The sequence below is a fragment of the Camelus bactrianus genome, chromosome 16, assembly GCF_048773025.1.
Source record: "Camelus bactrianus isolate YW-2024 breed Bactrian camel chromosome 16, ASM4877302v1, whole genome shotgun sequence".
Taxonomy (NCBI): domain Eukaryota; kingdom Metazoa; phylum Chordata; class Mammalia; order Artiodactyla; family Camelidae; genus Camelus; species Camelus bactrianus.
In genome coordinates this window covers 32,541,490-32,610,555 of record NC_133554.1, presented here as the reverse complement: position 1 = coordinate 32,610,555, position 69,066 = coordinate 32,541,490, and the positions used below count along the sequence as shown (strand labels likewise).

The 69,066-nt window shown below is 50.2% G+C and overlaps 4 protein-coding genes across 5 annotated transcripts in view; 1 reads left to right on the top strand and 3 right to left on the bottom strand.

The window, feature by feature from the left end:
* CDK5RAP3 (CDK5 regulatory subunit associated protein 3) overlaps positions 1-6,326 on the bottom strand; it is an 8,909-nt gene extending 2,583 nt beyond the window's left edge. The window contains exons 1-11 of the mRNA XM_010960527.3: positions 6,215-6,326; positions 5,943-5,988; positions 4,018-4,149; positions 3,638-3,738; positions 3,213-3,261; positions 2,374-2,552; positions 1,928-2,064; positions 1,604-1,748; positions 1,136-1,246; positions 641-719; positions 1-42 (exon numbers count right to left, since the gene is read on the bottom strand). The exon at positions 1-42 is cut by the window's left edge and continues 47 nt beyond it. Of these exons, the coding sequence (XP_010958829.2) occupies positions 1-42; positions 641-719; positions 1,136-1,246; positions 1,604-1,748; positions 1,928-2,064; positions 2,374-2,552; positions 3,213-3,261; positions 3,638-3,738; positions 4,018-4,149; positions 5,943-5,988; positions 6,215-6,220 (1,027 nt within the window). The 5' untranslated portion in view covers positions 6,221-6,326. The remainder of the gene's footprint in view (positions 43-640; positions 720-1,135; positions 1,247-1,603; positions 1,749-1,927; positions 2,065-2,373; positions 2,553-3,212; positions 3,262-3,637; positions 3,739-4,017; positions 4,150-5,942; positions 5,989-6,214) is intronic.
* A 9,239-nt stretch (positions 6,327-15,565) lies between these two features.
* PRR15L (proline rich 15 like) lies at positions 15,566-20,386 on the top strand. The gene is made up of 2 exons (XM_010960526.3): positions 15,566-15,793; positions 19,210-20,386. The coding sequence occupies exon 2, from the start codon at positions 19,234-19,236 to the stop codon at positions 19,534-19,536; it is 303 nt and encodes a 100-aa protein (XP_010958828.1). The 5' UTR covers positions 15,566-15,793; positions 19,210-19,233; the 3' UTR covers positions 19,537-20,386.
* Positions 20,387-22,558: 2,172 nt separating this feature from the next.
* On the bottom strand, positions 22,559-29,334 carry PNPO (pyridoxamine 5'-phosphate oxidase). The gene is made up of 7 exons (XM_010960525.3): positions 29,081-29,334; positions 27,980-28,104; positions 26,588-26,687; positions 25,689-25,742; positions 25,308-25,436; positions 24,919-24,989; positions 22,559-24,683 (listed from the first exon to the last, which is right to left on the bottom strand). Exons 1-7 carry the CDS (start codon positions 29,216-29,218, stop codon positions 24,515-24,517), a joined length of 786 nt encoding a protein of 261 aa, XP_010958827.2. The 5' UTR covers positions 29,219-29,334; the 3' UTR covers positions 22,559-24,514.
* Positions 29,335-36,288: 6,954 nt separating this feature from the next.
* Positions 36,289-60,492, bottom strand: SP2 (Sp2 transcription factor). 2 transcript variants are annotated; one of them, XM_010960522.3, is made up of 7 exons: positions 60,408-60,492; positions 46,795-46,871; positions 45,053-46,027; positions 39,939-40,251; positions 39,261-39,435; positions 38,835-39,028; positions 36,289-37,548 (listed from the first exon to the last, which is right to left on the bottom strand). In XM_010960522.3, exons 1-7 carry the CDS (start codon positions 60,412-60,414, stop codon positions 37,448-37,450), a joined length of 1,842 nt encoding a protein of 613 aa, XP_010958824.1. In that variant the 5' UTR covers positions 60,415-60,492; the 3' UTR covers positions 36,289-37,447. The 2 variants fall into 2 exon arrangements, with proteins under 2 accessions (XP_010958824.1, XP_010958822.1); XM_010960520.3 differs by having other exon boundaries at positions 46,795-46,874; positions 60,408-60,484.
* Positions 60,493-69,066: the final 8,574 nt, after the last annotated feature.

Here is a 69,066-nt window from a genome sequence, read left to right as displayed (position 1 = left end):
GAAGCGTCAGAGCATCTGGGCCCCTAGCAACACCTTCTGGAGCTGCCAGGAGGAGAGAGAAGTGATCAAGTTGCTGAGGGCTGGAGAAGACCCTTAAGTTTGAGAAGTCCTGGTGGGTGAACATGGGCACAGACTGCACTAAAGCCACTTCCTGTTCCAACCCAAGTCGGAGGGGTTACCCTTTCCCACATGTCTCAGCCCTAATCAGGCACTAGAGTTGACCCCAATCTGTGAGGAGGACCACAGAGCTGAGCTCCAAAGAATGGCAAGTTCCTCCCCTCTGGTGAGCGTGAAGTCCCGTCCTGCACTGCCCTCTAGTGGCTGCGATCATGGCTACAGCCTCTCAGCTTGGGAGAGGGGTCGGTCAGCGCACTTGGAAACACCTCCCGCAAACTGCCCCCGCCTCCCGCCCCCGGCAGAGAACAGCAGACCCTCATTCAGTGTCCAAAAAGTTAAGGGTTTATAGACTTAATTTTAAGAACTTCTCTCCATCCTTCTCTCCATCCCCCTCCATCCCATCATCAACGAGAGTTTGAAAAAAACAGGTAAATGTTCAAGAAGTCCAATCTTAGCAGTGCATTTTTTGTTTCTAGAGACACAGGGGCACTCCCTGCCAGGGCTGCAGGGACCGTGCACTCACCCTGGGTTCCGGCTTCCAGCACTGTGATCTGCAGAGCAGCGGCATCATCTCCCCAGTCTATCTCATCACCCCCTGTTTCCTAGGTAAAGAGCAAAGGACCCCAGCGGTGCAGGGAGAACTTACTCCCAGCAAAGGGAGCTGGAATAAACCAAAGCCCTCAATAATAAGTTCAGTGATGGCACATTTCAACCATATGAAGGACTTGCAGCCCTGACGGAAGTGGCAAAGATGGCAGTGTGGGCCCACGCAAGTTGCTACCCTCATCCCTGCTTTGTGGGTACCAACTGCCGATCCCCCCACACCTGCCCCAAACACTGGAAGAAAGGTCAAAACACTGATCTGTCACTATGGAAACTCTGTCTCCCTCTGGACTACACCTGGTCTGAGAGCTATGAACTTCAAGTGATGCCTTTAAAGACAGATAATACTTTTCTTATCACCAAAGCAGCAACCACAGGAAGTCCTCAGAGAGGTGGACCAAGAGGGCATGCTAACCTTTGAGTCGGACTCCAGGGAGATGCCCCAGTCAATTCCCACAGCCTGGGCAGAGATGCCAGAGTCAGCCCCTTCAGACGCCGCCTCCACCCCGAAGTCGCCCCAGTCAATCTAGAAGGGGAAAGAAGTGTTAGCTCACAGAAAACAATTCCCCGAGGCCTTCCCCTAGGCCTCGGCCGCCTCAGCAGGGAGCACCAGCACACTGTGGAAACGGAACGGCCTCCAAGCTTCCCAAAGGATAGCCCATCTTCAGAGAGCTCACGGGACTGAAGCGATCCCAGTTCAGAGCCCACCCGCCTGCTGGCCCTCCTCAATGCTCATCTATTCCCTGGTCTCAAGAAAGCCAGAAAAATAAAGAAGTAGGGCCTTCTCACAGGAATACCCCTTTCTTCTCTCTGGACTCTGGATTCAAACTGGACCTGGACCACGTCTGAGGGGAGGAAGCGGCTCTCACTCGGCCTGTCTTACCGCGTCGTCCTCCACCTGCTCAGGAGGCTTCTCAAGGTGCGGCCGCTCCACCACCGAGGGCTCCGAGCCGGTCCTCCACTCATACACCGTGGAGTTGCCCCGCGTCTGCACATACCGCAGCATTGGCAACACCTGCTCTGCGGGGCTGCAACAGAGCACACGAGTGACCCTCCTGCCGCCCACATGTGAAGCCAGCGCTGGGCTCAGCCTGGGCCATCAGGGCAAGTGGGCAAGGCTGCCACAGGTTCAAGTGGAGAAGAGAGCACAGACAGGGGGAGGAGGTGAACTCTCCCCTGGCTCAGGAGAAACTGAAGCCCTCATTACCTTTCACACACAAACCCCACGCAGGCCTGGTACAGATCAATGGCTTCCCCTAGGGACTGGGCCCCCGCCCCGATCTCGGCCAGCTGACTCGGCAGGTCCTTCACCAGGGCCAGCAGTTCTCTCCGGACGTTGTCCCCCTAGAGAGGACCGAAGAGGTGGGCTCAGACACAGGTGGTGGGAAGCAGAGACCAATAGATTAAAGAAAACGCCTGAAGACTAGCAATCGGCAAGAAACTGGCCCAGGAAGGGCACAACCGGGCTGAGAGGGAAGCCCTTTCCAGAAGCAAAGGAGTTGGGCCCAGGAAGACAGACAGAGGCCCCGGGTGTCTGTCCTCCCCGGCGGTAGCTCACGGTGATGCCGGCTTACCGTGACACTGGCTCACCATGATGCCAGCTCACTGGGACGCCCTCACCGCGATGCCCGCACCATGATGCCGGGGGCTCACCGTGATGCCGTACTGCTTGCACGAGTGGTAGAACTGCTCCCGCATCTCAGCGGCCCCCGCCTGGCCCTCCTCCTCCTTGCGGCTGTATTCTTGCTGCAGCTGCTGGCACTTGGCGATCTGCTTCTTCAGTGAGGGGATCTCGTAGTTGACATTCCGAACCAGGAGGCTGGAGAGTTCAACTGAGAAGGGCCCAGGAAGTTCACCCCAGGCTCCCACATCATAAGGCAGGCATGCCCCAAGGACTCACACAAATATTCCCCAGCGTGGTGACAAAGTGCACAGGGTTGGCCTCCCAGCTCCTCCCCTTCCTGCCTGTGCATCCCAGGACAGTCATTTAACCTCTCTGGCCCAATCCTCTTCTATAAAACAGGGACAATAGTGTGTATCATGAGGATTAAGGAAGAGAATCCTTATAAAACACAAGTACAATTCCTTGCATTTAGTAGGTGCTCAGTAAATATTAACTACTATAATTATTTATACTATTATAAAACAACCCAAACTGCAGCTGGCCCTTTAGTTACTTTCTCAGGCATCTGACATGGCCCCCAGGACAACCCGTGCCTCTTCGGCTCAGGGTAGCAGAGGGAGTGAGTCATCAAGAGGTGAGCGGTGGAAGACCCCCCTACACCTGCTCGGTCAGGCTCGGCAAATGCCACCTGCCCGGTGGCGGTCCTCCTCCCAGCACTCTTCATGGGATTTATTTTTCCCACCTCACAATCATCTACACCCCAGCCTCTTCCCCGACATGGACTGTGCCTCCCAGAAGCCCAGGGTCTCAGAATTCAGGGAGTGGGTTTCCCCATGGATGCTGGGCCTCCCAGGTGGGGCCACTTTACCTAGGTAGGTGTTGTCCTTCTCATACAGGGCTACAATCTCCTGCCAGTCCTAAGAAAAGAAAGGGGAAGTGAGCCGGAACAGCACTCAGCAGCCGCATCCCAGCTCCATCCCCCAACTGGGGAGGCTCTCCCACTCTTTGCATCACATCAGGCACAAACTCCTTGCCCTTCTTCATAATTCTGGCTGGACCACCCACTTTATTTTAAGAGTGTGGCACCAATGAGCGATTCCCCAAAGCAGCAGGTCTGAAAATGTACACCCAGGGGCAGGACCTGCTTTTGGCATAAACTATGGAGAAACAGAGAAAGTTCAGGAAATATTCCACGTTGGCATCTCCAGTGGATCTTCAGAGAGACCAGACTGGGCTCTGACCCCGTGGTCCAGACGTCTCCAGCTACACATTACCACTGTCGCCCACACTTGCCTTCATTCGCTGTGAGGAGTACCGGCCAAAAATATTTTTTGTGGAGGCTTCAGTGCCTTTGAGAAGCTCCACGATTCTTAGGCAGTGGAAGTAGTGAATGTCTGGAAAGCAAGGAAGAGCAAAGACTTCGGGGATTACAGTCTCTTCCCCACCCACTCTGGCCAACACACATGGCTGACTCGTGAATATGCCAGTAACTCTGGCAGGCACAGCCCTCCCCTTCCTTACTTTGTGTTGGAAACCAGCGCGTATACCCCCAAGTAAAAATCCCTCTTTCTTTAGGGGTTAGTCCTGTGGCTAAACAAAAGGAAGCAGCCCAGCTGATACATACTACCCCAGGAAAGAGGGGGGTTCCAGTAATGTAGCCCCTAAACACTCACAGGACCCAGAGAGCAGCTGGGCGATCTCCTCGCTCTCCGGCATGTCCTGGATGGCAGCATTGATCTTCTCTCGGATGGTTAACACCAGACTCTGCCACTTCAGGTTGCAGTGCCTTCTGTCCACCAGCCAGTCTGCATGAGAAACACCCAAATCACCGCATTCCCATTCACGTGACCAAAATTTCATCACTGATTCAAGTGAAATAGGCTAAGACATTGGCTAAGAGTTATATTCATATCCGGTAAGGTGTCGGGGGGTCACAGGAGGATGGGAATGAAGACAGACCCAAAGGGATGCCTGGGGCTAAACAGACTCTGGCAACCTGACTTCATCCGCCGTGTGACTTTTATAGAGCAACTCCCTCGACACCGGGATAAAAAAAAACTTTAAATTCGTCCTGACATCAAAGTGCCACTTTTGACCACTCTAAATTCTCCACAGTATTTTTGCTTCTATGAGTAATTATATCTTTCTTACTGACAGAGAATGCTATTCAACTTCCACTTCCTCAGGGCTGGGATTAACCATGACAATGGAAAATACAAGATGATTATGCCAAGGACCAGATGAATGAACGCCTGCAAAGCCCCTAATACCTTCAGCGCCCTAAAGACTAGGTAACACTGGTCTGTTCTTACCAGTGAAACACCATCCTGCACACATGTATACCAATGTGACTGACCTCCTGGATTCTGGGCCCAGATTTGTGTTTTTAGTAGAGGGTGTGGGTGGATGAGAACCCTGCACATTTCCTCAGTAGGAGAGAGCTAAGAGCTAGACTTTGTGGTCAGAAGATCCTGGCTTCTAATTATCAACTTTCTTTGGCAAGTCTCTCAACCTCCCTGTGCCTCAGTTTCCCTACGTGTAAGATGGGTATGATAAAGATACTGAGTACTAGAGGGAATGAAGGTAAAATACTGGGCACTGTGCCTGGCACATGCAAGGGCTCAAGAAGTTATAAGTGATCCTCATTTTCACAATGCCATCTACATAAAACAGCACCTGGTACAGAGGAGACCCTCAGTGCATGATTATGGTTCCATTGGTCCTTTTCATGACCAATAACAAGCACATACATCAAGAATGTACATCTGCTGAAGGGCTGGGACAAATTCGAAATGAAGCTAAAGGAGCTCACTAAGGGGCCATCTTAATAAATCTGCCAACTGGCCAAACACCGGGGTCCCACTCTAGCTACCAGTTTACTCCCTCTGCTGTATTCCTCTAAAATCTTCACCAAGAAAAATTCCGTAGATGTCACAGAAGAAGCAAAGACATGAGGCAGTTAAACATATGTAACCTTAATGACAAACCCGGCATCAAATCAATTAATCCAATGATTTAAAAATCCAGGAGCTGTGTACTTGCCCTGGACGGGTCAGAATCAAGCAGTCCTTCCCTGGCTCTGAACTGGGAAGGAGGTATGTAAAACCAGATAGAGACAGCAGGGAGATGGCCTGGCCACTAAGTTTTTTTTATTTAAAAAAAAAAAAAAGTCTTTTATTCCAACTGGTTTTATGTCCCTCTTCTTCCTAAAATCAAGAGGAGATGGAAGTTTTAAAAAAGAGGTTTCTTTCTGGCATTAAACAACAACAAAAAAGCATAAGATGCTGGAGCCTGACTTAGATTCTAATTTCAGATCATTCAACAGCTGACCATTTTTAAGGTAAGCCCTTACCCTCTCTGCGCCTGAACGATATGACTGACAACACATGTTATAAATGTTGAAGCTGAAAACGCAGGTCAGGTACAGACCCGCTCCTCTTAGAGAGGCAGGTCGGGCCACAGATGGGGGCATAGAACAGGGCAAGTGGTCAGCGCCTCAACAGAGACCTTGGGATGTCTGGGCTCCAGCTGTTGGTGACAGGGGGCAAAGGACCGGGCCTCCCCCTTCAGTCGGCTGAGCGGGGGCGCCCCTTCCTACCGAGCAGCTTGTTGGTCTGGATGTCGATGGGCACGTGCTGATGGTCCTGGCAGGAAAGACGGCGGGGAACAGGGCTTGAGCGCTGGGAAGGGACGTGCCACTCGCGCGCTCATTTCACCGACCCAACAGCCACCCTGCGGGGCCAGCAAGACCGGCCGGGGAAGGCTGAGCCCGGGAGGGAGCCCCGAAAAGCAGGTCAAAGACGGACGGGTTGAACTCAGTCCAGAGGGTCCCAGACCAGCCCCCCATTTCCCCAGCTCCTGTCCCCCGACCTGCATCGTCCCTCCACTTCCGCTTCCGGCCAGAGACCCAGACCTGCCCCGCCTATCACCAATTCAGCGATTGTGTGGCTGAGCCTCACTTCAGGCACAGACTGGCCTTTTTGAGCCACGTCACCGGCTTCCTCAGAGCCAATCGGGGCGCGAGCTCCACCCCTGGACTCAAGCCCCACCCACCACGGGGCTCCTAGTGGCTGAGCCCTGGAGGGGCGGGAGAAAAGGAGACAGCCAATGGGAGACGCGAGGCGGGCTCAGGGCTTGGGAGGGGCAGGGGCGCCAGGAAAGGCTTGCAGTGACGGCGTGTTCGCGGCAGGCGGCGCCCGAGAGCCGATCCCTGCCGCTTCCAGCCTGGCAGGCACTGAGCCCTCTGCGCCAAGGATTAGCGCGTTTGCGGACAGGGTCTTGGCGCCTCGCTGGGCGACCTGCAGGTCTTTAGAAACGCCTTCTTGTCTAGCCTTGCTTTACAGTCCATCGATCTTAGTTTGGAGGTCTCTTGTCGCTCTTGTCACACATTGCCATCTCATTCGGTTTATCTAATAGACAAGTGTTGAGCACCTGCTACGTGTTGTGTGATTGGGGAAGGGAACGGGAGGGAGGAGGGTCAAGGGAGGCGACTCAAAGATAACACCTAAATTGAGTGTTAAAGGAAGAGCTGCAGAAAGTGGGCGATGTGAGAGGGGTGTTCCGGGTGGAGGAGAGTACAGACAAAGCTTTGCAGACCACAGACTGCAAGAGAGGTGCAGGGAACAAGCAGCCGGAACTGACAACATAATTGGCAGGGTCCAGTGCCAAATGAAAATGCAGGGCCCCTTGTTTATAAATATGAACGATTTCAAGAGGGCACGCATAGGTCTGGCACTCATGATGCCAACCCTGCAGGGAAAGGCCAGCCTCTGTCCAGTGGAAAGTATGAGGTAGGGAGTGACTGGAGAAGAGATTTAAAGGCAGAAGGGTCGTATCTTATATCCTCATTAAGGAACTTGGACTTCACACTGGCAGACAGAGAGGAACCACTGGAGAGGTTTAAGGGTTTGAGGCTTGAGGTAGGGAGGGACCTGTACAGATTGGCTGCAAAGAAGATGGAAGTGTGGGAGATAAGACTGGAGACAGGAAGACTATCAGGAGGTTTTTATGCTAGATTAGGGCCTGACCTGGGACAGAGGCACGAGAAGGAAGAGAAGTTCCGGATTTGAAAGATGTTTTGGAGGAAAATGGACAGGACTTGGCAATCGGCTGTGTGGGTGGGGGAGAGGGACAGCAAGGATGACACCTAAGTGGTTAGATGGGAGTACCCCCATCTAAGACAGGGATGCAGGGTGCTGAGCCAAAGGTTGAGGGGGACGGTATGTCAGCTTTGAACTTGTAGGGTTGGTGGTGCTGGGAGACCTCCCTCAGGTGAAAAGTGTGCAGGAGGCACTTGGGTCTATAGCTCTGGAGTTCAGGGAAGCCATGGAGTTGGGGATACAGCTTTGGAGAGCACGGGCTGACTGATCTGTGGTCCAGGTGCTGGCTGAAGCTGAGGGAGCAAGTGAGATTGGGCAAGAAGTTGGTAGGGTGAAGAGAGAAGATGGGCTGGGGAACTCCAGGGCTGGGTGTGCCAGTGTGCACCTCTCCCCTTCCAGGCTGTTAGCTCCCCCAGGAGGCTCTGCCTGGTTCTTTCCAAATGACCCCTCCACCTCTGCCTTAGTGCATTACTTGGGACTCAATAAATTTTTATTGAGCTGCATGGTGTGATAGGACAGTGAGAAGACCTAGATTCCTGCCTAGTGAGATCTTGGACCATTTCCATAACCTCTCTGCCAGCCACAGTTTCCTCCCTGACTATCTTAGAGTATTCCTATTTACAGGCTTAAATAAATAAACATACTAGATGTACATAACTCTTTATAGTTTATGGCATGCTTTCATACATTTTCTTTTTTGTTTGTTTATTTTTGTTTTTTGGGGGAGAGGTAATTAGGTTTATTCATTTTTATTTATTTTTTAATGGAGGTGCCGGGGATTGAACTCAGGACTTTGTGCGTGCTAAGCATGTGCTCTACCACTGAGCTATACCCTCCTCCCTTCATACATTTTCTCATTGTTTGCAAACTCTGTGTTTGTGTATGAAACATTAATCATTATTGTTACAGAATGGTTGAAAGACTTCCCTAAAAATGGCTCATAGAGCAGAACTAAGGGCCTCCTCAGGACTCTCTCATGGGAATTTGGCTCCGATCTTAAGAGTCCTGACTCAGGCTGTAGGAATTGCTGGGGCTCCCCCATGATTAAACAAACACTTTCTGGGCTCCAACTATGTGCTCCTGGCTCCCTGGGACATCCCAAGAAGCATGGCCCTGCCCCACCCTCAAGGTGCATCTCTCCTCCTTGAACCAACAGGCAGGGCAGGGCAGGGTGAGTCTGCAGGCCCAGCCCTGGTGAGTTGGTGGAGGCAGACCACGGGCACTTCACCTCCACCCACCTCCCCAGCCGGCAGTGCCCCGGGTGACTCACGTGGAACAGAAGGCTGTTTGAGAACAGTTCTGCCCAGCTGCTGGCCTGAGGGTGGTGGCCTCGGAGAGCATAGGAGTGTGGTTTTTGCACAGTATCTGCACCGTTTGTCCTTTTCCAAGGCCATAGAGCACCTCAAGGCTGATGGGCAGATAAGCACACAAGTGGTCTGGCATCCAGGGCATCGAGGTCCCTGGGGCCACCATCATCTGGAAGGTGGCAAGGAGAGGATGTAGGGGGCTTCCAATTGGGAATCTCTCAATTCTCTGCTGATTTAGCAGGTGGGATGCTGTCTGGGGGAGGGGCAGGCAGCACAGAGGCAGATGGGGAGGAGCGAGCAGGCCTGTGGCAGCTTTGGACAGGAAAGTACAGAGCCCCAGGGTACTATGTGTTCAGGCTGCCTCGCCATCCTTTGTGGTGCTTGTTAACTTGCTTATTAAGTGATAGTCATGCGTCGCGTGCCAGGGTAGATCTAAATGTTTTACAAGCCTTATCTAATTTGATCCTTCCAACAACCTTGAAATGTGGGTACTGTTATTAGCCACATTTTAAAGGCAAGGGAACCAAAGCTTAGGTAGTTAACTAACTTGTCCAAGATCATAGCTGGTGGTTGCTGAGGCTGGGATTCAAATTCAGGCCTGCCTGGCTCCCCAGCCTGCGCTCTTCTCCGAGGGATGTGATTTCCCCTGCAGACCCACCTCCTCCATTCACACAGCTCAGCCACCACAGCCTCCCGCCCGAGGGCCTCTTCCTCCCTCCTCTTCAGCCTGATTCCCACTTTCTCCGTGTTGTTGGGCCAGGCACTTAGAACCCCCACCCTTGTAGTCCCTGCCCTTTTCCAAAGTTCTTTATTACCACGCCCCATTCAGGGCAAGAAGGCCCATGGCTTATGTTCCTGGCATGGCCATAAAAAAGAAGTTTCCTCTTGACATTCAGATAATCCATATGTTTATTACTTTATGGTCCACGTCTTCTGTGTGTTTGCTGACAGCCACACTGACTGTAGGGTGTGTGTGTGTGTGTGTGTGTGTGTCTGTGTGTGTGTGTATCTATCTGCCTGCTGGAGACTCTGAAAGCTCTGGAAACTCAGCATTCTCAGCTGGGGCTCTTTCTGCTAGCAGTGTGACCTCTGGGTGGTTTTTTTTCAGTCTATCTCCCCAACTAGTCAGTGAGCATCTTGAGGGCAGAGTTCATCTCTGTAACTCCAGCACCTGGCGTGACACCTGACATGGAGTGTCAGGTGCTTGGTGGATGCTTGTAAAGGAAGGAAGGAGTGAAGGTGCAGCAGGTGCAGGAAGGCACTTAGTGGTGAGTGAGGACCATGATCACTCGGTCTGGGAAGAGGGCTATGTATTCCCCGCTCTTTTCCTCACCCTTCCCTCTACAGCTCAGGACTTGGAGTCACTTGAACTAGAGGGGAGAGTTCAAGGTGAAGACATCAGAGCTGGTTGGCTTCATGAGTTAAGCACAGGCCAGAAAGCCCATGAGGGGCCAGTCAGCTGGGTTGTGCTCTGGGGCCAATAATTGCCCCATAAACCCTGGCCAGCCATGCTCTCCTCATCCCTTCACCTTTGTTAGTCTTTTGGGGAAAACAACTCACTGGGTGGCCTTGTGAATTGGGTCCAAGATGTCATCTTCTCAGGATGCCACTGCATTTTATTGTTTCATCCTTCCCATCATGGCAGGTGGAGGGAATCTGCTCTTCCAAGGGGAGGGAAACCAAGTCCACAGCCCAATGCTCCATCTATCAGCTCCTTTCCCATATGGCTCAATGTTAGGTACTCTCCACTTGCCAGGCACTATTTGCCAAGATGCTGGGGACCTTAACATGAAAACATAGTCCCAGCCCTCAAAGCAAGTGACAGTATGATTTGTGAAGGGCTCACCACATTCTAAGTCCCATGACAGCTCGCCCAGAGCCCAGCACTGTGCTCATGCAAAGTCAGTGCTTAAAAAAATCAGTACAAACAAAACACGAGGTATGCTCAGAGTGCTCAGGGAACAGAAGGAAGGAGTAGCCAACTCAATTTCAGGGCAAAGGCGTGGGAAGGGGGTGGAAAACCATCAGAGCAGGCTCCTGAGGGAAGTACCACTTGAACTGATTCTTGTAGGATGGAAGGGGATTGCAGTAGAAGGGAGAGGAGAGAGGGGTGGAGTGTAAGTGATGGATGTCATTCTAGAAACAGGGAGTAAATAACACCACAAAGCACATAGATAAGAGAGAGAGCATGGCTGTTCCAGAAGAAGTTTATTGTGGGAGTCTGAGATGTTTATGGGAAGAGTGGAGAGAAATTAGATTGAAGAGATTGGCAAGGTGAGACAATGAAAAACCCTCAGGTCCATGACAAAGGGTTGAAATTTAATACAATAGACCAGGGTTCCCAACCCATAGGCAGCAGATGCCTGGAAAGATAGAGAATTGTGCAGAGAGTCCAGGAACCCATAAATGCAGTTGTGTTGTTTTACTGCGTCCTATGGGCAGGTGGAGAAGTCTTTCTACATTGAGAAAGGATCCTTTCAGAGAACAGGAAGCCCAGACGGCCAATACATGTATGAAAAGATGATCAGTGTTATTAGAAATTAGGTGTGTCATTAACTAGGGCTGCTGGGACAGATGCCCACCAACTAGGTGCCTTAAAATATCAGAACCGTGTTCTCTCACAGTTCTGGAGGCCAGGAGTCTAAAAGCAAGGGGTCAGCAAGGTTGAGTCCCTCCAAAGGCTCTGAGAGACAGTCTGTTGTGTGCCTCTCGCTTGGCCTCTGGTGGTTGCAGACAATCCCTTGCTATTGTGGCTTCATCGCCCCAGCCTCCGCTCTGTCGTCACATGGCGTCCTCCCTGCGTGTCTCTGTATCTCTCCTCCTATAAGGACATTAGTCCGTGGATTGAGGGCCCACCCTAACCTAACCTCAGCTGAACTAATTACACCTGCCAAGATCCTATTTCCAAATAAGGTCACATTCTGGGGTTCTGGGTGGACATGAATTTAGGGGGGACACTATTCAATCCAGGGAAATGCAAATACAAAGGCACAAAGATTACGACTTCGCTCCCATCATATTGGCAAGTATTAAAATGCCTGTCTGTGCCTCAGGTCATGTTCACCAGAGGTAGGTGAAGGTCTGGGGGCAAGATGCTGACTAGGGATCATTTCCTAGGAGAGGAAGCAGACAGAAGTAGGATTGGGCAGAGGGAGAAACCCACCTGTAATGCAGGCCTGAGAAAGTGCCAGGGAGTTTACTGGGGAGATCTGGATTGAGTATTGGCCCTCCAAGTGCCCTTCCTGGGGCTGAAATGGCTGGACTTCATATCCCGGCTGCAGGCTGCCCTAGAAGGGCAGGCTTTGGGGAGAGGGGCTCTCTGCAGCTGAGGCAGGCCCTGAAGTTGCTGACAGCTGGAGGCTGACAGCTGAGGAAGGCAGCAAGTCCCTCCTCAAAGGGGATCTGGTTGGCACACTCATTGTCTACCACACTCTGACAATACAGAGATGGTCAAAACAAAGAGTGTGGCAGGCCAAAAATGCTCCCCGCCACCCCCCAGGATGTCCACATCACATCCCTGGAAACTGTGAATGTGACCTTATTTGGAAAAAGGGTCTTTGCAGATGTAATTAAGGAAGGATCTTGCCATGAGGGGGGACCACCCTGGGTTATCCGAGTGGACCCTAAATACTATCACAAGTGTTCTTGTAAGAGAGAGGCAGAGGGAGATTAGACACATGGAAGAGGAGATGGTGATGTGAAGATGGAGGAGGAAGAGATTGGAATGATGTGGCCACAAGTCAAGGAAGGTAGCAAGGAACTGAGTGTCCCTGAGGGATCATGGCCCCTCTAACAACTTGGCCTTAGCCAGTGAAACTGATTTGGGACTTCTGACCTCCAGAACTGTGAGAGAATACATTTCTGTTGTTTAAAGCCTTTGAGTTTGTGGTAGTTTGTTACAGTGGCCACAGGTAACTAACACAAAGAGTAATGGACGATTGCTAATCGGGCTGCAATGTGGTGAACACACTCAGAGGATCTGAGTTCTCACGTGTGGAACATTTGGAGCAGATTCTGGAACCCAGTTCCCATGAATATTGGCTGTTTATACTCCCACTGCCCACTGAGGGCTCCCTGAAGGGACGAGTGGCAACCTCTCCAATGGCAGCCTCAACACCCACCTCAGACCCACCTCTGCCCGCCTTCCAGCTGCACCTGGTGTAGCCCCCACAAACCAATCTTTGGCCTTGCCTCGCTTATCACCGACCCGGCTGGGGGACCCCCAGGATCTCCTATTGCCTGGCCTCCCAGAGAAGGGGGAGTGCTGAGGAGAATGGCAGCCCCCCTCTTCCCCCTGCTTTGGGAAATAAATATCCCTGGAGATTAGATCTAATCCCTGAGCTGAGATCAGTAAAATAGGAAAGATTTGTCAGGTCAGATTAGACCTGTAATCCAATGTGGCCCCATGGCCACGTTCCCCAACAGGGCACCAAGGTCCCTGGGGGCTCCCGCAGGTGTATTTTACTTGCTTGACTCAACAAGGACAAATTTCTGAAAATGCACACATTGCATCTTTGTATATGGAATATCATACTTGAGCTGGTTTTAAGAAGGTGCATTAAAAGGGGGAGAGTACTATAAAGCAATAAATCATCCTTGTGGGGGTAATCTGTTTCAGGGATAATCATAGTTTCTAGCCTTATCTCAAACTCCCCTCCCAACCCTGCTCCTCCAGGAAATAAATCTCCCAAAGGTCAGGGGTTGGGCCTGACTTTCCAGGCTGGTCCCTCCCAGGACGGGGAGGGGGTTGGCGCCTCCACAACCACACCTGGACCTGGTGACGTTCTTGGAAGGGCTGGCCACATGGGTGTCCACTGAATCCTGCCCACTGGGGCTCCTTCTCAAGTGTGGAGCTGAGATAGCAGGATTCTGCCCCTCCCTGGGTCGTGGACATCAGAGAGGCCTACATTTTGGAGTGGGCAGAATGAGTGCTTCCCGCACAAGCCCCCTCCTGTACAGATGGAAATGGTGAGCTGGCCCTTGGTTACTGTCCCTTGGGCTAGTGCTTCTCCCAATGTCCTTCCAGGAGCTTCCCAAGACCTGAGCTGTAAGTTTTCAGCCTCTCCTGATGTCTTCTGGGCTGGACATTCCACTCTCAGATAGACCAGGCTTTCAGAGAAAGTGACAGATCTAGAAAGCTGTGGGTGCCTTCCTGGGACAACTGTGTATACCTCTCAGAGTGGCAGGGGAAACTTACAAAACAGTATCTTCAATTCACATAGACCCCCGGGGAGGTGATAACCTCATAGCAAGTCTGCTGCAGCTAAAACCACAGGAAGTGAAATAAATGGGTTTTCTCTCACATTTGCCTGCCCCAGGGAGAGTGGGACAAAGGCAACTGGCTACATTAAGAATTTCTTAAAGACAATACTGTTGTTTCTCACTTGCGTTTTAAAGCTTGCATTAAGTGCTTACTATGTAAGGTCTGAATCATTGATAGATAATTCTGGGCTCAAGGAGCTAAAATTCTATAAGGAAGGCAAATACACAACTATATCATTGCAGTACTATCTATGTACATATATGTGTGTGTGTGTACATATATCATCAGTCATGGTGTATAGCATGGTTAATAGAAGCATGTGAATAAGCCCTGTAGGAACAAGAAAATTCCTGGTGGATTAGGGGGCATATTGATTCAGGCTTTGAGGGATGAATAGGAGTTTGTCTTGATTTACACAGGGAGTAGGGAAGCCATTCCTAATCTCACCTTCTCCAGCAGCCTCTGTACCCAGGATGGAAGGCAGAGAAAGGCCTAATGTGCGCATTCAGGGAGGGCTGGGAGAGGAGGCTGCAGAGGCTGGAGGGGCCCCATCCCAGAAAGGCCAGGCCAAGTGGATCCCTGTATGGACCATGGGGAGCCTTTGAAGGACTGTCCACCTGAGGCTGGGGGGCAGGGGGCCCTAAATAAGATGGAGGCAAACACAACCTAAGAGGCCATGAGAAACTGAGCCAGGTAGAAGCAGGCTTGGTGATGATGGGGCAGGTTTGAGACTTGGTTAGTTAGAATTTAAAATGTAACTTGGAGGGAGAGCCAGGGAAAGGGAATTATATGTCTTTTCTCTCCCCAGTGCCTTGCTCCGAGCCTGGCACATGACACAGTTCACGTACACACATACCCAGTCCGTGGAGGAAGGTAAGATTTCAAGGCCCCCGATGCCTACCTCTCCGAGAGAGAAGAAGGGGATGAGGGTGCTTGAGGTTGTACTGGGTCTGGAGAGCCTGGCCTAAGGAGGGGCTGATGCCCCCGCCCCTGCCCCTCGGGAGATCTTGAGGAAAGCCCTTCAGGTCAGGAGAACCACAGCCCCCCACCCAGCACCCGCCTGAGGCTTAGGGTGGGAGCAGACAGCTTGGGAACCGGTCTGCCAACCAGTTTAACCAGGGACCGGTTTCGACTCCAGAGTTCAAAGGAACTGAGTGCACCCCATCCTTCCCGGGCCAGCGGGAGCAGCGGCCCTTAACCCTTTCCAAATTGTGCCTGGGGCAAAGTCCAGGTGGCAGTTCATGCTGGAAAGGGGTCTGGCCTCCTTGGGGCATGAAATGGGTGGGGCTGACCTTGGCTGTAGCGGTGGGGTGCAACCAGGCACCTGAGAGGGGGGAAACTGAGGAGAGAGGCTCCCACGTCTCTCCTCCCGCAACCCCCTCCCACCCCAGACTTCCCCTGGGATTTCCTCCTCCAGGCTAGGCGGTCCCTGGAGGACCCTGGCTTCTGGGTGGGTACGGGGCGCTGGGATTGGATTTCTGGGGTGATGAATATTCATCAGCCAAGACGGCTCCTGCTTCTGTTTACTTAGCCGGGAGGGGCTGGGTTTCAGGTTCACCTTGACTCCTGGAGCTGCAACAGAGCAGGTACCGCTCCTGCACCTGTTTCTCCTGCACCTGCCACACAGCTGCTCCTACCCAGCTGTCCTGGCCTGAGTCTTGCCTGGCGCGGCACCCCGGAGGCACTGCCACCTCCCAAGTCTCCCTCCAGGGCAGCTCCTACACTCAGCTCCTTCTCTAGGGAAGCTCTCGCCTCCAGCCCGGAGCAGTCGGGATTACAGGTACAGGCGGAGGGTGGGCAGGTGGGGAAACCAAAGAAAGCACAGACTTGTCAGGGCACCCAGTTCTGCCTCCATGGCTGACAAGCCCAGCTGGAAGGGGGAACCAGGCATGCCTGCCGGTCCCCATCTCCCCCTAGGTGGGCAGGCAGAGCTCAACTCATCCCACTGGCTTCTTGGAGTCAATCCAGGCCTCCAGCAGAGCTCCTTCTGGGAAAGTTTCACTCCAGAGCAGTTCACTATTAACTCTTGCTGAACTGGGGCCTTCCACCTCCTCCCCCTCCAGCCTGGAGGACATTTCTGGCTGTCTGGTAGGAACATCTCCCTGTCCTATCCAGGGTACCGCAGTCTTATGCAGAGTGAAGAAGCACCACAGGGACCCTGCAGAGAGATGGGGGTCCTGGGTTTTGTCTTACGACATAGAAGCTGACTTGCTCCCTCAACCCCGTTCCACTCTTCCACCTCCGCCCCAGTCAATGGTTAACTTGTCCCAGCTCAGTAGGGGCCCAGCCCAGCCTGGGCGAGGCTCTTAGAGCAGCGCACAGAATCCAGCTGACATGGTGGGGGCTGTCCTGGGGTGCCCACATGCATGCCAAGGTGCTGACCACTACAGGCGCGGGATGGGGGTGGTGGTGACAGGCTGTCCCAAGGCCCTTTGTGGGTTCTCAAGCTGTGCAAATAACGGAGGTGTAGCTGGCATCCTCAGGGCTGATTCCTATCATCCCATAGATTGTAAGGCCCCAGGGCAAGGGCCCAGCCCTCAGCTTGGCCTGCTCAGGGCTCTGCACAAGCAGACATGTCATCAAACTCTAGGTCTGTTCAAAACCCCAAGTACCTCCCCTCCCCCGGCCCCCCAGCCTCCTGTGATTAGGCCTGGATATGCAGTTGTAGGCATCTCGCTCTTTGCAACTTTGGATACCTGGAAAGTTTGGTTCGCATATCTTTTTTTTTTCTGAAGCAAATCAGATTTTATACTATCTTAGGGGTAGTTCACTATTTAAAAGAATCTTATAGCTGGGTTATTTTGTAAAACAAAGAGTAGTCTACTAATGTATCTGTTCTGCAAACAGACTGCATAGGTCAGGCTTGCCTAAAGGGCTTACATGTGCTCACATGTCCTCCTGGACAGAAAGGACAGTAAGGCCTGGCGGAAAAACATCCTGGACAGACCAGAGTTCAAGGCCAGGAGCCAAGGGCACCGATGCCTTGGTGCCTTGGTGAAGGCCCCAGGGCAGGGTCCCAGGGCTATTCCAACCTCTCTTTGTGGTTTTCTGACAAGTTCCTTGTGATCTATCGCTCCCTTTACTCCAAGGAGAGTGGATGCCAAGTTCAAATACCTGTGAAAGCGGGTATATTTTAACTGGCATAAGCAGAATTCATGTTGTCTCAAGGAGCTAGGCAGTTTGGTGGTTACTGTCATTCAAGAGCTGAATCCTCCACTCCCCAAGTTCCTTGGCAGCCCTGGATGGGCGGTGGTGGGGCTGTGGGACTTGCCCCAGACCAGGTGGCAACTGGGGCACCCACAGGCCAGGCAAGTGCCCCGTCCCTCCTTCCTGGCCCTCCCCACAGCTCCTTCCAGAAACCCATTCTGGAACACCAAGTTCCGTGCAAGGCTGTGCTAAGCCCAGATGGGGCAGGCTGCCAAAGCAAAGCTCTCAGGCTGTCCCCTCAGTGCTCACCTCTCCAGGGTGCCCTAAAAGTATTTATTTGACCACTCACTCCTCCTTCACTTTCTAAGTGGGAGCTGTACTAGATCTCCCTGGGAGTCTCTTGTTACTTGAGTTCAGCTCGTGGGACAAGGTGGGATCTGCTTCCTGGACAAAGAGGTGGGAAGGAATCCCCTGGACATGTGCTCTGGGCAAGGAGATGGGTGTATGCAGCGACAGGGGACCACAACAGCAAGGGGGCATGGATGCAGGCACTCAGATCATTTCAAGCCTAGGTCAGCATCCTGCTTTCATTTTTCCTGAATTTGATATGTTCCCCCTCTAAAAAAAAAAAAAATCCATACTCAATATGGAAAATCTGAGAATCAGATAAATAGGGAGGAGAAAATATCTCCTTCTCCTTCTGCACAACAAAAACTGGTGTTAATTACTTGTCAGATTTCTTTCTGGTCTTTTTAGAAAATTTAGTTCAGACCGTCAGTTTTTAAAAGGAGGTGATACACTTGCCTGGGCTTGGGCCAGCTGCCCAGCTCGCTTTTTGGTGAACTGTGACTACTGTACCTTCTTCCTCAGGACCTTCTCAGCCCACACCAGGGTCCTGAGAACCAGACCACCAACCTCTCCAGGCCTGGAAGTGTCTCCATCTCTAGTCACTCTGCCTGCTCTGTCATTGATCTTAATTCCTTTAGTCTACTGTCTCTTGTTCTTGAGACATCCAGGCAACTTCTCCTGCCAGAACTTCCACTAGCTCAGACGGCAACTTGGTGGGACTTAGTAAAAGGTGAGGCCTCATCTGTGTCAGGATTCATCATGTCGTCTGTGGATTTCAGCCTGCCTGCCCCACCTCTGTGGGGTATCCTTATGGAGGATCCAGCCTGTGATAACCACATCCCACATGTACCTCTTGGCTCCCCCAGACCTCTTTTCAAATTTTCAGATCCCCTTAAAACCCCTGTCTTCACAGAAGCTGTACAGTGAAAGGGAGCCATCCCTCAGTAATTATTACATTACCATAAGGTTTACTGTGCAAAGCATGCCTACCTCGTGGGCAGAGATTAACATTAGAACTAAATGTTAGGCTGGAAGGGACAGGGGAGGACAATGAGGTCCAGAGAAACAACTTGCCAGAGGTCATGAGGCTGGAACAGTTGCCAGGACCTCCCACTCTCAGTCTCAGGTTCCTCCCCGTTAGAAAAAACCCAGCTGCTCCTTTAGTCCCGCTGGTCATCACTGGGAAGCCCAGATTACTCTGAACAACATAAATATTTAATTTCGTAATGAATTCCAAGCAAAATGCTCAGAGTGTTTCTGTCCATCTGATACCAGCTGGTATCTGTCCACTTCTGGTAGCAGGGCCAGGAGGTGTAGCGGGAAGAGCTGGGGAAGGTGTCCAAGGCCTGGTTGCTGTGTGCCCCGGGCAGGCTGTTCACCTTCCTGCAGCCCTGACAGGCCTGGAGTCTCAAAGCTGCATGACAGTGGTGTGTGGTTGTCCCATTGTCCCCTCCACCTGGCTCAGATGGATTCCCCGTGGGTGTTTTCTTGGCCACCTCTTCCCCAGACCCTCTCTCTCCTCATATTTTCCAAAAATATCACATTACTTACCTGAATCCTGGGTTCATTTGGCCCCTCCTTCAACTCTTTCAATCCTGGCTATTAAAAGAGCCCCTGGTTAGGAGACTAAAAAGGCTGCTCCAAGCGACCTGCCCCTTCTCCCCACTGACCCCTTTCTCTCCCCAACCCCTATTCCTGTAGAGCACCCTCAGGTCTGGAAGCGCCATGACCGAAGTTGGTTGGTGGAAGCTGACTTTCCTCCGGAAAAAGAAATCCACTCCCAAGGTGCTCTATGAGATCCCCGATACCTATGCCCAAACTGAGGGCAGCGCAGAGCCCCCGAGGCCTGACGGCGGGGACCCTGACAGCCACTTTAACACCCGCCTGGAGAAGATTGTGGACAAGAGCACAAAGGGCAAACACGTCAAAGTCTCCAACTCGGGCCGCTTCAAGGAGAAGAAAAAAGTCCGAGCCACGCTGGCGGAGAACTCCAACCTCTTTGATGACAGGGAGGGCAAAGGACAGTGAAGGGGGCCAAGGAGGATGCTAGCCACCTCCTCGCTCCCTGCCATCAGCCGGATCTGAGACAGGAGCTTGCCACGCTGGCCTTTTTTGGCCACAGCTGAAACCGTGGGGTAGTTGATGCCTGCTGGCGGGAAATATCTGGTTCTAAGTTTGTATTTATGTGCTCCAGCTTTCTGGAAGGCCTGAGAGATCCCAGGCCCTCCCACCCTCCCCCACCACACTCAGAGGCACTCCAATTCAAGGATGAAAAGTCCCACTCAGGAAGGACAGCCCTCCTCAAAGCAGTGGCAACACCGGCAGGGAGGTGGCCATAGCAAGGAGTGGAGAGGAGGAGCCGGACAGACCTCCCCGCCTCCCCTCCCAGGGCACAGGGTCAAGGGTGAGTTTGAATTGCTGCTCCTTCTACTTTCTCTACCTGTGACTGTTCCTTGGGTCAATTCTGAGAGTATATTTTCCAGAAGCCACGTGATGGTGGGTGGTTTCCTGGAGCTGAGGCGGAGGTGCTGAACTTGAGCTCACCTACTAACTCAAGTGGGAAACTTCCTGGAACTTTGCCCTCACGAGTGCAGCGGGGAGGGGACCCTGCAGAAGGCCAGATGAGGGACCCCTCGGGTTCCCGCACATACCCTCAAAGGGAAGCTGTACTGTCCCCAGGGGTCCAAACTCGAAAGGGGGTGGGAGAGCTTTGGCAGGAGCTAAAAGCAGCCAGTTCTCCAACCCCTCCTCCCCCTACTAGTATTTAAGACGGATCAGCCCCAGAGATGAGTCCTGGAGCCTTGAATTTTGTTTAAAAAAAATAATTGTAGGTTTTTCTCTTTTTGTAATAAACAATGCTGCAAAAGCAGAGAAACTATTTATGCTCTTGTCTTGCATTTACTGAGATGCTGTTTTTCAGGCCTTTACTCCCTTCATGTAAGTAAAATGGAACTTTGTGCTTAAACTTCCTTTCCAGCATGAGAAAGGGTCCCCAGGTGTAAAATGTAATACCTGGGTCACTAACTTCACCACCAAGCCTCCTGCAGTATCTGGGGATGGAGAGAGCAAAGGAAGGAGCTATGTACACCCCAGCAGTCAGTTCTTTCTGGTCAACAGAGGGGCCATCAGGGGCTCCAAGAGAATGGAGCAGACAGACGTTTGGTGACTGACCCCACAGACTCAGTGGTTCTGTTTGGGATCAAGATTCAAATTCTGGTTTCCCCTTCTGGAGATGGCTGATTTGAGGAACTTTGAAAACAAACAAACAAACAATCTCCTCTGAGCCTCAGTCTCCTCTTCTGTAAAAGGGCCTATAATACTACCTGAGTCACAGGGAGTGGTCAGTAGTAAGTGGTCCATAAGCAGTCCTATAGTAGGAGCCCAGCGAACACAGGTTTTCTTCTCTTTCCTTTATGAAGGATCTCCACCATAGCCCACAGCCTCCGCTTAAGGATGAGAAGAGAGCTTACTCCCTATGCTGTTAGGGCTAGACCTTCCTCAAGCTCCAGAAGCTGGGAACTGGAAAAAATTGGCCAAATCTCTGGAGCTCCTGGTGGGAAAAGGGAGAGAGCAAGGTGACAAGTAAACAGTGTGATCCAGTGGCTTCCAGGTCAGCTCCTTGCAGGCTGCTGGGCCACCCGCCCCAGGGAGCCTTAATCAGGAAATTTATTACCCAAACAAACAGACCTGTACAAGGGGGCCTTTGTTAGGTGGCCTCACCCAGGCCAGAGGGAACTCTGAGGATGAGTGAGGGAGACCAGGGGCCCAAGGGATGGAAGGCGGGCTCAGGTGTGCTGCCTTCCCTGAAGCCTCTCCCCTATCCCTCCCTACCACATGGAACTTTCTAGGGTCCCACCAATTATTCAATCCATACAGCCTCCTGTGGAGGAGCTGACTTTCCCCGGCCTCCAGCCCTGCCTGGGGTCAGCAGCTGACACAGAGGGCTCACAACAGGCCAGGCCCTGGGGCGATTACCCCGTGAGATTCCTCATTTAATCCTCTCATCACCCGAGACAGGTGTCACCATCGCCATTTTCCAGGTGCCTTAGCTCTAAGGCTTAGAGAGGTCAAGTCATTAGCCCCAGGTCAGGGCTCACAGTGGCGGAGCTGGGACGGAGGCCAGAGCTGTGCACGAGGCCAGAGTTGTGCAGGAGGCCAGAGTTGCGCACGTGACCGCTGCGTCACACAGCCCCTTCCACCCTTGATTTTTATCTGCTCAGGGAGAGGAAACTGAGGCTGAGAACAAGGAAAGGAGCACAGTCACCTTCTGCAGAAGGGGAGGTGGGGTGAGAGGGGGCCATGCCTGGGCCTTGGGATCCTGGGAGGTGGGCACCATCAGAGGGGGCTGCCCAGACTCTGGAACCAGCTTCAAGGCTGAGTGTCTCCTAAAACCCCAGATGGCAGGGACCTGCCACTTCAGCGCATTCTGAGGTTCCCTGAGGCAAGTGGGGGATGAGGCTGGGCCCCTGGGCCACTGACCTGTGGTTTGACCTCATATTGATGCCACATGGCCACCATTACCCCTCTTTGGTGAATGAGTCTGCAGGCCCCTCTGCCCCTTGCAGGCCCCTCTGCCCCTTGCAGGCGAGCCCGCTCCATATCCCAAAGTGATGTCTGCCGGAATCTTCCTGGAAAACTCCACATATATCCCTAAGCTGGGGGACGGATGGTGGGGGTGGGGGGGCAAGTACTAAAAGCCAGAGGGAGATCTGGCTTCCCAGGGAGTCAGAGCCAGGCACCTGCAAGTTTTCACGAGGCTGGAGGAGGAGGAATCGAGAGTGCAAATACGTGCAGGAGCCGGGAGAGGCTACAGGTTATCGACCACAGTTTCACTGGGACAGGACCCAAGTGGGGGAAGGGGGAGGCAGGAGGGGCCGGCCAGAACTGCCCTGCACCACCCAGAAGGGGCCAACCCTGGGCATCGGGCTCCCCCTGCTGGACGCCCAACCTCCCCTGAGGGGAGAAGCCAGGTGGGAGGAGTTGCTTAAATCCCCCAACTCCCCTCCTTCCTGAGGGATGGGGGACAAGACCAGGTTAGCCTGAACATCAGTATCATGCAAGGCTGATGAGTTTTTATTACAAACTTGGCACAGTGATTGTCAGACAGAGAAAAGGAAGGGAACAGCTGAGACCAGGCTCAAAGCAAGGGGGATACCCAGGCCCCAATAACACAAACAGGACAAGGTAGGCACGCTCTCCTGCAGGTGGCCACAGGGTTAGCATTGGGCTTCCTGCACACAGGCTTAAGAGGGGTCAACACCCAGGGGGTGGCCCTTGGAAGAGGCAGTCAATAACAGCACACGCCCATACAGTAGAACAAGGCAGAGTTTACAGGGTAGCAAGTTCAATGCCAATGTGTACAAAGAATAGTCAGTTCTCTGATCCCGGCTTAGTCATAGCAAACATTTGCCCAGCCTGGCTCCTCTCTGCAGCCTGTAGGCCACTCACCCAGGTTATCCCTAGTCACCAGACCTGTGCTCAAGGAAAGTAAATACTACAGTTCAGCCCAGGCCTCAGCAGGGAGCTACTGAAGAATCTAACTGTGAGGGTGGGAGGTGGTTGGTTTGGAGGTTAAGGGTAGTGCATCTGGGAGTGAGAGTCGGGGGTCCTGTTAAATGCAGAATGGGATTCAGTGGGTCTGGGGTGGGCTCCACCCCAGAGTGATGCTGGTGCTGCTGGCCTGTGGACCACACTGCAGTTAGCAAGGATCTACTACCAGGGGACTCAACCTTGGCTGCACAGAATTTCCTGGGGAAACTTTTAAATTTCCAAAAGTCCAGGCTGCACTCACACTGGTTAAATCATCTCTGAGGGTGGGACTGGGCATCAGGGTTTTTAAAGCTCCTCTGGTAATTCCAGTGCGGATGAAACCAGTGATCTGGGAGTCGTCATCGGTAGAGGTAGGAGTAGGGGAAAGGGATGTGTGAGTGTCAGAAAGACATAATCTCTATTATTTAACTTTATACCTGGAAAGTATGTATAATATACATACACATAAACATACATATATATATATATAGCTTTCATAAACAAATATGGAAAGTAAAGCTTGATTAAAATCTTTCTGGCCCATAGGTACCAGCACAAGTCCCTTTAACAAAACATCCTGACTGACAGTGGCAGAACACATTACCTGACCTATTCCCTCTTGAGCAGCCCCAGTCATTTGAAATCTCTTCCCATATTGAGATGAAATCTACTTCTACACAACTTTTACCTAAGGGTCCCTTGGAGCTGCAGAGAATCAATTTAGTCTCTTTTCCACACTGCTGTGCTTCAGGTAATGGAAGGCAGTTATCAGCTGGGTAAGAGCTGTAAAAATATCCTATTAGTAAATGAGTTAGTTAAGGTTCTTTTAGTTGTAACCAACAGAAATAGATTCTGGCTTGTTTAAGCCAAAAAAAAAATTTTTTTTTCTCTTTTAGAGATAGTGGGTGTTTTGAGGTAGGAGGAGGAATTGCACAGCCCAGACTTGGGAAGGAGGGATCCAGGGCCACATAGGGAATTGCAAGAAAAGCAACCAGAGGCTGTTGCTCCTTAGCTGCCATTATTGGCTTGGCTACAATGACTCCCATGCTGAGTCTCTCCACTTCAAATTTCAATTTGGTGACAAGAAAAACCGATTGGCTAGATTGGCTCAGGTGCTTATGCTGGGACAAATCGGCTTTGGCCAGTATGACTTTTCACGTGATTGTTACCCCAGCCGAGGAGGCTGCTCAGGGCCCATCCTCTGTCATCAGAAAAGGGAATCACACCAGCTGCTACCCCTAGAGGGAGCTATTCCAATAAATCATAGTCAAGGTCAAGAAAATATTATGGGATTATTTTCCATTTGTTACACTCCACTAGACCAGCTGAGTACAGAGAACTTGGACAATGAACTCTGAAGAGCTCTGAATATAAGAGATGGGAAGGGAAATGGGTTGAGCTTAGAAGGGTCTGGCTTCCGATCCCATACCCTCTCTTAGCACTGCCCCAGCTCCAGTCAGCACCAGCAGGTTGGGAGTCAGGGCGCAAGTCTCTCATAGAACCAGTCTTCCTCCCCTTGGTGGGTCATGGGTCCCAGGGGGGAGTCTCCTGTTGGTAGACTCCGCCGAAAGACGATCCGGTCGTGCAGGCGGTTGGTTTGGCCCTGCCAGAACTCTATCACCTGTGGGTAGAGAATGTAGCCACCCCTACAAGGAGAAGCAGAGGTTTTGGTGCTGTGTGCAGTTTTCTAGCCAGGTCAATTTGCCCTCCGCCATCCTCACCCCTCCACGCCATCCCAGGTCCCCTTGAAGGAAGTTGCTGGTGTGCATCTGACAAAGGTTGCCAGGGAGGAGGAGATCTTTAATTCTACAGACAGGGTGGCTTCAAGTAAGCATGAGGGTTCCAATGTCCCTTTCTACACAGCCACGAAGTGTCACTTACCAGTATTGTGGCTTCGGCACCTCTTGTTCCTGGTAGAGCTGCTCCAGTTCCTCATTTTTCTTTCTCAGATACTGTCCAGGGGAAGGAGATTGAGAAAGGGCCAGACCCAGTCAATGATTCATTTAATCACCACTCACTGAGCATGTGCTCTGTGCCAGGTGCTGGGGATGCAGGTGAGCAAGGCCAGCTGGGCTCTGTCCTCCGGGAGCACAGTCCAAACGGGAAGGTCAGACAGACATGGGAGGCCAGTTCCCTGCTCCGCATACCCACTCCCCCAAGGGAGACAGTCCATTTCACTTTGCTGGAGAGAGAGGGCCCTGGCATCCTCTGGGGACAGCCTCAGGGGCTGAGCCAAGGCCTTCACCACTCAGAAGAGGAGCCCCACTCACCTCCCGATCAGGGATCACGGAACTCTGACGACTGACCACAGCCCCAATCTGGCTGCTCTTGGGGCGGGAGTGGAAGTAGCACTTGGCCTCCTCTTCAGGCAGCTTCTTCACGGAACCCTCCACACGTACCTGCTCAGGGATGGCCCTGGTTAGATGGCATTCAAGGCTACCTGCCCTCCCTTCCAGCACAGGCCTCATGCCTCTGTTTTTCTCTTCATTCACTGCCCCACCATGTCTGACTCCAACTAGCCCACAGCTAAGTGAGAGCTATTTGAATGGCAAGATGTTTGCCCACCCTGGGGCCCTCCACCAAGCTCATCCAGAAACTCAGGCCCCCCCTACCCCAGCCCACCCCAGGCTGTCCTGCAAATGCTCGCTCACCTGACGGTTTAGGGGCTCCCAGTAGAAGACAAGGGAAGCAAAGGGATTCGAGTCCTGGAAATGAAAGAGAATCCACAGGTAGCCATCAAGACAGGAAAGAGGATGCTCCAGCGTACAGGGGGAAGGCGGGGAGTCTGCACTGCGCGAGCCCACTGCAGATGCACTCACTGTAACATCTCATTTAAATCCTCAAAGGAAGGCCTTGTGTTACAGGTGTGGAGACAGGCTCAGAGAGGTTAAATAACATGCCCAAGTTCACACAGTAAACGGAAGAGTTGCGTCAGATGGCCTCCAAAGTGAGCCTTGCCCTTTCTCTCACCCATAGATTTTCAAGTCCTCTGAAATGCAGATCTGGCTGTATTGGACTCAGGGAGGGCCACTCATTTTGGATGCATTAGTTGAACGCATATGAGGAGCCAACTCTGTGCTCGACACCCGGAGAGCTGTGGGGGGTATAACAGAGATACCACAGGTGCAGCCGCTGCCCCCACAGAGCTTACTGTTAGCAGCGGACACAGGCATTAATCATAATCCCATCAAGACACACACAGTTAGGAACTAAAAAAATGGCAGAAAGGAAAGTGACAAGTTATAATAACAGCAAACAGTTCCAGGGGCTGACTCAGCACGGGAGTCCAGAAGGCTCTGCTGAGAAGGTAGCATGGGGGCTGAGACCCGAAGGCACAGGCGCTATTTAGGTAGACAGATGGCAGAGGTGGGGGTGGTTAGAGAAAGCATTCATCCACAGCAGAGAGAACGCCAAGTGCAAAGGCCTGCAGGCAGGACAGTGCCTGAGCACAGCCAGCAAGTGGTTTGGGGCAGGGGTGACATGAGAAGGCGACCAAGGAAGCGAGGGCTGGACCCTGCAGGCCCAGGAAGGATTTACTGTGACCCCTTACCAGCTCCTTTGCCTTCCGACTCTCGAAGTTAGTGAAGAAGCGGAAGCCATCCTTGCCAAAGCCCTTCAACAGCACCATGCGGGCAGAGGGCTTCCCATCTCTGGGGCAAAGATCAGAGGACTATGGTTAGAGCCCATTGCAATGTCCCTGTTACCGCCCCTCCTCACAGAATGCCTGTGTACCCTCTACCTGTGCCCCCTTATTCTGCACTGTCTGGGCACTCAGGCTACCCATTCCCACCTTCCCAGTATTTTTAACTATGTCCTCAGTACATGTCTCATTAGAAAGTGAATTATGACAAAGTTGTGAAATAAAGGTTCATATCCCTAAAAAAAAAAATTCCCACTGAGGATTTGTCCTGGGGGTACAAGTATGACACGACTGCCTGGGGCCCTATTATTAGCTGAGCTGGGTCCCCCTAAAATTCAGTTTTGAAGCCTCTACCCCCAGTGTGCCTGTATTTGGAGAAAGGGCTTTTAGGGAGGTAATTAAGGTTAAATGAGGTAATAAAGGTGGGACTCTAATCCAGTAGGACTAGTGTCCTTATAAGAGGGGGAAGAGACACCAGAGAGGTCTTCCCTGCACACACAAAGGGAAGGCCATGTGAGGACACAACAAAAAGGCGGCCATCTGTAAGCCCAGAAGAGATGCCTCACTAGAAACCAACTCTGACAGCACCTTGATCTTTGACTTACAGCCTCTGGAACTGTGAGAAAATACATTTCTGTTGTTCAAGCCATTCAGTCTGTGGTATTTTGTTATGGCAGCCCAAGCAAACTAACCAGGCTCAAAGGGCAAGTGACCAACAATAATGCAATCAGCCAATGCTTAGGGGTCACAGAATGTACAGTTACAACAGGCCTTCTGCTCAAAGCACTGGGGAATGTCCAGGGGCACAGGACAAGAGTCTTGTCTTCAAGGCCTTATGCTCTAGTGAGGGGTCAGGGGGACAAGAAGAATTGAATAAGAGGCTAATATAAGAGATGTCTCAAGGGGTTTATGATTGGTTGTCAACTGAATGATGTGCTAGATTTCAAGAGAGTGAGACAGCTTTATGGAAAGGTTCCAGGAGATCTATCTCTTAAAGAGCAGATAGGAATTGTAGAAATGGGGAGATGAGGGAGACAATGGTGTGTGTGTGGGGGTATGCATCAAGGACAGAGATGATTGAGGCACTACATTTTATCACTGAAATGGAACTGAGTGAAGTCTGGTCTTTGGTTTACAGGTAAGGATACTGAGGCCCAGAGAGGACAAGTAACTTACCTAAGGCCACACAACATGTTAATAATAGAGCTAGAATCATAAAGTTGTCATCCATCAAACTGGGAGCTTCCTAAGTTTCCTACTTCATCTGTACCTACCCACAGAAGGGGCCACGGCTATACCCACCTGGTACAGGTAGCCAGACACATGGCGTTGGCTTCCCCTATGCCAGGACACTGAACAGCCTCCTCAAACCAGGCAGCAAACTGCTTCATGGGGTCCAGGGATGTCAGCTGAGTCTCTTCAAATGCCTGGGAAGGAAGAGTTTTATTTCATTTAGTAAATACATATAGTGCTTACTGTGTATGTAGCACTGTTCTAGACCCATTTCAAATATTAACTCATTTAGTCCTCATAACAATGATCTCATACCAAAAAACAGTACCCAGCAAGTAGGTTTTGTTAGCCTCATTCTTGTAGGTGAGGAAACAGGCATGAAAAGGTGGATAAGTTGCCAGGTCCCACAGCTAGTGATGGCCAAATTAGGGTTTCATGTCATGGGTGTCAAACCTGTCACCTGGAGAGCCAAAGAAAAAAAAAAACCCAACAGATTCCTAGGCTCCACCCTGGAAATTCTCATTCAGTAGGTCTGAGATTTAAGAAAAAACTTCATGTTTAATAAGCATTTCTGGAAATGCTCACACAGATTTGGTTAGCCAGATTCTGGGCCCCAATTCCAAAATATTTCTCTTGGTTTCTCTCCTTAGGAGGAAAAGTAGTATGTGAGGGACTGAAGGCAGTAAGAGCCAAGAGCTGTCTCCTCCCCTCCTGCGTTAGTCCTCCTCCCCGATGTGTTATTTATTTATCAAACATTATAAGCTGATTGTCACTGTTCTAGGCACTTCACAAATATCAAAGTCCATAACATCTCCGTGAGGGCTGTACTATCCCTTCACAGGTGAGGAAACCGAGGCCCAGAAAGGTGAGTAAGCCGCCCAAGGATTGCGAGGAGCCACCGGCAGGATTCCACATAGACCGGCCCCCTTCCCGAGTGCTCGCCCTGGCCCCCTACGACAAGCTACCTCTAGAGTCCATCTTCATCCTCATTTCCTCAGAACCCCTCCCCCATTGATTGTCTTTGAACTCCCCTTCTCCCACGGAGGTGACCCCAAGCGCCACGGGGTGGACCAGAAACCTCGGAGTGGGGGTTCCTCCTACTCTCTTCCCCCGGGAGATGAAGGGTCCCCTGTGCCCTGCCCCTGCGGAGGCCCTGCCGAGCGGCGGCACCTCTCGGTCCCCGCGGTAATTCTTGCGCATCGGTCCCAGGTCCATGACAGCACCGCGGCTGCACAGGTAACGGAGGTAGCCGGGCCACACGGCGGGTCGCCGGAACGTCACGATGACACCCCGGAGCGCGCACGTCATGGGGCCGCCGGCCACGTGACCCGGCGTCGCTCCGCTCTGGGTTCCGTTGGGTTCGGAACCAGTTTCTCAGCCGGGGAATCTACCCGGGCAAGGAAGAGTTTACCAGTCACCAAGCCAGGCCAATACCTAAGTCTTCGGAGCCAATGGGAGCCCGGGGTCAGTGGAGGGAGCCAGGCACGGAGAGGCCATTGGTCAGAGTTTTCCCGGAGCGAAGCCAATTAGAGCGAGAACGGAGGAATCCGACAGCCAATGGGTGGCGCCTCCGGGGGCGGGAGCAGAGAGACAAGGAAATGCTGTCACCGCCGTTAACACGCACGTGGAGGTTTGTTAAAGGTATAAGGATTGCAGCAGCCCAGGCGGGGGGCAGGGGATGAGCCGCTGGGGGCTTGAGGGGAGCGGTCACTGTTAAGTGGCCTGTCCCTAGTAGGTACCTGAAGGCCAGTTTAGTGCAGGAAGTACCCCCTCATGGAGGCTGGTGGCCTGGAAAGGACAAACGGAAAATGGAATTAGGGGCCAGACTGAGGCAAGATGATGTGGAGATACGGGAAGGGGTGATCTGGTGGGGGAAGCAATTGGGGTTTGAGAGTAGGAGAGGTTGAAATGATTTGTGGAACTCCTGGACAGGTGCTGTGGTGTGTGTGTGAGTGTGGGGAGGTACTCTGAATCTGAGGAAGTGCAGGAAAAGACTACGGGGTGAAAAGGCAAATGGCTGAAAGGGAAAGGGGAAGAGGGAAATCTGGCCATCCCAGAGCAGAACTGTCTTCCTCTTCCAGCTCTGAACCTCTTCTCTCCAGTCTCATTTCTTTAACTCTAGTCAGAGCATGCTGATCCCTTTCCTCATGGTTTCCCCTTTTGTGGTTGCAGTGGAGTTCACACTAACCAGTGTTCTGGAAGATGGGATGATTGCCCTCCAGGGCCGCCCCCATCTTTGCCAAGTTTCCCTTTTCACATTTTGCCCTTTCTGGGTAGTTGGAGTCTAATTCCCAGGTCAGTGTCAGCCATAGCAGAGGGCACAGGGGAGCAGGTGGCTGGGCAAAGCCACTTCCAGGCTGTAGACTTAGGGCTGAGAAATAGGACACCTGCCAGTGCCCATTCCAGCTTTGACCTGGTTGGGGCTGCCTTGGGTCAAGGCCTCTCTATAGTCCTGATTTCCACCAACAGCAGGAAGGAGAGCTGCAAGGGCCACTTAGGCAGGCACCCCAGGACTGTGCCAGGTAAGGGGAACTTCCTGTCCTGCCCAGGTGTCTGCATTACAGCTAAGCTTCATAAAGCCCTACATTAGATACCTATCATCCTTTGTTATGTGCGTGTAGCTTGAGCCAAATAGAATCTGAAAGACAAATTTGTTGCAAAGAAATAATACACATCTCAAGGCTTAATCATGTTGATCTATGGATTCTCCACTGGCTGGAATTTTTTGTGTTGCTATCATTTTTCTCCGTCAACACGACTGAGAGAGAGTTAACAGGACTTTTTGAGGTTGTCTTTCCACACATGAACATTGCTCCCCTCCTCCGAGTCCCTTACACTTGAACTTGGGTGAGGAGTAATTGTGCCCTTCAGCTCAGACAGTTTTGTTCATGGGACCACACTCTTAGCACTGCTGGACTATGCTACCCTGGACCCAAGATTCTAGGGCACCAAGACTAGGATCATTTGAATGGTTTGCTTAAAAGCCAAGAGCCAGTATAGCAGGGATAGACATTTGTTAAAGATTTGGACCAGGCACTGAGCTAGGTCTGAGAATACAAAGATGAAGATGACATGGTTCCTGTGCACAGGAGCTTACAGTCTATAGGAGGAGGCAGATCTGTAAGCTAGGGAGTTACAGGAACATTAACAGATGTTTTTGCAAGGTAAAGGGGAGCAGAAAGGAGGAACCGGTTTCCAGGAGTCACATAGTCAGGAAAGGCTTCTTAAAGGGAGCAGATGAATTCGTCTTAATGAGCAAGTATTCTCCAGATGGACAATGCAACAGGCACGCCAGGAGGAGGGAACAACTCAGTGTGATTCTCTGGAGTGAGATACTACTGGCCTGTGAGAAAACAGCCCAGACATGTAGGAGGGGCTCGGTGTCTGCTGAAGATCAGCAGGTGGTGAGGGCCAGGCTTTTAGGCAACTATTCTAAGTTTTTATCCTGTGTTGCAGTCGAACCATAGTGTCTAATTCCTGGTTTTTTAAGGGTGGATAGAGAGAAAAAGTGCTAGATTCGGACAACCTCTTCCATCTTTGGCAATCAGTGAGGAAATTTGCAACTGGTATTCCCCCTTCGTCTTAAAGATAATAAGTAGGCTGTGTTGTGCTTTTCTGGCTAGTGGGATTTGGTGTCTAGATCACAAAGCGGCCCCGCAGTGCCAGCAAGAGGAGGGAACACACCCTCTGGTTGTGCTGCTGCTACTGCAGCAACCCCAGCAAGGGGTTTGTCTGCGTGGGAGAAATGAATTTTACATTTTACATTTACTTTTTCTTACACGCTTTGCCCACCACACCACCTCCCAACTTTGTAAAATTACTAATCTTTCCTTGAGAGTCTTCAATGAATAGAAGCTATATTGCAATACTGCATTGTACAGAGAGGCACCCTGGTTTCTCAAAATGCAACAAAAGGCTGTGTGTGCATTTAGGGACTATGCCTGGCCTGTTCCCTTCTTTTTTTTTTTTTTTCTTCCCATATTTCATATCATGATTCCATCATCTATTCTATTCTCTCTCTTTCTCTCTTTTACATTTGATGTATTTATATTGAAGTATAGTCAGTTTATAATGTTGTGTCAATTTCTGGTGTACAGCACAATGCTTCAGCTATATAGGAACATACATATATTCATTTTCATATTCTTTTTCACCATAAGTTACTACAAGATACTGAATATAGTTCCCTGTGCTGTGCAGTACCAATTTGTTTGGTCTGTTCTCTTCTAATGCCTTTGCATTTATGTTCTTAAGTCACCTTTTAAACTAATTGTTTGATTGAATGATATATTTCAATTATATCATAGTGATTGGATTTGTGTTTTGGGATGTGGCTCTGGTGACCAGGTGGATGAAGGGGAAGGAGGGCGAGGCATTGGCAGGGAGACATTGGACGACGCTGTGGGCTTGTCTAAGTGGGAGCTGGGAGCAGACAGCCCGATACCTGAGTTTGGGGCATGTGGGGTGGAGAGGAGGGATTCGATTCACCAGGATGGCTTTAGGGGAGTGCGTGGTGCTGTTCTTTGAAGTGGGGGTGTGTTGGAGGAGAAGGCTTAAGGGAAAGATGAAGTCTCCATCAGACCTGACTGAGGATTTATGGGATAACCACGTTTGATTGGGTTTGAAAAGCACTTCTCGAGCTGGGGGAGTGGTCTGGGCTGATGAGATGGTTTAGGTGTCACTGGAAGCCACGGGGGAGGATGAGAATGTCTGGGAAGGGAAGAGGGCCTGGGAGAGTGGCAGTGCTGCCCCTGCAGTGCAGCACCCAGCTTTCCAGGGGGCCGACGGCAGGTGGAAGGGATGTGCTGGGGGCCCGAATCTCAGGAATTCTTGGGCCCAGCCTTGGACAAACTCAGCTTAGAACCTCAGGACGCACAGATGGGTGTGTACCTGGTCCCCTACCAGCAGATGCCTGAGCCCTGAGTATGGCTATGAGGGGACCCAGAGGGAGAAGCAGAGGCTGACCCTTACCCAAGTGTCCTGCTTGTGGTTGTGTGGTCAACCCCTCACACGATCTTTTGCATGTGTTCACGGATTGCTTCTCAAATATGTCTCATCGTTTTCATATATGTTCCCCATTAGAAGCTCCTTTGTGGGAGGAACTACTTAGTTTCTCTGGCTTCTCAAAATTCCAGCTAGGAAATGCTCGTCTGTGATGTTTATGCATAAACTGCTTTTCTTAAGCTTCTCTGTACCTGGTGAGTGGGGCTCAGGGTTTTTGGCACCTGGTGGGAGAAGGCTGGCCGGAGGGATGTTAGGCTTTCCAAGGCTGAAAGAGCTACTAGGGCATCAGTCTTAGTCCCGGCACTGGCTAATCAGAGAGTGGGCCACCAGCAGAAGGAGGAGGCCTGATGGGTTCTCAGATGATCCAAAGGATATGACCTGGCGGCTGCTTTGCTGCATTTGAGAAATTCTGGTTGATCCGTTTGGCCTGACCTGTGGTCATTTTTCATTTCCTCTTGCCCAAGATCCCTATGAATAGATATTTGATGTTCCTCTCCAAGCCCTTATTCTTTGCCTCCCCCTCCATGCTTTGCTTTCTCTTCACCCACACCTCTGTTCTTTAGTCTATCCTCCCAGGCTCACGTCCTGTGCATTACTCCCTGAGGACCTCTTCACTAGGAAACCTAGCTGTCACCTGTCCTGAGATTATTGCAGTTCCTTTAGTAGCTTCATCCCAGCCCCAAAGACCTTGGTCAGATCACAAGAGGTCTCTGTCCCAAGGTAGTGTCTGACCCCCAAGTTAGGTTCCCTAGGCTCCACCACCCCGGAGACCTCAGCCACATTCCATCAGCCACAAGCCCCTCATGGGTCCAGGGGCCTGAGATGCTGCAGGTGCTTTTCATCATTAAACTCAAGTGTGGGGCCTCAAAGGGCCCTCCAAATGTGATTGTCAAGGTGGACTAAGCAGTTTTGTTACCGAGTCCAAACTCGTTCTGCTCGCCACACGACAGGCTAGTAAATCAGGAGATGAGGTGTTGAGGCAAGGGATAGTGACTTTATTCACAAAGTGGGCAGACCAAGATGATGGAGAACCATCCTCAGAATACAGTCAGAATACAGGCTCCTTTTATAGAAAAAATAGGGGAGGGGTGTGGTTGATTGTTGCAAACTTCTTGGTGTAGGAATTCTGTACTTGGAGCTGTCCATGTGGGCCAGCTCATGGTGCTCCTGTAAACAATGCTCCAATGAAACAAATGTTATTCTCTATTCTGCAATTTGTTATCTTTATATGAGTGCCGAGCTAGCAAGACTAAGCCTAGAAAACAGGGGACACGATTAAAGCCAAAGGAACAGATCTAATATGCAGTCAGATCTGTTCTTTTCTATTACAGTTTGAAGGAAGGCTGAGCTTTATTTTCTAGTTAGTTAAGGGAGAAAAAAAGTACTTTGCCTGGAAGTGCCTTCAGGAGAGGGGGATCTTCCTCAGCCTCCTTTTCTTTCAGGTTTGTAATCCTAGTATCTGGGATGGATGAGTCGCATCTTTGAGCATCACTGAGCAGATAGGAGGGGGCGGTGAGGGAGATGACCTTGGTGTACAGGACCCTGGAGAGGGAGGGGTGGGAGAAGGGAACTCTGGCTTTGTGGTCCCCACTCTGGAGCTGCTGGGGTGGCCTGCCCCAGGCTTTCAACCAGGGCCGACCAGGTGTCCTGGGGAGGCCCCTGGCCTTGGGTGAGTTTGGGCTGCATCACACTGTCAGCAGTCCCTGCCCCCTGCAACTCTCAAGTAAATAAAAGATGGATTAAAGCAGATGAGGGTTAATTTGCCAAAAGGTCTCTCCATTCTTTCGTGCAAGGCAGAGTACATTCTCCCACTCCCTTTCTAACTCAGGCACCCCCGGGGAGGCAGAGATGATCAGGCATAACCTTTGAAGCCATGTGCCTCACTGGAGAAGGGAAATCCTGAGGGCCAGCATACTGTCCTGCCTGCTCGGGTCTGGCATCTCATTTCCAAAAGATGCCAAAGAGTCAGGTCAGTTTCTGCACTTGAAGCATAAAGCACATGACTTAGAATCAGCTCCCAGGAAAGGACAGTTCTTTGCTCCTGGGAGCAAAGCCAGTCAGGAACATGTGGCAGGAAGAGGTCAGTTGTTAATATTCCCTCCTCTCCACCAATCCCGATCCAGAACACAGCAAGACAGTGTTCTAGCTGCACAATCCATGCATGAAGAGTGGCTAAATATACCCCTGTCTTCCTCCTCCTGCCAGTGCAGCACTGAGATGTAGGGCTGCTGGGCTAGTTAAGAGACTTCCATGTCAGGGTAGATTCAGTAGTTGGTCTGGTATCACCCAAAGGGCTTAAATATGGATAGGACGGGTCTCCTTGCCTGTTAACAAAGAAGTGTTGGGGGCAGAGAACCCATGACCCACCTGAGATCCATCTCCTTTTTATTTCTTCAGCTGATGTGAGGGTGGACCAGCCCTAAGGAAAAGCTGTTTGCTTGCAAAAACACAGGCGGCTGGTGAGAAGGAAACAGAGTAAGGGGATGGATGGCTCCAGACAAGCCTTGCCACTCGTGCACAGAACAGCCACCCTGGCTGTGTCCTTTTGAGGCTGATTAAGAGGCGGCGTTAAAAGAAAAGCACACACTGTTCTCTATATGCTTGAGAACAACTCACCTCTCCCTTTAGCCCAGATGCTTGTCAGGCCCCTGCTAGGCTTAAATATAGGTACTGAGCTAGCTCTAACCTCAACCTACGTAACATCACAACCCCTGACCTCCTAATAGCTCTGCCCCTCAAAATATCCCTACCAAAATTTCAAATCTGCAGCACTTGCTAAAACCACAATCAGCCAGCTACCCTCCCTGGGGTGCTGGGGTGAGGGGAGAGAAGAAAAACCATCTGTGGCCAGGGTTCTCTCTTGAGCAGGGTTGGGTTCCAGCCTGGCCCTCCACCTTGTACAGGGATCTTGGGGAATTGTGATTTCTCCAGACTCTTTACCCCTCTGGAAGTGACTGAGGCGAGATCCCTTTGGATTTCTCTCCCAAGCATCTTACTAACAAGCTATAAGGCCTAAGCCCTCCTCCAGGGGTTGGAGAGTTGAATGGAGGAATTCACTTGCCGGTAATGAAGGCACTGCTGTTGACTTGAGTCTATGGGCAGAGTATGCCTGCTTTGATCTGGGCAAAACTGGCTTAGAGAAGAACAAAGCAGGAACACCCTGGCCCTGCCCTCTGAGGTCCCACTCAGGTGCTCTGGGGGCCTGTGCCAATGCCATGAGGTCCGTGCGGCTGAGGCCCTTTCAGGCTGTAGCCTAGATTTGCCAAGGTCAGGAGGGCAAGTGTGGGTTGCTCCAAGAGACCAGGGCTCCCTCCTCTGGAGTCCCGTCTCTGGGCTCTTCAAGGGAAAAGACAAAAGGAAGCTGCACTGCTATGTTGCAGACTTTGCCTCAGGCAACTAGATTTATTAGCAAGAAAAAATTTTTGTCAGCCCAGCGCTGACCAACAAAGTACATCGTTAATAAAGGATAACAAATCTGTCACTTAATTCATAAAACATACCTCAAGCAGTTACAACTAAAAATAAAGTTGGATTTTTGTTTAATTTAAAAGCCTCAAAAATAACAAGCAATATGTTTTTAAACATGTAGTAGACACAATTGTCTATTATACAATATACACTGTACACAAGTAGAGCTTGGGCTGGCTGGGGTGGGGGAGATGAGGGGGAGAGGGACGAGGTTCAGGATGGGAAGATGTTTTATCTGAATCCAGATCTGAGTTGAAATGCTATGTCACTTAGAAAAGAGAACTGCTGAGTGAGAAAAAAATTCATATGCTCATCATTGCCCCCCAAAACCCTAAAATGAAAGCAGGCATGGGGGAGGTGAGTAACAAAGGACAGAAAGAAGGGAGCAATTAAATAAAACTTCTTTAAAGCACACACAATACACAGTGTTCATCATCGGAAGTAGAGTATAAGGCAACGTTCTCCATAGAAAAAGGGGGAAATCAGGGAGTCCGTGGGTAGCTTTCCTTTTTCAATAGAAAGTTGGAATGTGCTGGAGGAGAGCTGGCGGGGCTGGGCATGTGGAGTAGAGGCGGCCTCTGGAGCCTCTCCGGAGGTGGGGCTGGATGCCAGCGGGGCCCTGGGTACAGGGGCTGCCGCAGTGGCTGGTGGGGCCAGGGAGGTGCAGGGGAGGGAGGGGCATGGCACGATGCGACTCCGGCAGTGTTGGGAGAGGGGAGTTGAGGGGGGGCTCACTTTGCTCCTCGACGGAGTGAAATTCATGTTTTTCCTTTGGAAATAAGGGTTCCCACTCGTCCTGGTTTAGAACGTCTCATTGGGCACGGCCAGTGTCCGCGGTCTGGGCAGGCCGGGAGCTTGTGGTGAGAGGGGGGGCCAGGGCGGAGCCAAGGGGCTTCAGAAGGAGGAGAGTGTGGGGCAGCAGAGCCCCTTCCTGTGGGGACAGTCGCAGAACAGGAGGGGGGCCAAGGGTGGGCCCATGGCAGCCGTGGGCCTCCTTTCTGCTAGGGGCCCAGGCAGGACACAGGCGTGGGTCTGCACCTGCGGGGCCTCCCACCTCAGTTGGCCTTACAAGTTCTTCGTGACCAGGTGTGTCTTGTAATGCTTGGTGAGGTGGTCACTCCTCATGAATCGCTTCTGACACTGGGCACACTCGAAGCGTTTGTCCCCTGGGAAGAGGAGATGCCCGTCACTCCTACAGCCCACGAGCCCAGACTGTACCAGCCCCGAAAAAGGAGGCACGTGTGTGAGGGGCACCCGTGAGGCCATGTCATCTGCTCACACGACTGCTCCCCATGGTCTACTGATCTGAACCTTTCTCCATTCCCACCCCTGCAAACCCCCCACAGCACCTTCCAGCCCACTCCGTCCATCCCTTGCCCCCCGCCACACGCCGCACTCCTGTCCCTGCACCCGGGGCGCTTCTGGTGTAGGCTTTCGCCTGCTTCTTCTGATCTTTGTCCCTCTGACTCAACGTCCTCCCCATCGCACCTGCCAGCCTGAGAACTAACTTAGCCCGAACCACACCCACGGGGCCAGGTCAGCTGCTCTTTTCACTCTTTAGCCGGCAGGGAGTGGACATGACCTGCCCCGCCATACTGGCCTGAGCCGGAGCTCTGGGTCTTGTGTCCCCAGGATAGGGGTCTGCTCACTGGGGGCACTGGCCATAGCAGAGCAGTTCCCACAGCATGTGCCATGGGCCACTGGAGAGGCCAAGACAATCTCAGGTGGTAGATAGAGGGAGATTTTTCTATTTTATAGTTTTGTGTTTATTTGCTAGTACATTAAAGCATTAAACTATGATCTCAAGCCTGTGATGTCAAAAATAATACTGTATTGGACATAAATGAGTAAAAACAGTGAAATGATTTATGGAAAATCATTTGGTAAATAATAGTAGGAAAGGCAATGTGGGACAGTGATTAAGTATGTGAACTTGGGAGCCAGAGGGCCTGGGTTGCACCCAGTGCCACCAGTCACTAGCTGTGTGACCTGGCCCCCTCCATGCCTCTGTAAAATGAGCATAATCAGAGTACCCTTCCCAGAGAATCGTTATGAGGATTAAATGAGTTAATTGGTAAAACGTGTAGCACAGTGCCTGGCACACAATTGGCAGGGTTTGTTACGTAAATAACTGTGGCGATGGCAGAAGTCATCAAGGCTGGGCCATGCAAGCGAGCTCACTTTGGGAGCAGTAAAGGAATGCAATAAAGGAATGGCCTGAGAGAATTTCCTGGGTAATTCTGCACCCCAAGAAGACAGTCTATAGCTCTTGCTCAGGGAGACAGTTCACTGGCAGGGCCAAGAATCAATGTCCTGAGACAGTGGAGTGGGGGTGGCGGAGAGGCCGGGAGCAGACCCGGGTGGGTGCAGACGTGGGTAGGGGTGGGAGTGAGGAGCAGGCCCATGTGGGCCAGAGGGTGCTGCAGGGTGCGGCAGGGTGGGGGGAGCAGACCTGTGTGGGTGCGGGCGTGCCGCTGGAGTTCGTCACTCCGCGTGAACCTCTTCCCACAGAAGAACCAGTTGCAGACAAAGGGCCGCTCGCCGGTGTGCAGGCGCACGTGAGCCCGCAGCAGGGACGTCTTACGGAAAGTCTTGCCGCAGTCGGGGATGTGGCACACATGCTTCTTCTTGCCCTGCTCTCCGGACCTGGGAGTTGGGTTGAGGGTGGGTGGAGGGAATGGGAAGCAGAGAGAGCGAGGAGGCAGAAGAGGGGGCACAACAGGATGGAGAGAGGATGTGGGGTGAGGTCAGAGAGCACCAGAAGGGGGAGGAGGCCAGGTGGCACGGAGCCGCTACCTTGTCCCCTCTCTGTCCCAGGCAGTGCCTGGGGCACAGGGCATATGCCAGGTTGGCCACCTGGCCCTTCTCCTCGATTTACCTCTTGTCCCCATCCTTGCAGTTGGGACATGTGCAGGCCATACGGCGCCGCTTCTCCCCAGGCTGGGCCTCTCCAGCCAGGGCCTGTTCCATCTGCAGCTGGATCTGGGTGGGGCTCAGCCCACTGATGGTCAGGTTGTTCCCAGAAACATTCTGTACCGTCAGCTGCTGCTGCCCTGTGGGGAGGAGGAGGGCACAGTCCAGAGCGAGGAAGCCCAAAGGGGCAGAGGAGGGAGCCTGACTCCCTTCTTCCTTTCTGCATGTGGTAAGGATGAAAATCATAGTAGCTAATATTTTTGAGAACTTGCTATGTGCCAGGCACCATCTTAGAGAGCTTAAATGTATTAACACATGTAACCTTCCTAACCCCGTGAAATAGGAACTGTCACCCCCTTTACAGATGAAAAAACAGACTCATCTTTGGTCTGCACCAAACTATTCTGAATTATATGTTAGTTGGAGAATTTTCCTGAGTATAGGTAAGGTCAACACGTGTCTTAAACTATCTCACGGGGCTACTGCAAGGGCTAAGTGGACATGCTTTTAAGCTGGAAAGGACCAGGCAGCCGTCGGGCATAGCCTCACTGTTGTAACTCGGAATCCCAGGCTGGCCCGCAGTTCCCTTGTCCGGGGTGCACAAGCACACTGCCCACGCCCTGGCCCAGGGGCCTTCCCTCACCGCCAGTGTTGGTGATGGTGACAGGGACGCCCTGGACCTGGACACCATTGATGTTGATGGTCTGCATGGCCTGGGCCGCCGCTGCCAGCTGAGCTGCGTTCAGGCTGATGATGCTCCCAGCAGGTGCAATCTTTGGCAGGGGACGCTCTTTCCGGAGAATCGCGGCCGAGTGCTTTTTGCCGGTCCCACTCAGATGGGCAGCACGGGACGCAGGGCTGCTACAGGTGGTGGTAGAGGTGGTTGCAGCTGTCACTGGGGGGCTGTCCTGGACAAGGACCGTTTGTACCTCACCTGAAGGCGTACGGATGTAGACCTGGGAGGGTTGAGAGAGGAAAAGTCAGTGCTTCTGGAGAGACCTGGCTCCGCCACCCTTCAATGCAGTGTCACCTCGATGCCCAGGTGAGAAGTGGGAGTGCCTCTCGTCCACCCAAGTCTTCTCCAACTAGCCCAAACCTACGCTCAACAAAAAGGGGTGATGGCGTCCCTGTACTAAACCGACAAATGTTGACTGTTGATTGGAAACAAAACACTTAATTTACTTAGCATGGTAAAATATAATGCCAAATCTCCGAATTGAAGAATTAGAAGGAAGCTATATGATGACCTCACAGAAGATACACTGTGAATGCTCGTCAAACAAATGAAAACAGCCTTTAGAACTCAAAATTCAGACTGGCAACGATGGAAAAATAAAATATAATGCTCTTTGTTGGTGAGAAAGCAGAGAAAGAGGGGCATGTTGTCACATCAGGGTGTGAAGTGGTCTAGGCTTGCTTGAGAGACGTCTGGGAGTATGTATCCAAAGCCTTAAAAATATGCATGTTAGAGCCAGAGACTGACACATGTCACAGCATGGATGAACCTAGAAAACAGTATACTAAGTGAAAGAAGCCAACTGCGAAAGATCACCCATTTACACGAAATGTCCAGATTAGGCAAATCTATAGAGATGGAAAATGGATTCGTGGTTGCCAGGGGTTGAGGTGAGGGTGAAATGAGCAATGACCACTAAAGGGGTCTTTTTGAGGGATGAAAATGTTCTAAAATTAGATAGTGGTGATGGTTGCATAACTCTGTGAATATGCTAAAGCCCACTCACTATGCTGTGCACTTTAAAAGGGTAAATTTCATGGTATGTGAATAACTCAATAAAGCTGATAAAAAAAAAAAAAAAAAGAGAGAGATGGGAATGTGTCAAAAGGGGTACAAGAGCCAACCTGAAAGCTCAAGTGGCCAAAGCTGGAACAACGTGAGCAACAAAATAAATAACACAGTATTGGATTGTAACCCTGAGTATAAAATAAATATACATGAGTCCCTTCTGATATAAATAAGTGATCGAATAAATAAATAAATGGAGAAGAAGCAAATCTTCCTTATAGAAGATTTCCAAAAAATATTATGTAGATGCTTTCCCTTCCAGGATACAGAGCTTAATTCTTGCTCCCACTCCCACCCCTGAAGATGGGAGACTTAGCAACTTGCTTCCAAAGAATCAAGAAAGGGAAAAGTAACAACTTGATAAATGAAGAAACTTGCCAAACACCACCTTAACCAAGTGATGACAGTTAACATCAGGGACGTTACATCACCAGGGATGTTGTGTGGACATCATGTGCCCCTCGTATAATGCGACGTGAAGGGACATTTCACCTCTGTGGTAGTCTTTCCAAAACCCAAAATCCCAGACTGGAGGATATTTTATAGGATACCTGACCAATGTGTCTCTACACTGTCAAGATCATGGAAAACAAAGACTGAGAAGCTATCCGACCAGAGGGACCTGGGGAGACATGCCCACTGACTGCAATGAGGTATTTGGACCAGATCTGGGAACAGAAAGAGGACATGAATAGAAAACTGGTGACATCCAATCAAGTCTGGAGTTTAGAGAACAGTAATGTACCAATGTCAGTTTCTTAGGGACACATGAACCCCAGTAATACAAGATGTCTAACAAGGTGGCGCAGGGTGGGGAACCCAAGTGAGAGGTGTAAGACCCTCTGTACTACCTTTGCAACTTTTCTGTAAATATAAACTTACTCTAAAATAAAAAATTAATTTAAAAAATTTCTATCACAGTAAAAGATAGTAAAACAAGTAGGTAAAAGTCTGATGAGGAATTGAAGGAGGATTAATAAAATGGCAGCACTTAGGCTAACAGATTGCTTATTCCTATGCTTGCCCTTAAAATAGTCAACTGACCTGACTGACCGGTTGCTACTCACAGTTCCAGGCCCATTGTTAAAACTAAAGCTATTGATCTTACTGTTTCTACTTTATTCCAGTAATCAAAAACTATAATCATGCTTGGTCTCTGAGTCAATCTCCAGGGAGAAGGTCACAGGACTTTAACCTTACAAAATAGCCTGAATTACCAAGAAGACCACACCTTGAGTGCTTAAAGAGATAAAGAGATCTAATCGCTGGCCTCTATAGAATCGGTCGCCTGGAGGCATCATGTCGCCATTCTAAGTCTTCTGATGAGAAAATGATTCTGTTGCTTGTTATCAATGCTTTATTGTTTGAGTTATGGCTATATAAACCCCCTCCACCCCATCCCCAAGGTGGATTCACAGTTTTGAAGGCACTAGTCTGCTGGGAGTCCCCTTTGCCCGGCAAAGCAATAAAATTGCCTCTTTTCTTCTAAGCTCCAAGACCTTGTGTCTGGGTTATTTGGCTTGTCAGGGACGGGGCTGATCTTTCAGCAACAGAATGAGTTATTTACACAGAAAATATCTCCCTACAAAATACTAATCCATTACAAAGAGAAAAAAGTAACTTTATGGGGCAGAAATCCGCCAAATATCACTTTAATCATCACCAGTAATGAGACAAGTCAAAATCACGCACCCCCTTTTAGGATGCAGTGAGAACACAGCATCACTTCTGTGATATTTCTGCAAAAAAAATTGTACAACTTGCATGCAGCCATGAGGAAACACCACACAAAGTTAAATTGAGGAACTTTCTACAAAGGCAGGTAGCATTCTAAGTGTCAAGGTCATGAACTTCAAGTGAAGACTCAGGAACTATTCCAGGTCAAAACAGACTAAGGAGGTGTGACAAGTAAGTGCAATGCATGACACTGGATGAGATCCTTTTGCCACAAAGGAATTACTGGGGCGAGTGTGAGAACTGAATGGGGTCTCTGAATTAGACGTTATATGCTTCTTGGCTAATTTCCTCTGTTTGATGGTTGCAGTGTTATGCAGAATGTCCTCCTTGCATGTAAGAATTACACACTTTCTATAAAACATTCAAAAAAATTGGGGGCATGGTGGCAACTTACACTCAAATGATGCAGGGGAAAAAAGTTACTTGTTTAAAAAAAAATCCTGCTGTGATTTTGATTGGGGTTATTTTTAATCCCTGGATTATTTAGGGCTGTGTTATCTCTTAATAAATACGCATCTCATCCCCAGTTTTCAGATACATGCCACTTTTGCAAATCGTTGCTATTTTCTGCGTATCTGAAGTTTCTGTTACTAGAACATTTTCTTTTCACAATATAGAACAGGGGTCAACACACTTTTTCAGTAAAGAGCAGATAGAAAATGTCTTAGGCTATGTGGGTCCTGAGGCCTCTGCCTTGTGGTCCAAAAGCCGCATAAATGGGCATTTCTGTGTTCCAATTACACTTTATTTACAAAAACAGATAGGGGGCCAGATTTGACCTCAGGGCTGTGGATTGCCAGTCTCTCTGGTACAGAGTATAATACATTTTTAAAATGTGTATATCCTTTGAGCCGCTTTTAGGATTTAATGGTAAGACTGGAAACAGCCTAGATCTACAGCTAATAGGGTTTTAGTTAGATAATAGACTGCACCTCAGGATATCATTAAAAAATAATGTTGCTAAATCTTTCTATGTATGTCTGATTATTTCCTTAGGAAGACCTGATTTTAAGCCCTGCCTCCATCAGTTTCAAGACCTGGGACATCAAAGAAGGGACAGGAGGCACTGAGGAGGATGTGGCACCTAAGTGGGTATCACCTCAGTCCTGTACCATTAAGGTAGGTCTGATAAGGGAACCTCACACATGTTGTAACAAATTAAAGGATTCATGGAAAATCAGTTGGCGGTACGTAATATGCCAGAGGAAGGAGGCATTTGAGGGCAGGCCTCAGATTTTCTCGTGCATGACTGTCCACGTCCACAGCTCAAATTCAAGGGCACTTCTGCCAGAAGACTGCACAGCTCCCTGCTGTCACTCACTCTGATGCCTCGGTTCTCTCTACAGACACCTGGATTATAAATTCCCCCGTGGCAGGAGCTGTTTTTTAGTATTAAAAAAAAATCCTTGTACAATTTTAGTTGTGGCCCCTTCCACATGTAAGACACAATGAGCCTGGGTGGAATAAGAGAAAAAGTAGAGGCCAGAAATCTGAGTTGGATCCTGGCTCTTGTCATTTGTGCTCTATGGGATCTGGATGTTTGACAACTCCTCTGAGTTCCAGGCTCTCCCTCTGCAGCATGGGCCCAATCTCCGGCCTTTACTAGGCTCACACAAAGCCTAAAACCTGCCTTGCAGAGCCAAATGAATCTGAGTATTACAGCACCTTAATAAATGCCAAAAATAGGAAGTTCTTGTTAAAGTTAGCTTCCCAGATGAATCTCGCCTAAGTGTTCCTGCTATACAGCTAGAATGCTACTTCCTGTTTTTTTTCTTGTCATTAACAACGATCAGCATTTTTCTCATTAATTTTCTTACTTTACATCAAATTCTATGGTTCTGACTGGAATTTTTTCATTCCTGCTACCATTCTGGGTATGTAATTCTAGAATAAAAAATAAACTTTATTATTAAAAAGTATATATCCACCCCCTACCTATGGCCCCACTAAAAGTCTCCCGTAGAGGTTTCTAAAATATAGGCATACAGGTATGCTGCATCTGATTTCTAAAGATAAGTGGTACCCCACTTTTGAATTGGCAGAAATGGCCATTTACTACCCACTCCAAAGGACACTGACCACTGCAAACGACTGACTCCCAACACTCAGGTCAGACTGGGAGATGCACCAGCATCATTGAGGAAAGCAAGCTGAGGGGAAGGGAGCGGCAGAGCTGAGGAGGAGAGGGAGGCGCGTGCGGAGGGTGCGCGCGTTACCTGAGTAGGCGACGGCTCGGCAGCCTGGATCTGAAAGTTCTGGGAGGGCTTCTGGGGGACGGTGGGTAGCGTGGCGGACGCCGCCTGCACTACCCGCAGGGCCTGCTGGGGGATCTGCACCACCTGCTGCTGCTCGGCCTTGGGGGGCACCACCTGGACCTGCTGGACCACGGCTGGCTGGCCCCCACCGGGGCTCTGAACAATGAGCAGGTTGTTTCCCGCCTGGATGATGTTGTCCGCAGTGGTCTCGATCAGCACCGTCTCCACCTGCTCAGCCACAGCCACGGGGGGCTGGGAGGCAGGAAGACTCTTCTTCCTGGCTTTCTTGTTAGTCTTGGACAGTGGGGCAGGGGGGCTCTCCGCAAGGAGCTGAGTGGGGGCCCCGGTGTCGCTGGTGTTCACGAGGTTGTTGACAGGCAGAGTAAGTGTCACGTTGCCACCCCCACCTGTCAGCTTTACCACATTGGCCCCGCTCTGCACAGGGGTGGTGGTCGTACTCGACTTCTGGACAGGGGCTGGCTTGATGGGGACAGGCTTGTGACTGGATGGTGAGGGGGTGATGATGGCTTGGTTGGTGCCAGGGATGATCTGGATCTGGTTGGTGAGATTGGGCTGTACCTGGATGGTCTGGGAACTGCTGGCCTGAATCTGAGGGACCGCCTGGTACTGGATGCTGGCATTCGCTCGGGACCCCTTGTTGATCATGGTGGGATTCTGGATAGCGAACACCAGCTGCCCCCCGGGATAAGACGCACTCAGTTGTGACCCCTGAATCTGAAGTATGTTTCCTTTGGAGGACAAGATTCCAAAGCTATTCTTGCCGGGACTGAGAGGGAGAGGGGCGGGTTTAATAGGGACGAGCTTCCGTGGTGTGGGCTGGGGGGGAGCAGGAGGCGTCACTGCAGCTTCAACAGCTGGAGGGCCAATTTTGCTACATGTTGCGGCAAGCAGGGCTAAGGGAGATGGCTGGGAGTCCTGCAAAACACCAAGCGGAGATGCAGAGTGAGACGTGAGGGCCTGCTGCCCAGCACCCCCGCCCTTTGGGAGCCTCTCCTCTTGGCAGGCTCCTCCTCACCTGGCAGGCAGGGAGCCAGCATCCTCTCCCTGCAGTGGCCCCTGTCTCTCCTTCCCCGCTGGTTTCTCCACTGAGTAATTAAGGGGGAAAGGGTGGGAAATGTCTTTCTCAGGAAGGAACTCCCCAGAAGCACCCTCTGACAGGGTGAACTAACAGCCTGAGCTGACCACCAGCCTTGTTTCTAAAGGGGATGTGGAATCATTTTCAGCTCGTAGACGGAGCTCCGGTAGCCCACAACATCAACTGAGGAAGCACTGAGGAAGGGAGGGAGGGACAGAGAAAGGGAGGGGAACAGGAGGAATAAGCTCTCTGGAAAAGTGTTTTCCAGTGCTTGGGACGTGACTTTTTTGACTCGGGAGGGCTGCTCTTTCCAAGTTACAAGGAAAGAGCCTCTGGTCTGTGGGGTCACAGCCTCTGTTTTCCTTTTATGGCCAGCAGGGTCTAGTGGAAGGGCCCTTGAGTTTCATCCTGCTTTTCCCCCTGACCCAACTGTGGCCCTTTAGGTAAATGGCCCTTCATTTTTTAGTTCAGAAAAAGTGGAAAACTGAACCCTCCTCTGTGTAGTCAGAGTGAGCCAGGACAGTTTCAGTTGTGGGTTAATGTCAGCTGCAGTGAGCCCTTCCAGGCCGATGCAGCCCCCAACCCTCAGAACACACTGCCTACTCGCCTGGGTGGTGGAGGCGGCAGGCTGAAGGTAGTCACTGGGACTGACAGCGGCAGTGGCAGCCATGCTGGTCTGTGGATCTGCTGGAAGAAAAGAGATGGAGTAAGACCCATGATGCCCGAAAAGAACCAAAGGAGCCCAAGTCCTTTTGCCTCAGATTTCCTTTTTGCCTCTATTTGCTGCTGCTTCCCCAAGAGAGGTTAATAACCTTTCCCTACACTTCCCCACTCAAGGTTAGCTACCCTACAACTTTTTCAGTAGACGACCTTCTTCTCTCCGCAGACTCAGCCATCAAGGTCTACAAGGACAGCTGGTCCTATCTCCACTGGACTGTCCCCTCCAGCCATCATAAAGTCTAGGAGAACAGTGAGACTATACTAAAACTGTATAGAGTAGCAGTCACCAAGCTGTGCCACCTAATGGAGCCCTCTCTGGTGGGCACTGCTGACTCTCCCTAGCTAGACTGTACGGTGAGTGGGGGAGCCCCCAGCTAATCCTGTAGCTCTGACCCAGGCTTCCTGCTCACTCCTGCTGTAGCCAGATGCCAAGCCAGCCTGGGAGAGAAGCATCACTGGGCTAGAATCCCTGGCAAGGAGGACACCCCCACTCCATGCAAAAGTCTTGAGTGCTCTCTACTCAGCCTTCACCACAAAGGCGCAATGGCCCGTGTGTCAATCTCTATATAGCATATGGGTAATTGCTTTAAATGAATTTACAGTTTTACACATGACAAGATGCATGACCCCACAGGTATCACCGAGACTAGGACAGCTAATAACTGAATATAATGAGAAGAATGAAAATATAATAAATCCCATTTTTGCTTAAATGTACATATATTTCTATATATGAATATAGCAGGATAAAGTCTTAAAAAAAAAAAAAGCTAAAATGCAAAAAGCCATAATCTCCTGGCGGTAGATTTTTGCTTCACTTTTTCCCCCTTGTTTTTCTGTATTTTCTCATTTTGCCCACAGTGAATACACTCTTATTGTACTTTTGTTTTAAATAAAGGAAAATAAAGAACGTTGAGGAAGTAATGAAGGGAATCTCTACTCTGAACTTAAGTCTGATCTAAAAGAATACAAGATAAGTAAAATGGAAATCAGGAGAATTTGGGGGGAAAGAATCTAAGCCATGTTATACTTTATAAATTACTAAGAAAAAGACCGCCAGCAGAGAGTCAGACTTGTATCTTAGACCTTTGGAAAGTAGGTTTCAGGAAGTACAGAAACAAGAAGGATATTATTCAGAGACTCAAAGAGGCAGTGGCTCAGGCATGGAGCCCCTGATGGGCATCTGGAGAGAAGAGGATAGACAGAGGTCAGGGAGAAGGTGGAACCACCCACATTTTGGCTGGTCTCTGGCTTCTCTCTTTGGGAGAATGATTCTTTTTTTTTTTTTTTTAACTTTTTTTTATTGAATTATAGTCATTTTACAATGTGTCAATTTCCAGTGTAGAGCACAATTTTTCAGTTATACATGAACACACATATACTCATTGTTGCATTTTTTTCCGCTGTGAGCTACCACAAGATCTTGTACATATTTCCCTGTGCTATACAGTATAATCTTGTTTATCTATTCGGGAGAATGATTCTTAAATGGGAAAAAGTAAAGAAAAGGTAAAGGGGGACCTGCAGCCCAGGACAGGTGCTCACCAATGCCTTAAATGGTTTCCAGGCCCTAAGGCCACAGAAATTGCACTCGGGAGTGGGAAGACACTTTGTAGGCACACTTGCAAACTGTGTGAGGAGCCAGAGGGGAGCTCTGGGCAAAATCACATAGGTAGATCCTGAACTATTACAGACACTGATCCTGAGCAAAATCCTAGAAAAAATGACTGAACGGCACTACAATTAGCGAGGTAAGGAGGCAGTGATCACAAGAAATAAGCATGGGGTTGCCAAAAACAAGTCATGCTGAACAAATCTGTTTCTTTTTTATGGGGTTCTGGATGGCTACATCAAGAGAATGGTATACACTACATATTTTGTATCAACAAGGCATCTGACTGAAATGTTCTTATGAACAAGGAAGGAAAGAAGTGCAGGCAGGATGGCAGTCTGGTTTGGGGGCTAAGCTGAACATGCTTCCACCTAAGTGCTGAGATCCAGGCCGTCCTGACGAGTTTGCTGCTGCGAGGTCAACCAGGGTCTCATACTAGGGGTGAGTCCCAGGACCAGGGTCTGCAGGCTTCTCCTCAGAGGCTCTTGCTTTCTTGGCCAGAATGTTTTATTCTTGTGTTTTCACTGTGATGATCATCTTTTTAAAAATGAACATATACTAAAGATCGCTGGGTGACTTGCTTAACCAAGATTTGCACATTTCTGGGCCTATGTGTATGTTTACAACTCTTCTGGTACCAAGTGGCACCACTCTACGTGGGCTAATTAAGACAACTTAATTCTGCATATCTAATTCATGATACATCTGTGCAAAGGGAGAGATGACATCTCCTCAGAAGCCTGGGAGGATCAAGTTGCTGGGCACTAGGCACTGCAGGGTAGGTGTGCGGAACTCAAGGAGCCAGATGGGGGCCCGGATGTCAAGTCTGTGCTGGGTTTATGCTGATAGCAGTGATTTGGGATCAATCAACCACTGTCCCCCTAGAATGATGCTGACTAGAATTTTACTGGCTTTTTTGTAGATATTTAATTAATTTTAGAGGAACTAGATCTATGAGTTGATAAACAGATTTACGTGCATTTAGCACGGTTGCAGCCTTATAATGAAAACAATCTAAGTTGACTCAAAAACATTTTCCCTTTAGAGCAGTGGCGTTTAAACTCTTTGGACCATGAACCACACTTATAAAAACAATTTACATCAAGACTCAGTGTGCGCACACGCACTCACACACACTTCCCTGTCCTGTGCTCATGTAATAAGAATTTCCTGAAACAAAATTTGCCCTTGCTACATGCAATGGCCTTTTTTCTACTCTATTTCATTTTTTTTAAATGCCGGCTATGACTCACTAAATTGGTTTTGTGCCCCAGAGGCTGGAAAACGTGGCTTCAAAGTAGTCTATCCACCACCCAAGTTTAGGAAACCATGCAAAAGACCTAGAAGGCAAGTTAAATTTATGGATGTCACAAAACTGAGGATTGTAAACACAATGGATGTCTGTATCAGGGTTCAAAGAGATCTTTAAAAAACCAGTATGTGCAGTGGCTTAAGAGCGTGAGGCTCCAGACCTCAATGAGAATTCAGACCGTGGGATGGCTGGGGATTCCTTTCCCAGCCTCACTGCCCCATCTGTAAAACAGAGGTAGTGTCATCCTTACAGGATTCTGGGAGGCGTCGGGAATATGAAAAAACACTGAGCACACGGGGGTAATCAATAAATGGTGTTTAAACTTTGAGATTGAGTAAATACTGCACTTGGGTTAAGGCAAAAAAAAAAAAAAATCACACGCATATAGGACAGGAAGACAGAGCTTAATAATGGTTCTCACGTGAAAAAGCCCCAGTGGTTTTGACTCAAAGTTAAATGGGAAGCAAGAGAATCTAGATGTGGTTGCCAGAAAAGCTACTGCAATCTTGGGCTGCATTTCCAAAAGTTCAATCAGAGAAGAAGAAAATAATAGTCCTAGTCTGCTCGGCACTTGGGCCCCATCTGGAGTGTCAGGTTCCGTCCTGAGGGGCATTTTGAAAGGAGGATTTTCAACTGCAGCTTGTTCAGAGGAGAGCAGCCATGCTGTGACCCGGAACCAGAGCAGCGATACCCACCAGGGTATTAACTCCCCTTGTGGGCTCAATGGGTAGAACCAAGATATCAGGGTGGAAATTTCAAGAAGGCAGATTTCAGTTTATTAGAAGGGAGAACTTTCAAAAGATGGAATCAGTTACCTCCTGAGGTAATGTTCTCCCTTCTCTGGAATCACTTAGCCAGAGGTGGGATGTGTGTCTCTGTCAGAGACAGGATGTCTAGATAGGGTGGGAAGTTGGACTAGATGATCTGTGAGATTTTTATAATTCTCAAGCCATGCTGCTGATAAAACCCCCAGAGGAGTTAGCTGCTGACAGGGCTGGAAGGGAAGGCAGGGGCTCTCCCAGGAGGCTCCCCTGGGCTCAGGTTGGCTTAGCTAAAAATGGTGGATGACTCTCCCTTAGACATCTCAGTTATGAAATGGGAGGACACCAGAACAGGACAGAGTGCAAACAAAATGAAAACTGACCCAGTGCTTACTCACCTTCCTTTCCCATCTCCCTCTCTCACTCTGCTCTCATTATCACCCTGGACTGTCTGGAGACCAGGCTGGGCTCTGAGTGACTCTCCAGTTAAGAAGTTACAGCAGAGTACCCCCTGATGCAAGCCGTGGACGGCTGGCACTCCACTCACACCACCTCGCACGATCTCAGTTGGTTTCCTTTTCCTCCTCAGCCGGCCCTTGAAATACTCTAGACCTCAAACCAATGTTTGTAAATATCTCTCCTAAAGACACTTACAGCTTTGTGGCCCCTGAGCTGTGGACCTGGGCAACCAAAACAGAGAATAATCTCCCTGCCATTGCAGAATGATATCCCGGGATTAACCATGAAAGGGAAAAGAGAAGCAGTTCCAGATGGTGTTTGGAAATGAAAACTGCGATGGTGTTTCAAAGGTACTTTAGAACCTTATTAATTTGGAGCCTGATATTTAAAATGTGTAATTTGGACATAAATTGTGCTTTCCTTCACACTATTCAAAGCGAGGTTGAACAGTGTATGAAGACTGCAAAGGGATGCTTCGGCATAGTTAGATAACTGTTTAATACCACTGCCACTGTTTTAATTGTACCATTTGCTTTTAACAGCAGTTTATAATCTGCTCATTGAAACCTACATTTAGCAACATCAGTAAGTGGGGTCACTGCATATCCTTGGAAGAAAAGACTGCATTTCCTTCAGAGTTCTATTATTCAGACTTTTCATTAATTTGGGTTGGCTAAAACTTTCCCAACAGTCCCTTGGCTGGTGAAGTTTTATGCTAATTTACTATACATGCAATAGTAGCTCTCTTAGGCTCCCAGGAAAATTTCCAAGGCTATCAAACAAGGCTTCTAGACATGGGTGAGGGGGTGTCCACTGCCTGATGGGACCACTCCTGACTTTCCTTTTCCCCATACTGGAAGCCAGTTTAATCCCCAAACCAGCGGAAAAGCATCCCCTGAGGGTCCAGACTCTCACTGTACATATGGTTCTTTCATCTCCACCTCCGCCCTCCAGCTACATACAGCCTACTCCTCCTCCCTCCCAGGCCAAACTAGTAGAAAAGCTGCTAGCACTTTCTCATGTGCTCACTTGGACTTTCATCCCAGTCTCTGCTGACACTGTGCTTGTCCTGGTCTCCAAGGACCTCCTCCTTGTTAAACCCAACAGACCGTCTTCAGCAGTTCTTGGCCCTTTGACCAGCCCCTCCTCCTCCAAACCCCCATGGATTTTCTCTGACCTCTCTGGCCCCCTCATCCCTTTTTGGGCTTCTCTTTTGCCACCCCTTCAATACTGCTGTTCCTCAGCATCACCTTTCTCACCCAATACCCGTTCCCTGAGTGTGCCCACTCACAGGGCTTCAGGTACCTTCCACAGGCTGACTCCCAGGTCTGTATCTGGCCTGAAGGCCCCGGGCTCTAAGTGGCAGAGCAGTAGCTCCAGTCCTCTGTGGGCCTTCCACTTGGGCTGGCCGCAGAACTTCCAACGCTCAGCTGTCCCCTTTGCCCATTCTCTCCCTGGCTTTCTCATCCCCAGCCACCATGGGCCTCCTTCCACATCCATTAAGAGCTTCCATCTCTGCCGCTGCCCTTTTTTTTGCTTAGAGCCCCTTCTTCTCTCTCCACTAGTTAACATCTACTCACCTTGCTGGTCTCAGCTTTGTTTCTTTCCAGCAGAATCTGCTGAGAGCCCATTATGTAACAGGTATGTCATGTCCTCAGAGAGGCTGTCCAGGCCCCCTGAGATGAGGTTAACTCCTCTGAACTCACCACCCATTAAATAATCATGGGCTTAATGTCTCTCTTCCATACTCATACTGGAAGGGTGGCCCAGGTCCATTTTCATTGCTGAACTGCTACCCCAAGCCTAATGCATAGCACAGCGACACTTCAGTGCCTGCAGGTTGAATGAATAATGAATATTTGTGGTTAAACCAGGCTCTCTTTTGGTATGTCCAATCATAAGGAAACTTGAGTGCCATCCTCGCCCCCATTCAATCATCAAGTCCTCTCATGATTCTACCTCCTAAATACAAACCTCTTTCCAGAATACTCATTGCTCTGCATTTGCCTTAAGCTAGTGTTAACCACCTTCGGCTCAGCCTGAAATACTGCCCAAAGCCTTCAAAATGGCTTCCCAGCCTACACTATTTGGTCTTTAGAATCTTTTAAAACGTAAGTCCCACCCAGCTATTCCCTTGATTAAATCCTTCAACAGCTTCCAGAAGAGCTTAAGACAGCCTGATAAAGACCAAAACCATCTGCCCCTCCCCCCACCTCTCCCACTTTACCCTCTGCCCTTCCACAGACCACAAAGCGTTCTCTCTCACTTGGAGCCTAAGCAGACTCTCTCCCATTTGTCTAGCCAACTCTGGTCCTTCTCCAGAGCTCATTTAAAACTCATTTACTCAGAGAAAGCCCTTCCTGATCTCTTCCCTCCTGCCCGCCCCACAAGTCGGGGGCAAGTGTCCCTGCTATGTGCCAGTGTACGTGCCCCATGGCTCCCTTGACAGGGCAGGGAGTACGTCTCTGTCCTAGGGGTCTTTCCGTGGGCTGACTCAGGGAGCACCACATAACAGGAAGAGGCCTCAGATGGGACCCCAGAGCCCTGGCCATCAGACTATTGGCTGTTGCACTGGTCTTTCACTTGAGAATATTACTCTTGAGACAAAGGGGATGAGAGAGAAGGGATCCAAAGAAACATCACAACAGTGGGCTCTGGGAAGGAACTTGGCTCAAACTCCACAGCCAGGTCTTGGGCTGGGCTTTTTTTGCCTCCTGGTTCCTACCATCCTGGCTATGGCTTTCTTGGCCGTCTGCTATGGTGTTTCTTCTAGAGGAATTTCACTCCACACAAACAGTCCTTCTGCTGGCTATTTTGGTCAGTTCAGTTGGGCCTGAAGCCAGTGAAACAGTTTCTAAGCCCAGGCTTTTCCAGTTGCCTAGCCTGAAAGAATTCAGAGCTGGTAAGGGAAAAGCAAGCCACAGCTAGTTCTAGAGAACAAACATGTACCTCAAAGGGAGTTGACAAATGGGCTTGGATGCAGAAAGCAGCTAGAAAGACTCCAAATTGCTCTGAGCATTTCTGAGAAGCAACTTGCCAATCATCCTAATAACCATATAACAGTAAGAGGAATTTCATTGACTTTCATGAAAGAAGAGTTCTGGGCGTGGCGAATGCCCCAGGCCAAAAGAGGAAGGCTGGTAAAGAAGGGAGATCTTGTCTCCACCCAGACATGTGACTGAGCCATCCAGTCTTCCCTCCTCCCAACTTCGACCCCCGCCTTGGCCCATGACCTCATTTGTGTCCACAATTTCATCAGGAAGTTAAAATTCCCTTCATCAGCTAACATTCATTATTTCTCTCTTTTTCAAGCAGAACTCCTTGCAAGAGTCACCCATACTTGCTGTCCCTCGTTTCTTTTCTGCCAGTCTTTCTTGAACCTGCTCCAACCAGGTGGCACCCTCCCATCCACACCACAAAAACTGCTCCCACCACTAGTGACCGCCCTGTTGCCAAGTCGAAGGTTAAGTCTCAGACCTCAGCTTCTGTGCTGATCTACAGTTGGCGCCTCTTCCTCCTTGAAACACTTTCTTCTCTTGGCTTCCAGGTGGGCCTCCTACCCCTCTGGCTGCTTCTTCTAAGACTCCTTTGCTGGGTCCTTTTCTCCTCTCAAATTCTAAATGGTTGGGCTGCCCCAGGGCTCAGCTGAGACTTATTTTTCTTCTGTCTACACCTTTTTGCTGGGGGATTTCGTCCAATCTCATAGCGTTAGAAATCAATTATATATATATATATATATTCCATATAATGATGACTCCCAAACTCATATCTTCAGACTTGTATCTCTGACTCCCTACTAACATCTCCACTTGGGTGTATTAATAAGCAACTCAAATCTACCAAGCCCCAAACAGAGCTCCTGATATCTCCCTAATTCTGTGCCTCCTTCAGAATTCCCCACTGCAATGAATGGAACTCCATCCTCAACCCTAAGACCTTGGGAGTCACCCTTGACTCTTCTTTTTTCCACTCTACACTTGTCAGCAAACATTTTCGGCTCTACCTTCAAAATATATTCAGAATCTGCTTTCACAACCACTTCCTGTTCTCACCTAGAGTCAGGTCACTGTCATCTCTAGCCTGGATAACTGTGAAAGCCTCCTGGCTGGTCTATTCTCACACTCATTCAGAGGGAGATTCATCAAACTTAAATGAAATCATGTTACTCCTCTGCCCAGAGCCCCCCAATACAACCATTTCCCGTTCAAAGTAAGAGCTAAAATCCACACTGTGACACATAAGTGTAACCTCTCTGACATATCCCCTATTACTCTCCCTCACTCACTGCTTCAGCCACACTGCCTCCCTGCTGTGCCTGAATAAGCCAGGTGTGGCCCCTCTCCCAGGCTTTACACTTACTGTTCTCTCTGCCTGAGTTCTCACCCTCAACCCCAGGCTCCCTACCCCAGACTGAGAATAGCTCAATCCCTCCCCTCCTTCAGGGTTTTACCCAAACTCCCTTCCCTGACGACCACCCTATACAAACCCACCCCTCCCATTCTCCCTATCCTCTATTAGGTTTTTCTCCCTAGCACTTCTCATTGCCTGATATCTACTAGTTACTTATTTACTGTTTTCCACTAAGATGAAAGCTTCCTAAAGGCAGGGACCTTTCTCTGCCTTACCTACTGATGTACCCCACTCCCCAACCTGGCACAAAGTAGGTGCTTCATAAATACTTGTTGAATGGATAAATGAATGAATCCTGGAGGCTGCAGAGCCAGGGAGCCTAAATGGAGTTTAAGAACCAAAAGAGAAAGCCTGCAGATTTGCAATATCCTGCCACTGGGCTGGGATCCACTCACCAGGTCAGCTCAGCCAATCCAGTCCCAGATGGAACTCAACCCTGCCAGTCACCTCACGTGGGGACAAGAGCCTGTGTGGGGGCCAGCACGGTCCAGTCCAATCTTTCTCCCGAACAAAAATCTCAAAGCACACATCTCATCACCACACATGGGGCGCCACACTTCGACACTTCTTTTGATTAACATGTCCTGGGGAGAAGTCCTTCTCCGGGTGCTTTAAGACAATGGGGATACCTGCTATCTGAATAGCTCTTCTCTGTCTCCATCCCAAATCTGGTTCCCGAAAACGTGACTGTGTCATCTGCTAGTTTCATCCTATTGTACCGGAAGGGACTCTGGAGAAGTGAGTGGGGACACAGGGCAGCAGGGGATGATGTGAAACCTCTTCACTCTGACAGAAGCAGTCCCCGAAACAGTACAGAAAATACTGGGCCTCAGAATTCTGTGGAAAACAGGAGGAAAAAAGAAACCAAGACACACTCTCTCTTCCTTAAAGAACATCATTATGTACAAACACACGCTTTCTCCGCTTTGGCACATTTATTTGTGAGTCATTCTGCACATTCATCCAGGGTTACGAGGCTACGATTGGTTCTGAAATGAGTGGTGACTTCATTTCCCCTGGGAAGGGAAGGCTGGCTCACCATTTACTTTCTCGCTGGCTGGGAAATGTTTTGGCCTGTTTTGAGGCTAATCTGAGAAGACTTCCAGTTAGACACTGGCCAGGGGCAGAAATATTCCACATCCAATCACACAGCCGCGCCTGCTGTCTCTTATTCCCTACTTACACCCTCTGAAAGGCAGCTTTGTGATTCCACCAAGTCCCCTAGAAGAAGTAACAAACAGCCCAAAGAGGAAGCTGTAGAAAGAGGACATTTGGAAGCGTGCAGGCCAGTGCCTGCTGGTTCCTGAGCCACTTTCACTGCATGGCGGAGGCGAAAGACGCCACCCAACAGCCTCAGTCACGGCACAGGGCCAAACTGCCATCTCAGCGTGGTGGCGCTTCTGGCTAGGGACAGCATGCATTTCTGACGTTGAAACAAACTACATACAGCTCAGGGAAATGAGATGGCCAAAGGAAGAATTCCAAGAGTTGGGTCTGCAAGCATGCTCTTCCTGACACAGTGTCGACATCTCAACACTGCTCGGTGCTGCTCACAGGGTAAACTGAGAAGCATCAAAACTGGGCTTTTTACACTTCTCTGCTCCTGAGCATGCCAGCTTGAAGCCCATCTTGGTGAGAAGCAATCCTCTACGCTCCATGCCTCAGAGCACCCGGAAAGAGAGCTTCCTAGACCTGCAAGCACTGCCTCAGTGTGCTCCTGGGCTCTCTTCTCAGCCTCGAATGAGGCAGTAGAAAAATCAGTTTTCCATTTCCGAATCCTGTCAACTGGAACAAATCCACCAGTACCACCTGGGAGCATCTCCACAAGAGCAATCTCTATTTTCTTTCCTACTCAAGCTGACAGTGCCCTTGAGTTAGTAATGCCCCATGTTTTTACCCACTTGATTCATCTTTCCGCCCAGCTCTCAGATAACTGATAGCAAAGTGAGACCTCCCCACCCTGAGGTCTCCTAAGATAATGCTGCTAGCCAAAAAAAAAAAAAAAAAAAAAAAAAATCTGATCATCGGGAGGAAGTAGTTCTTAAGACGGAAAGAGACTTTCAACTATGTTTCAGAAATATACAGATCTAAGTGCTGGTCCTATGAAGAAAGAAAGAAAAAGAAAGCTTTTTCCCCTTCCTTCAACAAGTCTAGAAGTCACACGAGGAGTTGTATATGGCTACAAACAAAAGCAAAGCAAAAATGAAAAAGCAAAAACATCAACAAGTGCATCCCATACTGATATCCATTTCTCAGCCCACCTTGGTTTGGTGCAGCACGGAGGCCAAGTGTCCTGGTTTTAGAACTTCCTGGGAAGAAGTTCACAAATCCAGTCAAGCTGCTCAAAGGGACATTCCAAACTTATCATCCAATAAACTAATAAGAAAGTATTGGAGCTTCTCCAAATAGATTTTGCTCTGGGTCTGCAGCCTACAAGCTTTCAGTTTGGACAATGTAATCATTTAAACTTAAGACGTGCTCGCAGCTCTGCATTTTCTGATGCTCTGCACAACCCTTTAAAGCAGTGTTCCTCTGCACCTTTCATTCTGTGACCATTGCCCATCTCCTCCAAAATAACTCCCGTTTTTCGATCTTTGGCAGCAAGGCGTCTGATTTGTGTGTATACAGAGAATAGAGGGTGTGAAGATGAGTCTTAGAAGAACAGGCTACATTTCATCATAGAAATGGAGGCAAGCAAGGTCTAGGAAGTTGCTGAACCCAAGCCAATACCAGAGTCTACTAGTTAGCTGCAACAAGCTTAGGATGTCTTCAAAAAGGCCCTGATTGGGCAATACTTGCTTAAAGCAAGCTTAGGACTTATCACATAACTATGGCAAAGAACTGTTTAGGCTACAATAGACCCTGCAACTTCTCCAAAAGGCTGCTATTAACCAACACAAGAACTAGGAAGTTCAAGACCAAGATATCAAAATGAGCTGCCCTCTCTGCTGTTATGCCGTAAGGCTCCTTTAGCCAGACATTTGTCAGAATCTTCTTAAAGCTTCTTCTCTTCTCTGACAGGCCTCCAGAGACCCAAACTTCATAGAATCTGAGAGAAAAGAGCCTGCCACTTTATGTGCTGTCAATAGTGATGCCAATTGCTTTTTCCTGGAGTTAGTTCTCTATGCTGAGCAGATGACACTCTGAAGATGAACTAATTCTACTTGAGTCTCCTTGGCAAAAAGACTGTCTTTAGCAGCCTAGCTTAGGGGGTTCCTAATTGTCAGACTAGCTTTTTTCCCCCATTGTTGCTGATTTTAAACAAAGAGGTTAAACCTCTGTAAAACCAAGTGGAAGAACCAGAATTAGAAAACTTACCAACCACCCCAGCCAATAAGAATCCATTTCCAATAGGTATTAATGCCTATTAGAGGCCACTGGAACACTGACATCATCAGCCCAACTAATAGGTTGTCTGACAGATTGGCCCCCTTCGTTGCACACAAGAATTTAAAACAAAATAAGACACTGCAGTTACATTCGTTATTGCAGACAATGGGTTTCCTTGTATTACCATTCAAAATTACTCCTATGGTATGGAATCTACCATCATCCCCTTCAAAGCTTCTCTGTGAGGTGGCCAATACCCTAAACTTTCTAGCCCTAAAAATCTTATCCAAAATACCAACTCAACACTTAGCCCTTCACTGTGATACTTAATGCCTTCTGGGTACAGCATGCAAGTTTTAGACCGCGCATATCAGTGTACCTTGCAACAGTCATCACCCTTCTATCTGCAATGAAACCTGTGTAATGCGGGACCATGGACCAATTCATTGCTTAGAGCAGATTTATAGACTGTTCCCTCCCTTTCTTTAAGAAAATAACAAATGAGCAAGAAGTAACCTCAGAAGAAGAAAAAAACTTCGGGAGAATGTACACTGAGAAAAGCCAGATTGAGTCCCTCTGGATTAAGCTAATTAAGAAACAATTAAACATGACAGTAACACTGGAATCAAAACCAAGGAATGCAGTGAGGACAGGTTTCTCAATTGCCCAGAGGAGAAGACACAGTTCCTTTTCATCTAAAATTAGAAAGCCACCAGGAACCTAAGCCAAGAAGCACGGATAGGAGGCTGAGAACCGTAAGTCAGCAATGGGGTTTGGAGATGGGGTGGAAGAAGGAAGTAGTATCCATTTTGTTTTATTTCTTCTGTCATCCCTTAGGTTTGCTCCTGGCCTTGGGGAGTCAGCAGTCCGCCCCGCTCCCCAGGATGTCAGGCAACAGGCCTGAAGCTTTGTCAACAAGTTCTTAAACGTCTCACATGCTAAGAGCTTGGAGATATCTAGCTGGAGGTTCAAGGATGCAAGTGGAAATATTAAAAGGTTTCTGCCCGCAGTCTAAGGCGAGAGGCCATCTGCCTAGGGAGTGCCCTCGAGTCCTGACACCATCCCTCGATTGGGATACATTGGTAATTAGGTTGGCTTCCACGCCCAGCAGTGCCCATGTGGTTGGCGCCGTTGGAATTTCAAGCATTCCCCCACCCCCTTCTGCACTCGGGAGAGTCCTGAATCGCTGTGGGCACCTAGAGTTTAAGTGAAAGAGGGTCCCCCGAACACAGGGCAAGCGCAAAGGGCGTCGACCGCCTCCTCAGAGCAGACACAAGCAACGTCTCCAGGCCAGCGACCGGGCAGAGGGGGTGCCAGGCCCGCCACGGGTGCCCGCTTCTCTCGCCAGCCCCCGGAAGCGCCGCTCTCCCGCCCAGCGGGCTCCGAGGGGGCGGGGAGTCGAACGCCCCCTTCCGGGTGCCTCCGCCTGGCTGGCCAGCCCCGCTCCTCCTCCGGGCGGGAATCCTCCCTCCCCGCCCCTCCCGGAGCCGGGCCCCGGCGCCAGGCCCGGCCCCAAGGGGGAACCCCCAGCCCCGGCTCCCCCTCCCTGCGGCCTCTGCCAGTCTTCCCGACCCTTGAGAGCCGGGAAGACCCCGCCGGCAGCGGCCAGGACCCACCGCTCATTACGACATCTTCCTCCCTGGCCTCCGCCGCCTCCGCCGCCACCGAGAGCCTGACACCGCCCGCCTAGCGCCCGCCAATCCCGGAGCCCGCCACCGCCCGAGCGACGGCAGCATTCACCAATAAGAGTTCGGTACATTGGGGACCGACAGCACTACTAACCAATCAAAGAGAAGCATCTAGAGCGACGTTGGTTTGGCCAATAGACCCGTGAAATGTCACTGATGGACGGTAGAGAGCACCAACCGGAAGCCTAGTGTAGAGTGAACGACATGTTCGCCAGCCAACTGGGGGGAGGTAAAGTCCCGCCCACAAGGTGGTTGATGGACAGCAGCAGGAAGCTAGATGGGGAGGGACTTAGCTGAGGACTGGTTTTGTATTGGTCGTGGTTGACCTTCCACCCACCTCTAACCCAGAAGATGAGTGATAGATCTGCCCTAAAGCCAATCAGAAGTCCTCAGGGTGAGGCCGAAAAATGCCCTATAAATAGCACCTACTTTGCGCCTCAATCCTGTGTCGCCCCTGTGTAGCGGGGTCCTTCTGCTCTTCGGCCACTAAAGCCAGTGCCTGGTGAGTGGAAAGCCACCAGTTTTTTTATTTAGTCCCTCGCCTTTCATCGATTCTGGAGAGGGAAGTGAGCCCTCAGGCGACTTTGTACTGCGAGGCATTGGCGTCGGACACAATAGTTGGGGCTACGTGACACTTCGGAGAGAGGATTATTCTCACCGTCTCAGTTCAAACCCCCTCTTAATCCTCACCTCGTTACTGCAGCGACCGCCTAACGTGGGCATCAGAATCACCTGAAGCTCTCTAAAAGTAGATTACCCGGGCTGCCCCTCGTGTCTAGGGCACGCGTGGAATATGAATTCTAACCAGAGCCTCGGGTGGACTGACATGGTTTGTGCCCCACTTTCCTCCTTGAATAAGGTGCTGTGAGTACAAGACTTGGCAGTCGCTACCTGGATAGGTTTACCTTTTCTACGGATGCGTAACTTGAGAAGGCTGCCTGGCATTAGTGAGAAGGAATCCGCTCTGGTTTCAGACCAGCCTGGGTTCGAAACTTACACACAGCCTACTTACAGAGAGGCAGGGTACCGAAACTCCACGCGCCTTATGTCTTCATCTGTATCTGTAAAATGAAGCTAATCACACCTACACCTTAGAGCAGCAGTGGTTTGGTTTTTTTTGTTTTGTTTTTTTTTTTAATCTTAACCCCACGATAAGAAATACATTTGCATGCTGACCCAGTACACATATACTCCCATGAGAGTGAAGTTTTGGAGAACAGTATTTACCCTTCCTACGCGAAGTGCACCGATATTTTCTATCCTGTCATATCTTATTCTTCCCTCCCTCCCTCGTTCCTCCTTTCCTTTCTTCCTTTTCTTGATCATGACTGGCAGTTTGAAGAGCACTGTCATAAAGGGTTGGTGTGATAAAATACAGAGCAGAATGCCCAGTATACTGTAATTGTTGAAAAAATGTTAATAGTCTCTTCCCAGTCACCCCTCTCAGATTTAGCCTCTGAAAAGACAAGGTTTCAAAAGACAACACTCCTCTAGTTAAGATCCTTCACTGGCTCCCTGCCCCCTTCTGAATAAAAAGTCCATATTCCTTTCTAGCAAACAATGTCCATGTGCTTTCTTTATTTTTTATACTTTATCTCCCTCTGCCACCCTATTCCCTTTCCACAAATCCTACCTTTATGCCTCCAGGAAAGATTGCACAGTTCCTAAACACTTTTGCATCTATTTCTCTTCCTACTCTATCCTTTCTTTCTCCTGGTAAACTCCTATGCATCCTTCAAGAACCTGCTCAAGGTCTGAACTCACGCTGAGCCATAGCTTTTTCCTTCTCTGGACTGCTGTTGGCACATGCAAAGAGCTTCACTCAGTCCCATGGCATTACACACTTATTTTTACTTCTGACTTCCCTACTAGACTGTGAGCTGCCATGGAAGGTTTCAGGCCAGTACTAGAGGACTGGCAGGAAATGTATGCTGAGTTAAAGAATGAATATTTGCATACAATTACATCTACATATGACTTGTTTATGTAGACCATCCATTCTGTTCCCAGGCCACTTTTCAAGTTAAGATTGCTTCACTGTCAAGCCAAGAACTCCACCCGGTTTCAATGACTCAGCTATATTGGGGTGCATGGATTTTTGAGGGGGGAGGTGGAGTTGAACATCCTGCTGGGCGGCTGCCAAACATCTTGGACAAAAGCTGGGGCAGCTGTGCTTCCCCACCCCAGAGGCCCCATCATGAAGACAGCAGAAGTGGGAAAAAAAAAAAAGTTTGCATGTGTGTGGGTCAGGGGACAGGGTGCAAAAACTTAGAAGAATCTGGCAGCAGTTTTGAGTTACTTAAATGGTTCGTTCCTTTTAAAAGCTGCCATTTTTCTTGTTTTTACCAGAGGCACAGACAGGGAAGGGGATGCCTTCTAAGGAGAGGACCCCCTTATATGTGTGTCAGGACCTTTGGAGTCTTTGAGCCTTATTTACAACACCCTAAAGCCACCACACAATTTCTCTTCTCACAGATTGCTTCTGTCAGGGTGGTCCCATACTCCACAGAGAGAAAAGAGGCCAGGCTGCCAGCCCCTAATGCCAGCTTTCTCCTGGCCACACTTTAGACTCACTAGAGAGCTTTTACTGTATTCTAAAGTCTAAGTCACATCCTTGGCCAAGGAAATCAGAACCTCTGGGGGTGCAACCCTGGTGACGGTATTAAGAAGTTCTTCAGGTGATTCCAACAAGCAACCAAATTAGAGAACCGCTCTTTGGCCCAGAGAATCTTCCGCTGGGGGTGCTCAAGTGAACAACTATGAACAGTCTGTACCCTCCACCTCTCCCCACTCCTATCCGTCCCCTTCCAGAATTTCTCCCCTGCCCACCCTACCTGTTTCTATCTTCTTCGTAGAGCAGGGGCCAACAAGCGGTTCCAGCCATGTGTCTCAGTGTCAACTAGGAGAAACATCTCTTTTCCGGGTGTACCTGGGGACAGTTTCTCCCTGGGTGATATTTCCCTTCTTGTTTCCAACCGCTTTCAACCTCTTCCTGGTCTAGGTTGTCACTTTCTCCCATTTCTAATTTAAAAAGTTACTCATTCCCCACCCTTAAAATCCTTACATTTGTCTTGTCCACCATGGCACTTTCCACTCCCACCACATTGCTTGATGTATAGTTGGTGCACAGTAAATGTTTGTTGACTGACTATTCTTTTAACATTTTTCATATACTTATCCCCTTCTCTTCCAGGCCCAGCTTCCTCCACCTCCATGTCACTTCTTAACCCCCTTCCCTCTTCATTTCCCCATGTTTTTCTTGCTTCCTTGTCCTTTTCTGCATGTGGCTGGCCCCGTCTAATTCATCAGTACCAGAGAGTGAGCATCTATCCCTCAGGAGGCCGAGGGCACCAGAAGGAGGGTTGGATGTATACAAAACCAGTCTCTGTCCGTAAGAGGCTCCTTCTGGGGCCTCCTGTGAAAGGACCCACATGGGGCAGCTGGTACTGGATGTCCAGAAACTAGATGAATATCAGTGTCCCAGCCCTTGACTCTCTGTTGGTCCTCACTCATAGCTACAGCCCAAGCTTTATTGTTGTTTACTTTTTAAGAGTTAATAGCCAACTCAGCCTTCTAAAGCCTGCTCATTCTACCTTAAGGATTTTCCCAGTAGCCTCTGCTTCTCCCCTTTTCCTCCTCGGGTTTTCTACTTCTCATCTTTTCGCTTTCCACAGAGAAATCAAAGTTGCAGACTTTTCAAACCATCCCTGACACTCTTACATGCCCAGGGAAGGATCTGATGGGACATACACCTGGTTTAAATAATGATTTTTTTTTCTTCCAGGTCGATCTGTGATTTCGATTATCCAGGTTTCCTCAATCTTTCTGAGCATAAAAAAATTAACAGAAGCTATGAAATGTGACTCCCTATTACACTTTGGCAGCTACCGCACTCCATCCCCAGGTGCACACACACAGCCACCCCTCTTTCTCCACTGCCCAGGGATGCCCTTCCTAACACTGACTCATCAGCTCCCTCTGCCCCCCTGGTCCCCTGCCCAGACCGATGGCTGTCCACCAACTGCCCTGGAATCTTCCAGCAAGAACATTCCACTCATCCTTCCCCACAGGGTTCTTCCTTCTTCCCTGGTTCTTCCTACTCCCAGTCTACTTGGGATGAGGTCTGTGGACTCTCAGGGAGGAAGGCAGCCTCCCCAGGAGCCCTTTAGGATTGAAGGCACTGGTGCATCCCTCAGCCTTTCTGTGTAGCCACGAGGAGGCGCTCAAGGCATTTCCAAAAGCGAATGCTGGGTTTTTAACCTTACTGGAGCCGAAAGGCAAGAACGGAAATGCAGTTGAACAAGCATTTGTTGAGTGCCCACTGTTTGACAGTCCCATGCCCCGATTTACATGGAAACGGAGTATGTTCTAGCCTCTACGAAGACTCCTTGAAAAGACTCATTTGCCTCTTCAAGGAATCATTTCCTGCCAACCAGCTTGTCTTCCCGCCTGTGGTAACAGCATCCTGTCTGCACCTCAGCCTCTCCCCCATACTCAGCTCCTCTCCACCCTTCCCTACCTCGGGACCACTGCTCCACGTCTGCTTCTCTGAGCCCAGGCTTCCCCACAGCAGACTGTCCCTAGGGACAAAGAGGGGTTGTGAATTTCCATGGGCGGGCACTGTCTCCTTTTCTCTTCTGGGTCCCTGACCCCCTTCTGTCAAAGCCCCATCTAAGTCGCCACCACTAGCCTCCTGCAAGTTCCCCAAACACCCTGAGTGCGGAGGGTGTGGATTCGGTGAGACCATTATCTGGGATGCTGGGCTCAGGAGCATAACTTCCTCACCTGGAAGCGCCGACCCAGCTGGCAGAGACTCGGGAAGTGGGTGATGGTGGTGATAACAATAACAGTAATAATATTAATAATAACATTGGGACCCACAAAACAGCTGTGAAGTTTTCTCTAATGATCCCTTATATTTATAGATCTTCTCCTCCTTGACTCTTCAGAGCCATTACCCAATGAACCCTCCTAGCTTCCCTAAGAGGGACAATTAACCCCCGTATTTTATGGCCAAGGAAACCAAAGCCCTGAGAAGGTGAGGGAGTTGGCTGAGGTTACACAGTGCATTCATGACAGCAGAATTTGTAAAGTAGCACCCTCTCCTTCCTTTCCTCTATATCCAGGCCCACCTAATTGTGCCCATATACACACACAGGCACATTCTCACTGTCCCCATTGCCGGGGACCTCAACATCTGGGAAAAGCTGGACCTGGAGTAAAGGATGGTTGCATGGATAACAAGGAGGGCCATCCCAGTCAGGACTGAGGAGGTCTTCTCAGAGCCAGCCAAGGCTCTAGGGAGATCTTTCTCTGTTCTGTTGGACATGCTTCATGTCTGGCAATGTGCCAGTTAAGACCAGGACTTTCCAGACTGTGGGACTCACTAGGGAAGAAGTGTGGGATATTGGGGGGGGGGCATGCAACATGTCCCCCACTGATAGTGCCAGGGATGTGTTCATCCCGAAAACCAATATGGATGAGGAATCCCAATAATCCCTTCCAGCCACAGTATTGGAAATGGCAACGTGATGCCAGTAAGGAGAGGAGATGTGGCAGTCCTAGAGAGGAAGGAAAAGGCCTCCTGAGCAAGAATGGCATTTGTCTGGTCTACAGAAGAGGACAGTGTAGACAGGAGTGAGGGAGGGGAGGAGAGAGATGCTGCTGGCACCTGTGCCTGAACTCAGCTTCGAGTCTTCAACAGGAAAGTCTAAAGAAATAAGATGTTTTTTTCTAGTCTGAACTCAGAATGGGAAGGGGGAATTTTTTTGCAGCAGCAGCAGCAGAGGGAGTAAAGTTATCTAATCTAAGAGCTTCCTGGTTATAGAAAGTAATGCCCTGGAGCAGGTGAGGGATGAGGTCAAAGTGGGATGACATGTGGCCAATAAGCACATGGGTTCCAACTGGCTTGGATGCCAGGACTGGGAGAGTTATATGTGGGTGGGTCCCTGCTTGGAGCGAACAGCAGTGGAAACCAAGGTGACCACAGCCTTGCCATTCTGGATTCTTCAAGTCACCCATCCTTCTTGACTGGCTCCCACCCACCAGTTCCACTCCTGACTCTTGTCTCACCCCTGAGCCGGTAGGCAGGCCCTGGGACAGTGCCACCCTCAGCTCCTGGTTTCCCGGCTGAAACTCCAAGGCTCCACATTGCTGAGATTTTACTGGAGCTCCCAGCTGGGTCCCACCTTTGATCTGGCTTCAAAAAATAAACAGCAGTACCAGCAGAGTAATTTGCCCAACCTGCTGGGGAGGAAGGCAGGCTGGAGGCAGGTCCTGACCAGCCCAGCCCACTCCTCCCGGAGCCTGTAGTCTGAACAGGATTGGGGACCAAGGGAGCAAAGCCATTCTTCCTCTCTGACTTTCCCCCTAACCCTGCTGGAGCACTGACCTCGAGTCAGTCTTCCTTTCCCTGCCTGCCAGTCAGCAAGAGAAAGGAGAAAAGGACGGTACAGCTGCACCCCCATCTTCTCCCCAGTACCAGGCTCCCCACCCCAACCTCTTCCCTGCTGGGCTGGTTTGGAGCAGTGCCCTGCCTGGACGGGCAGTGCCCCTGGCCTAGTCCTGGGGAGTGCTCACGGACCACTCAGGGTGGGGCCTGGCGATGGGCAAGTCTCTGTCCACCTGGCTGGGCACCTGAGACATTACTCAGATGGCTGTCTCAGTGCCAGCTCCGGTCTTGGGAGGCTGGACGAAGGGGTGGGGAGCAGAAGGCTAGGCTGGAGAGAGGGTGGGTCAGTCTTTTATGGCGCTTCCTTACCATCCCTCTCCCTGTGGTACTGCAAGCCTGGCCCAGGATTTCCATCTTCTGGCCGTGGCCCTGCCCCCTCCTAGTTCAAAGGCTCTGGCTCCTCACCTGTCCCAGGATGCTTACCAGGCCCTTTTAAGTGGTTAGCAGTGCACCCCTCCCCCACTCAGCTGAGGTTTAGGGCTTCTCCATGCAGGTGCAGGGGATGTGGGGGGCCAGGGTGATCGGGTGCAGAGTCCGGAGTTGGGGAGGAGGCAGAAACACACCCCTGAACCAGCTGAACTGCCCCCAGTGACGGTGAGCCTGAGACTCAGAGCCACTGACCAATAGATAACCCTTCCAAGAATGGGGAAGGAGACAGAGGTCTGGCCCAAGGGAGAACTGGCAGCTGAATTTGGTGGGCAAGAACTGAGGGTATGGGGCTGGGATCAGGTACCTTCCATTCATGAGATTCCCAGCTCAGCCTTTTGGCTTATTGGCTGAAATGAGAGACAGCCACTGAGCTCAGGGGCCTTCTGTGTTTCTGTGTCCATATTGTGCAGTCCTTCTCTCCCTTCAGGTAAGACTTCTACCCCACATACACACTCTGAAAGTACTCCCTAAATATTGAGACTCTTCCAGAATTGGCCAGAGCCCACCCACACTCCTGACCCCACTTCCCCACTGTGGCCCTTTCCTCGCCTGGGAAAACGGATCATGGGTGCCTGAGCCCCAGTGTCCCCAGAGGGAGGCCCTTCTGGAAGTTGTCCCCCTCCCTCCCCCTCTTTGCCCCAGGCACTGCTCCCTGACCTGGGGGCAGAGAAGAGTCCAGGGTGGGGGAGGAAGTTGAGAGTCACCTAGTCTCCAGGTGGGGCGGGGTCCACACCATGATAACCATCTTTCTGGCAGCTCCAACCTGTTCTATTGGTGAGTAATTTTTTTTTCCTAGAGGAGAAAGGTGAAGGCCTCGGTGGGGAGTTATTCTGGCTCTGAAGTGTCCTTGCAGCTTCCCCAGGCCCCTCCAGGCCTTGTGCAAGAGCTGTAAATCTCTCACCGCCCACGGGCCTGGGTGGGGGTGGGGGGCTGCTGCTGAGACTTTCATGTTGGGAGGTTTTATGCATTTGCTCCTCTGACAGGCTCCACAGCTCCTGCCTGGGGCCTCTCCCTAGCCTGTAAAACTCCAGTCCCATAAATCTCAGCTGCCCCTCTAGGGGCCAAACAGCGTTCCTCCCACTCCACCCCCTACCCATAAGCATCTCCCCCAAAGAGACAGACAGCAGACCCAGAGCGGTGGCAGGGAACTGTGGGGTGGGGGGAGGGGGAGGAGTGGGGAGGGCAAAACAGTTTTGAGAAGGGCAACACTTGGGTGGGGGGTTTTTTGGGGCCGCCCTCTCCCTTGTTCCTCTGTATTAGCTGCTGCCTTGCTGGGCTTGGACCCTGTAAATGAATGATCTGTTGTGGCAGCTTCCAGTGCTGGAGGGGCTTCTGTTGTGTGTTGGGGGGCGGTCTCTGGTGGGGAGGCTCTTGGCCTCCACTGCCTGCCAGCATCCACCTGAGCCTCCTGAGACAGGTGGCTGTCTGTCTGCCAAGCCCCCAGGTGTAGTCAGAGGTGGCAGGCAGCCCAGTGACTGCCGCTTTCCTGGATCAAATGGGGAGCCTGAGGAACGGGGAATGGGGTAACAGTGGCTGAGACCTGGAGGGTCAGGAATGACTTTCACGGTCCAGTGGGTTCAGTAGTAAAACAAAGCTCCTAACTACCTAGTCTGATCAGGGAGGCTGGACCCTCAGCCAGGACTGAAAGAGAAGGAGGGTCAGGTTGCAGGCCTTGGGGTTCTCCCTTGGAGGGAAAAGTCTGTTCGG

What these genes read in the sequence shown, in the direction of transcription:
- PNPO (XM_010960525.3), bottom strand. Translation starts at nt 29,218, where the DNA reads ATGACGTGCGCGCTCCGGGGTGTCATCGTGACGTTCCGGCGACCCGCC. An exon ending in ATTACCGCGGGGACCGAGAG is followed by an intron (nt 28,105 to 29,080) that starts GTGCCGCCGCTC and finishes CTTCCTTCCCAG; the next exon opens with GCATTTGAAGAGACTCAGCT. An exon ending in CCGTGATCCCTGATCGGGAG is followed by an intron (nt 24,990 to 25,307) that starts GTGAGTGGGGCT and finishes TCCCCTGGACAG; the next exon opens with TATCTGAGAAAGAAAAATGA.
- PRR15L (XM_010960526.3), top strand. Translation starts at nt 19,234, where the DNA reads ATGACCGAAGTTGGTTGGTGGAAGCTGACTTTCCTCCGGAAAAAGAAA.
- SP2 (XM_010960520.3), bottom strand. An exon ending in CCGAGCCGTCGCCTACTCAG is followed by an intron (nt 40,252 to 45,052) that starts GTAACGCGCGCA and finishes CAACCCTCCCAG; the next exon opens with GTCTACATCCGTACGCCTTC. An exon ending in GCACGCCCGCACCCACACAG is followed by an intron (nt 37,549 to 38,834) that starts GTCTGCTCCCCC and finishes TCCTCTTCCCAG; the next exon opens with GGGACAAACGCTTCGAGTGT.